At 38.9% G+C, this 72,089-nt stretch overlaps 6 protein-coding genes and 1 pseudogene across 7 annotated transcripts; 3 read left to right on the top strand and 4 right to left on the bottom strand.

Annotated features, from left to right (window-relative positions):
• Nucleotides 1-4,715: 4,715 nt before the first annotated feature.
• LOC121145287 (olfactory receptor 52A5-like) lies at nucleotides 4,716-5,666 on the bottom strand. The gene has a single exon (XM_040964017.1). It carries the CDS (start codon nucleotides 5,664-5,666, stop codon nucleotides 4,716-4,718), a length of 951 nt encoding a protein of 316 aa, XP_040819951.1.
• Nucleotides 5,667-17,359: 11,693 nt separating this feature from the next.
• Nucleotides 17,360-18,321, top strand: LOC121145288 (annotated as a pseudogene).
• A 1,430-nt stretch (nucleotides 18,322-19,751) lies between these two features.
• Nucleotides 19,752-22,810, bottom strand: LOC121145390 (olfactory receptor 52J3-like). Of its 2 annotated transcripts, XM_040964190.1 has the most exons (2): nucleotides 21,899-22,810; nucleotides 19,752-19,778 (listed from the first exon to the last, which is right to left on the bottom strand). In XM_040964190.1, the coding sequence occupies exons 1-2, from the start codon at nucleotides 22,808-22,810 to the stop codon at nucleotides 19,752-19,754; spliced, it is 939 nt and encodes a 312-aa protein (XP_040820124.1). The 2 variants fall into 2 exon arrangements, with proteins under 2 accessions (XP_040820124.1, XP_040820125.1); XM_040964191.1 differs by lacking the exon at nucleotides 19,752-19,778 and having other exon boundaries at nucleotides 21,875-22,810.
• Nucleotides 22,811-34,344: 11,534 nt separating this feature from the next.
• Nucleotides 34,345-36,086, top strand: LOC121145289 (olfactory receptor 52E2-like). Its single transcript, XM_040964018.1, has 2 exons — nucleotides 34,345-34,377; nucleotides 35,163-36,086. The coding sequence occupies exons 1-2, from the start codon at nucleotides 34,345-34,347 to the stop codon at nucleotides 36,084-36,086; spliced, it is 957 nt and encodes a 318-aa protein (XP_040819952.1).
• Nucleotides 36,087-43,404: 7,318 nt separating this feature from the next.
• Nucleotides 43,405-44,340, bottom strand: LOC121145411 (olfactory receptor 52J3). Its single transcript, XM_040964229.1, has one exon. The coding sequence runs from the start codon at nucleotides 44,338-44,340 to the stop codon at nucleotides 43,405-43,407; it is 936 nt and encodes a 311-aa protein (XP_040820163.1).
• Nucleotides 44,341-53,603: 9,263 nt separating this feature from the next.
• Nucleotides 53,604-54,544, top strand: LOC121145395 (olfactory receptor 52E1-like). The gene is given in 2 exon segments (XM_040964202.1): nucleotides 53,604-53,633; nucleotides 53,636-54,544. Coding segments are annotated over 2 exon segments (939 nt in total).
• Nucleotides 54,545-63,468: 8,924 nt separating this feature from the next.
• LOC121145290 (olfactory receptor 51G2-like) lies at nucleotides 63,469-64,413 on the bottom strand. The gene has a single exon (XM_040964020.1). It carries the CDS (start codon nucleotides 64,411-64,413, stop codon nucleotides 63,469-63,471), a length of 945 nt encoding a protein of 314 aa, XP_040819954.1.
• Between the last annotated feature and the right edge of the window lie 7,676 nt (nucleotides 64,414-72,089).

Raw genomic sequence — 72,089 nt, forward strand, 5'->3', positions numbered from 1 at the left:
TGTGGCAAAGACTGTGTAGCCACATATACAGATCATTTCTCTATCCCTTTTTAGCCTGACATTTCTCTAATAACTGTGAAGGTCTCAGCTGTGGATTTGTCTCTCTATTCAGTGTTAGTTTTGAAGAAAAACATAATTCAGGGCTGAATGGGAAGTTTGGTCATGAAAAGGAATAAAAACTTTTTGGACTTTAGTAAGCTACAAATCAGACACACTGATATGCCAAGCATATGTGTTTACTGTATTTTACATATTCACTAGCATTTGGGCATCCTGTTATCCTACAACCTCATATCTGCTAGCATTGCATCATTCTGACAGCCTTTCTTATAATATTCTTAATCTTAAATTTGAAGTTCATCTGCATGTCTGTGATGTCTTCCACTATTCCCCAGAGGAGGACGAGGAAGGTGCAGTTCACTGATAAATGTGAAAGTCTAAAGAATACAAAAATGGTAGCGGTGGGAGTAAAGGACCTCAAAACTCTAACTAAAATCACCTAAAAGTCACTGTTCTTGAGACTGGAATAAAATTTGACCAGTATCCAGTTACATTCCTATCTTACAATTTTTTTTTTCATTTTGCCTGAAAATGCACCTCCACCTTCTGCAAACAGTACATCCCTGGGGAAAGACTGCCATCATGAGATAAGGCATCCTTAGAAAAGCTCTGAATCACTGAAAAGTCCAAGCCTAATTCTGACACTGTGAGTGTGAACACAAATAACAAATATGTGCTGGTGACATTGCATACCGAGTGAAGCAGAAAATCTGTCCTTTCTTGAGTCACTGTGTATCCTCCTTCTCACACTTTTAATATCCATCTTCCATTTTTTTTTTGTTTGTTTCCCAAAGTGCCTCATTCACTGTCCTATGATTCCCCACCTTATTCTTGCCCAGGTCTTACGTACATGAGTGTAGCTCCTCTTGCTCTGTGTAACTGAACTCATTTGCAGAACAAGAATGAATTAATAAGCCTCTGTCGTCAGTCCCTAGGGAATCCACATTGGCGGCAGTACAGGCGTGTAACCTGTTCGGTGCCAGCACTTCAGGTTATATCAATTCCCCAAATCCTCTGCATCACTTCACAATGCAATAGTGTATTTCAGTTTCAGAGACAGAGGAGTGAATACTATTAAAAGTGAATGCTATTCTCAGTGCTTGAGAAATATAATGTAAGGCAACTTGAGTTTATGGTTTACATCTAAAATTCGGTAGGGCACTAATGAATGTGAGACACATTGTACCCGATGAGAAAGACTTAAAAGGTGGAGGGGAATGGAGCCCATGACTTAAAACAGGAAAGGGATTCAAGAGCAGTTTTTCAAAAAAAGATTTATTTTATTTTTTATTGGAAAATCTGATATGCAGAGAGTTGGAGCCAAAGAGGAAGAACTTCTATCCTTTCATTCATTCTCCATGCAGCCACAATGGCTAAAGCTGAACCTATCTGAACCCAGGAGGCCAGCACCCTCGTTCCAGGTCTCCCACACAAGTGCAGGTCCCAAGGCTTTGGGCCATCCTCAACTGCTTTCCCAGGCCACCAGCATGGAGCTAGATAGGAAGTGGGGCCTCCAGAATTAGAATCAGCACTCCATAAGGGATTCCGGAGTGTGCAAGGCAAAGACTTAAGCGGCTAGGCTACTGCTCCGGGCCTTCAGGAGCAGTTTTGAGTGATAATATATACAATTGCTTATACTGGATTAAAAAATCTTAATCAATGTCATAACTTTTGAAATTCCCACCACAATAGTAATTCACTTGATGTTGACATTATCTATATTAAATATGATAAAAAAAACCCAAGGCTTACATGATTTTGTCAATGAAAATATATCATATAGTTTATTTCTAAGATAAGCAATCATATTTTTCTTCTGTCAAGTTCTTGGTTTAATTTGAGAGGGAGAGAGAGAGAGAATTCCATGGCCAACTTTTAACAACTTTAGGCTGAAATTCATGAAGGATTGACTAAAGACAGAGTATCCCAAGGGCAAACATCCCCCTTTATAGCCAGCTACGGATAGAGAATCAGCTAGATCACCACGCATGGAAGCAGGTATAGCATATGTCTGGAAAATGAGCATGCTTCATCTGCTTTCTAGAACTAGTGTTCTCTGTGACAGTATCATCAGGTCCTCTTTGCTTCAGTATCTTGACTTGGCTAAAAATGAGAACCTAGTGGCCTGGCACAATGGCCTAGATGCTAAATCCTCCTCTTGCATGTGCAGGGTCCCGTGTGAGTGTTGATTCATGTCCCAGCTGCTCCACTTCCCAACCAGTTCCCTGCTTGTGGGTTGGGAAAGCAGTAGAGGATGGCCTAAGATTTTGGGACCCTGCACCCACATGGGAGACCTGGAAGTAGAAAGAAGGTCACCAGGGTCAGGGTTCAGTGATAGATATACACATCAAAGGACACAAAGTCTCAATAAGGTGAGGAGCTAATAGGTGAACAAGTCTAAAAATCTAATGCAACATATGATGTTTCAGTTCCTAATATGGCATTTTTTAATAGGAATTTACTGAGACATGTTTTGGGTTTTCTTGCCACAGTATGTATTCAATGTTTTGTCTGTTACCATTTTAATAAATGCTAGAATTTGCATGGTATATGAGTTTAACATTCTCGTTGGAATGTATGATAAGCTATAAACTGACTTTAGAATAGCTTTTTTTTTTTTTTTTTTTTTAGAAATTTGCCATTGAGATATGTTATAAAAGGCTTAACTCTGGTTTGCAGTAATTGAAATGTGCAGTTCTGGGGCTGGTGTTGTGGAATAGAGTTGAACTGCCTCCTGCGATACCTGCAAAATGGATGCCAATTTATGTTGTGGCTGTTCAATTTCACATTCTGCTCCATATTAATGACCTGTATAAAGCAGGGGAAAATGGCCCAACTGTTTGGGACCCTATCACCCAATGAGATACCCTAAAGCTCCCAGCTCCTGGCTCCTGGCAATACACTGGCACATTGCTGGTCATTGAGGCCCTTAGGGAGTGAACCAGTGAATGAAAGATATCTCCATTTCTCCCTCTCTCTCAGTAAATCTTTCAAAATAAATTCTTTTAAAAAAGAACATTTTGGAAATATTTCATCTTGTATTTCAATATATCATTCTTTCCTTATTTTACTTTTGAGATGGGAGAGGAGAGAGTTTAAATTATTTGAAAATTTAACTCTGGGACTTTTTGTTTATCTTTCTTTTGGAACAAGGTACAGAATTCTAATCGCACAAAATACTTAGAAAATTTTAACACTGAGTGTGTGTGTAAAGACAGATAGATTGCTAAACTCCCATTTCCACTGAAAATGCCACTTGTAGTATCTCTATATATTTAAAAATTGTCCTATCACTCTTCTAAACAGTTAGCAATTTAATTTACAATGATTGTTATAAACATTAAACTATTTAGAAACTGTTACTGACATACAATTTCTCTTACAATGCTTGTTTCAGAGCGACTGGGGCTCATTTCCCTTACAACCTGGTTCCCGATGCATCTAGCAATGTCCTAGACACTGTCATAGCCTTGAGATAATGAAGAATAGGAAACTCTCCTGAAATGGTGCCAAAAGTTGCCAGTCAATTGAGGAGGCAAATCTACCAATGAGTGCATGATGAAAGAATTAAGAACATAATATTGTGGGTCTCTATTTGTGTCTATGTGTCTCTCTCTATCCCTGTCCATAGTTCTATTTCTCTCCTTCTACTTGTCAAGTATCAAGCATATTTTTAAAAAAATGAATTGAAATCTTGGATAATAACATTTCCTCATATAAAGTAAAATTTATTATTCACAAAATAAATCATGTTTGCCATAACTTCCTCTAAAATATCATTCCTCATTCCTTCTGAGGTTTAGTGTAGGTGCTTCTCACTTGCGCAACTAAATGTGTTATTTTAAATTTTTTAAGGTTTATTTAACTGAAAAGCAGAGAGAGAGAGAGAGATAGAGAGAATACATCTTCCATTTACTGATTCAGTTCCTTGATAACCACAAGGACTAGGGCAGGACTGGTCTGAAGCCAGGATCCAGGAGCTTCTTCTGGGTCTCCCACAATGAGTGGGCCATCCTCTATCGCTTTCCCAGGCACATAAACCAGAATCTAGATAATGACAAAAAATGTAATACTTTTTTAATAAAATCACTGTATTGTAAACTTTAGAAATAATAAAATATGTCTTTGTCATTTTTGTACTTTCAAAATATAAATTGCAGCATATTGTTGCAGAAACACAGAATAGCTGTAGAAGCAAAGAAGAAAGAAAGGAAAAATAATAAAAATACCAAAAGGAAATACATTCTTTGGGGAGATAAACACTAAAGTTTTTATTTATACTAGTAACTTAGAGAAAGTGGGAAAAGTAGAAAGGTGGAGAGGGAGAGAAAAAGGAAAATTCTATTCCCCGATTCACATCTCAGATTCCCACTGCAGGTGGACCTTGACCAGGGTGAGTCCAGGAGCCGCAAACTCAGTTCTGGTCTCCCACGTGTGTTACCGAAACTCAAGTCTAATGTCGTCATCCCTTTCTGCCTTTCAGGGTAATCATTAACAGGAAGATTCATTGTAAGTAGAACCAAAACTCAAATCCAGGTATATATTTTGGGTAACAGTTGTCCCAAGCAGTAGAATAACAACTGTGCCAAACACACAGCCCTAGTTGTGTGTTTTACATATTATTTTTACATATTTTACACATTACTTTTGTTGGATCATTGCTGAGTGTTAGGTTTAAGAATACAAATCTGAGCAACCCGCTTTCGAATTTCCTTGGTCTTCACACCATACACAATGGGGTTCAGGGCAGGAGGTACAAGCAGATAAATGGTGGACAAGAGAATGTGCACATAGGGGGACACATGACCAAAACGGTGACTGAAGAAGGAGAAGAAGGCAAGGATATAAAATTCCAGGAAGACGACGATATGAGCTGTGCAAGTGTTAAATGCTTTGAGGCGTACCTCTTTTTGGGGAAGACGAAAAACAGCCTGAAAAATCAGAATGTAGGAGATGAAAACAAAGATCATGTCAAAACCTAGAATTGCAAAAGCTACAAAAAGCCCAAAAGCTTTGTTAATATGTGTGTCTTCTGCAGCCAGCTTGACTACAGCCATGTGCTCACAGTAAGAGTGGACAATAATCACAGAGTGGAAATGTTTCAGTCTCTTGAGTAGAATGGGTAAAATCCCAACCAGCGCCGTTGCCCGGATTGCGACCATCAGTATCACTCGAACTAGAAAGAGAGGTGTGAGAGTGGAGCTATGCCTTAAAGGATCACAGATGGCAACATAGCGGTCAAAGGCCATGGCCAACAGAATACCAGACTCCATACCCTGAAAAGCATGGATGAAGAAAAGCTGGGTGAGGCAAGCATCAAAATCCATAGAGAAAGAGTGAAACCAGAAGATGGCTAACATCTTAGGAGCAATGGCAACACAGAGTCCTAGGTCAGTGGCTGCTAACACTGCCAGGAAGATGTACATGGGTTGGTGTAGACTTCGTTCTGAAGGGATAATGATGAGTAAGAAGATGTTCCCTAGAAGAGCCACCAGGCAGATGCCAAAAAACGGAAACCCAATCCAAAACTGCACATGTTCTAGCCCAGGGATCCCAAGCAGGACCACTGTCCTCGGGTTCAGATAAGACATGTTGGTAAATCCCATTAGGCTACTAACTCTTTCACTCACCACTAAATCTGAAAACTACTCAGAGGAAAAGCATGTATATAAAGGAAGAAAGACAACTGTCATTTTATTTCTTCTCAAAGTACAAAATGAGAATAATAAAAAGAATGGAAATGTGACATAGTGGCATTAATTGTCCTGGTACTAACTTAGGTAGTATCAGGATAGAGCCTGTGAATATATTTTTCCAAAAGTAACATATAACTTTTGCAGTCACAGAAAATGACCCAGTGTTCTTCAGCTAGATATTGTAGAAATTGAAAGAAACTGTGATTTCAGATATTTGTTTTTCCTTATCTTCAGAGATTATTCAGGTGGTGTCAGAGGACCAGCTTAACTTTTCTGACCAAATTTCAGATACATGTCAGATTAGTTGAATTACCCTGTGACACTTAATGTAATATAGATCCTCCATGTCATAGTTCTGCCAAATTATCAGAAAGCTCAGAATCTTCAGAGAGCAGCGGACTCTCAGTATTCCTGTTCTCTGTGATTTAGGGAGTAAACGGCTTCCTTCACATCTTCAGGATTGGATTTTGGAGCAGAAAATGAGAAGGCTTGGCCTTTCAACAAATATCCATTGGATTAGCTGTATGCAGTCTGATGATTCAGATTTGTGGATACACCACGTATGGGGTTTTATTTCATCAGTAGTAATTGAACACTTTCGACTTACTGAGTTAATGTCTGTGAGTCTTCAAGTTAATGGATAAGCAGAATTTTATGTGAAGTGATGTGAACACTCACAGATCTTAAAGGAGCTGGAAAGCTGAGAGGAAACACAAGAAGTCTAAATCAAGATCCTGACATGCAGATCACAAAACGTAGTTTGTTGGGTAACTTCTGTTGCTTAAAGGACAACACTCTGGCATTTACAATGGAGTTCGACATAAGCTACAGAGCATCCTATTTTCAATTATTGTCATAGAAAGCAACCAAAATATTGGGCATCATACATGTATTGCTCCACTTCACACTTACCTCAAATTTCTGATTATTCATTCTTTAGCCTGTTCTTCTTAGAAAATGACTAAGATTTAATGTAACCTTATGCATTCCATTAATTTTTACTTTTCCATTAGTCATTCTTAAAATCATGTAAAATGCTATTATATATCCATTATGATTGTGCCTTGACAAATATTGACTGAAATGTGGATTATCAAAATGATTGAAATTCTGGTTTTTTTTTCTTTGAAAAGAAAGTTGGTTGAGTTACTTCTATAAAATCATAAAAGTAAATAATGACTCCCAGGCAGTACAAATATATATGTGATCTAAATGTAAATTTCCCAAAGTAATAAAATGCAGAATGTTTGGTAGTTGATGAAGAGTATGTTTTGTTACATGAGTTTCTGTAGCCACAACATCAAAAGGCTGAGGTCAGGAAAGTAAACAGATATAAATATATTACAAATAAATTCCTTTTGATGACAATATGAAGTGAAGTTAGGCCAAGGAAATGATGGATTCTCTAAACTAACTTTTAATATGTACCTGTGTGCCTTTTTAAAAAAATGTATGTTTTATGATACTGCTCCCTTGGTTCAAGGATTTCTTTTTTTCTCCCTCCCCAGCTCTCCTCCCCCCATTCATTTCCCCTATACTATTACAATAGTATCTATGTGTCTTTTTAGGGTAGCACAGACTGTTAAAGGCAAGGTCTAAAGGAACTGCAAAAATACTGCACGCACTTGATAAATATTTTTAAGATTTCAGATGATCTAATTGAAAAATTAAAAATATTAGCTCCATCCATCATTTTAATAAGTCATTAATTATGTTAACTTTATTCTAGATAGTGTGGTCTGTAAAATTACAGAATATAAATTTAGAAATATAAATATTCATATAATGCATACTTTTCTAGTTGATAATGGATATCACTTAGCTGAGTATTATGGAGGAATCTAAATAAGAATATATCTGAAAGTCTTGGCGTAGAATATGGAATATAGTAAGTATTCAACATTGGAAGAACCCGTGAAGAGCTGTGAAGATAGAGACGGATACTGCCTTCTGGAGGAAATGTGGAACAGAACGCAGAAATGAGGTAGGTGACCAGGTGCTTCCTCAGAGGACACACATGAACTGGATGACTTTGCTCAGCGAGTATGGAAGGTCAGGAATTTGTGTGAGCAAAACAAGTGATCACCATCATGAGAGTCAAATGATTCCTCAGTCATGTACAGATGACGATACAGTCAATAAATTCCATCAATTTCAGTGATTTGGTTACTACATCTGAGAAATAACCCTAATTTAAAGTTGTAATAGAGGATGAGGAAAGCTTGAATAGGAACACTGTATTTATTGTTTTAGAAAAAGAGATCATATTCAAGATTGCTTCAACATTGCTAAGGCATGCATTTTGTGCAATTTAGCTTTATCTGACAGAAAATGGTCATCTCTGCTCACACAACAGAAGGGCGCAGAATATGAGGTTCTCCTAAATAATGTTAGAGTAAAGTGCAGGAAGTAAAAAACAAAAGCACAAGTTGTTAGTGTGCCTGATACAGGGAAGGTTGGGTTTTGAGATTGAGGTATGAGCTAAAGTCACTGCTTGCAGTGAGACCAGAATTCTGAACTGTATAGGATGGTCCTAAATTTTACCTTTGCTTCACATCATTCAAATCATGTGGCTCAAGCTATACACACACTCTCTCCAAACCACAAACAATTTTATTATCTTAAAATGTAATAAACCAAGCAATGTTAAAATTGTTTCGTAGTAATTAACATAAAATTGTGCCTTAAGGAATTTTTCTATGCAATTAAAACCTCTCTCTTCCATGTAGGAATGATATGATATGACATGATATGATATGATATTTGTTGCCAAAAATACAGCATGTGGATACATAGAAAGAGGATGACCACAGCAAAGGAAAGATTACTACTAAGAGATAACGAAATAAGATCATCTTACCTGATGTTCTTTTCACTTCTTCCTAAAATATCCATAGTTAATCATAAATCATGGGGTCATATTCATGTTCTCAAACATGGAGCAGAAACTCACCTAGATATACAGGAGTGATACGCAAGGACAATGAATGGAATAACTCTTTATACCAAATTTTGAACCGAATTATATAAATGCCCAAGTGCCTCTCCTCATTTTTTCAAGTCGTTCTTGGGATCTGAGTTGATCCCAGGGCAACACTGCAGACTTGGCCCCCAGGGAAGTCATCACGCTTCCAACTCATTTGTGCTTGGCAGGAAGAAGATACTCATTGCTTGAAGGTACATGTCCAAAAAGCCCTGGGTTACACCTAGGAGATTATTTGCAAGGACAGAGCAGCAAGCAATATCAAATCATGGGTCACTTTCACAGCACAATGTATCTGAGATCATTTAGAGACTGGAAAAGAAAACCCAAGGAATGGAGATTTTGTAAGCTGTAAATAAAAAAAAAATGGTCATTTGGATCAGGTCAGACCTTTAGCCAGGCTTGTAGATTAGGAAACAAAATAGTGCCAATCATCTGTATAAATGCAATAAATACTACAGCTTCAGTGCACATAGCTACAGCAACTACTACAGTAAGTACTATTGCCGCCATTACTACTATTAAAGTTCTTTGAAACAAGATAAAACAAGTAAAAAAAAAATGGAAAAAGCCCAAAGAACCATAAATGAACACTTGACAAGGTAAAAATGCAAATATTGTTATAATCCTTAAAACTCATAGGTATAAGGCATCAAAGATATACATGTTAAATATATGATGACATGTTACCATACCTACACAGGAATAGTTAAAATGGAAAAACAGGACAACAACAAAATGTGGCTAAATTGTGGATAAACCTTTTTCAAAAAAGTGTATGAATTGAAAAGAGAGACATTTTGAAGAAAACAAAAGTTTATCATTAGCTTTTGATTAGTACCCTATAGCAATAACCAGACACAGCAACTGAACTGGGAGATGCTTGCTCAACACAAATGGAAGCATTATGCGCATACGAGGAGTGCATGGGAAAGTTCAAAGCCACTATATTTATAACTGACCCAAAGAGGAAATGAAACTATTACTTATCAATAAATGCATATGCAAATCATTCCTTGAAAGTATACATAACAAAGTTCTATTTAGTAATAAAGGTAATTATTTATACATATGGAGGCATAGCAGAAATGACAACAAATCTGTAGAGTCAATATTTGCTAGTAGTTAGAAATCAGTGATTCACTGCAGTATTTCATTTATATAAAATTCTAGAAAGTGCAATGAAATTACTTGGTGAAAATATCAGGTTCATTTTGGGTGAGGAATGAGAAGAATCAGAGGCTAAATGGGAAAGAGAACAATTGGATGGTTTAAAACACAAACATTCTACCCAGCTGTAGGCAATTGCCTAGGTTGCATTGTAGCTAGGCAAGTGTCACATTGCTGTGAGAAAAAACATCTAATAGCTGGCAGACATTTTACTTGATTAATGCCAAATTTGGTTTAAATGTACCAGTGTGGCACATAGATGCCTATTCTGTTGTTTCCCCTTTCTTTCTTTTTAAAGATACGTGGGAGGAGGCAGACATTTGCATATTGGCAGACGAAATCTGGGGCCCTGCGCCTGACTGTGCTTGGTCCCATCAGGGTGGCATGAAACACCGCCTGAGGACTGGGCTTGGGGATCTGCATGCTCACAGCCATGGGGGACTGTGGATTGCTCAGGTAATGGGGGTCTGGGCTGTGTGAGAGGGAGGACTGCTGAAGGAGAATGCTACAGGTGAGGAGTGACTTCTACAGGACTTCCACCAACCAGGGCAGGGCTCAACCAGAGTACCTGCCAGTGAGTATTAGGGGAAGTGGGTGGACCATACCAGGTTGTGCCATGACACTAACCAACATGTGAGCAAACCAGGTGTGGGAGCAGATTCTATGGGGGATTTGCGGGCTCATCTATGTGGGACCATCCTACCAGCTGGCTTGCTCAAGGGTTGGGAATGGTGATGTGCTGAGCTAGGCATGAACATGGACCTCACAAACATTCATGGATGCTGGGGTTAGGAGCAGACTGGACTAATACAGACTGTAGCACCTGCAGGTGCACACAAGGATGGGGTGTGAGGTGGGCCAGGCTGCAACATCCACCAACACACACAAAGGCTGAGACAGCAGTCAGACTGTGCTGGGTAAGGGCCCAACACCCACTGTCATGTGTGAGATCTGGGTCTGGGAGTTGGCCTGGTGGGAGAACTTGAGGAACTGCCCTATGGACCATGGCTTCTGCTTCTGAGCACGTGAGTCAGCTGGCTGTTGGTTTGACCACCAGGGCTGCTTCACTCATCAGCAGGCATGTGGGTTGGCTCAGGGGGAAAGGGTAGGGGTGGGGAAGACCAGGCATGACTAGTCCAAACCACAGCACACTGGCATGCACAGGAGCCAGGATGGGGTGTGGGACATGCTGGACTAGACTAAGCCCTCACACCTAAGAGTTTGCATGAAAGCCAAGGATGGGAGCAGGCTAGGAACAACTAGGCTGCAGCACCCACCAGCAGAACTTGGGACTAGGGCTAGGTCAGTCCAGGCCAGGCTGCATCTGACAAGCAAGGCCAAGCTGGTTGTTAGGTTTTGTCTGAGAGGGTCAGAGAAACCACCAGTACGTGCAAGCTCTGTGGCTGGGAGGCCTGGTCAGGGAGCTATGGGGAAGCTCCAGCTGGGTTGCAGTTAACACTAGTGAGCATGAGAGCTGGAATAAGAGTGGCAAACTGTGTTGGATAATGCTGAAGCATCCCTTGGCATGGGTATGGACTAGATCTGGGGTGAACCAGACTTGCCTAGACTCCAGGACCCACTAGTGCTTGAAAGAGCCAGGGTAACGGTAGGAAAGGTTAGGCTAGATCTCTGCACCTGCTAAAAGATGCAAGAGCTGGGTCTGGGAAGGGCCAGGCAGGGCTGGGCTGTAGCAGCCAGTGGTAAGAGCTGGAGTGCTTATGGGCGAGTCTGGTAAAGCTGCTGTACCTGCCAGGACAGAAAGTGGACCAAGTCAGATTAGGTCAAGGACGCACAGTGTGCCCAAGATCTGCCACTTGCAGGTGACCTGACAGAGGAGCTATGGGTGATGGACTGAACTGGACCCCACACTGGATGGCACACACAGGAGTCAGGTCTGGGGTTTCCTCTGATAAGATTTATTTGGGGAACCCCAACTGGACCAAGGACTCAAAACTCAAACAGGGAAACTCACAGCACTTGTGATCTGACCATATTATGCTAGAACTGGGTCTCCTTGGTTGTTGAAGCCTATGCATTGGACGGCATGCCCAGATGCACATGGGGGACATGACAACCAGTTCATGGAGGCCTGCAGAGGATGTCTTATAGCATGAAGTACTGAACAAATTGAACGACAATCTTTGCCAAGCTTTGACAGCGAGTATCTTGGCAAGTGGAGACTGTAAGGTGGACTATGTCAGCAAGTGGATCTTGGAAGGATCTCCTTAATTTTTTTTTAAAGATTTATTTTTATTATTTTTTATTGGAAAGGCGGATATACAGAGAGGAGAGAGACAGAGAGGAAGATCTTCCGTCTGATGATTCACTCCCCAAGTGAGCGCAACGGCCAATACTATGCCAATCCGAAGCCAGGAGCCTCTTCCCGGTCTTCCACGCGGGTGCAGGGTCCTAAAGCTTTGGGCCATCCTCGACTGCTTTCCAGGGCCACAGGCAGGGAGCTGGATGGGAAGAGGGGCCGCCGGGATTAGAACCGGTGCCCATATGGGATCCCGGGCATGCAAGGCGAGGACCTTAACCACTGCGCCACCACGCCGGGCCTGGATCTCCTTAATTTTAAATAAATGAAATCAACAGCATCTCAGAACCATCAAAAACACTTAAGCAGTACCCTCAGAACATGCTCCACATCAGGGAACCTGGAATTACATCGGGTGGCTGCCCATCCCCGGGTCCTCATGCAATTGGGCTGCTTGGAGCCACCCTCTATCCTTCTTCCTCACTTTCCCCAAATACTGGAAGAAATAATAGATTAGAAAGAGTTTTCTCATCCACATTCCCCCCTTTTCTTGACCCTCTCCACCCTAATCAGTTGTCCATATGGGCATGCATCTTGCGTAACTATGTAAATATCATCAACAATAAAATCGATTTATTGTAAAAAAAAAAGAAAAATTTCTGTTTTATATGATTAATTATATGCACTTGTCAGTATGTACAGATACAAGCTATGCACATATACTTACGTAAATTATACATTAAAAATAAAATTGAATCCTAGAGAAAATAGATTCATATTTGTAGAAAATATATGAGAGTTTGATTTGTGTTTGTTTCAAATGCTGCATGTTGAGATCACATAGAATACAAATTTGGTCAAAAGACATCTTTGTTTTTGATATTTTTCAATCTAAATATTATAGCATTTGATTTAATAGTCAACTTGGAAGCTTATTTTTTAGGAAAGATATTTTATTTGGTTGGAATGCTAATTTATCTCACACAATCAACAAAGCAAATTAGAATATTATTTTTCATACTAAATTCAAACAGCATAGGAAAATTAATCTATATAAAGACTACATACTCTGTAGTTAATTTTGTTTTTAAGTAGCAGCTAAAGTCTTTGCCTTGTGAATGCCAGAATCCCATAAAGGCACCAGTTCTAACCCTGGTGGCCCCACTTCCCATCCAGCTCCCTGCTTGTGGGCTGGGGAAGCAGTCAAGGACGGCCCAAACCTTGGGACCCTGCACCCACATGGGAAATCTTGAAGAAGCTCCTGGCTCCTGGCTACAGATTGGCTCAGTTCCAGCCGTGCAGTCACTTGGGGAGTGAATCATCAGACGTAAGATCTTTCTGTCTCTCCTCCTCTCTGTATATCTGATTTTGCAATAAAAATAAATAAATCTTTTTAAAAAGTCATATTCATCAGCTTTTAAGTCAAGTGCTAACTATGGTATATATTTTTATGCAAGTTCAGTGAAAATGGAAATTACCCTAAGCAACAATACACTGAATGGGAAGTACTCAACCTTACAACAAAACAGTACCTTACCCTCGAATGTGCTCTTTCCTTTCCACCAAGATTTTTTAATATTTATTAATTATTCATAAACACAACAATATTTTATGACCCACTAAAACATCTCACACATATTCTTCAACACATCCAATCAAATTCCATAATTCTCTATTATGAAGTTCAAAAACTAGTTTTAGTGTAAGGTTCCAGTTTTCAGAGAGTCACATTTTGTTGTCTTGTTCCTCTCTTGTCTCCTGGTGCTATTCTCCCATTGTTTGCTTTCATGATCCTTTGGTTTGATCATGGATGTGATGTTGAGTGTACAAACTTTGTTCTTCTGAAAAATGAAGGAATAAAAGGAACAACCTAACAAATTATCTCATACCTAGATACAAGAAGAACTACAGGAATTTGAAGACTATCGGTCCCTGGGGACACTTCCTCCAATCACCAGGAACGTTGTAACCATTGTTATGCGCAAATTCATTATTAAATCATTATATCGTGCTTCCTTGTGAAATAAGGCAAGCAAACACATATACATTTGCAATAAATAGTTTTAAATTTACTTTTAAATTTTGGTATACAATAGAAAACAAACAGTGGCTTGCTTAGGAATGAGTTTTCAAAAATATATTTCAAGGTTGTGTTGTCAAAACTGCAATGCATTAGTAGGTGTATTTAAGGAAGAATTCCAAAAGCAGAGAGATAGATTATATCTGTGTACTGAAACATTATGTTTTCTTGACTGAGCTGCTTATTTTTCATGATTTGTGATCTTCCTTTTCATGGCTGGTCTTGACATACATTATGTGTTAATGAAAGTTGTTTTATCTGGAAAAGGAAAAATGTAAAATACATTAGAAGAAATAAAGCAAATTTGGCAAAGACTGTAAAAAACATTGTAGAAGAAAGCTTGAAACAAATCTTGGAAGACGTGCAACCATTCGTTTGCCAAATGTAATAAGATAAATTTTAAATTATTTTTAATGTTTAAAAATATAATTAATTGTGCCATGAGCAGTAGCCTAGTCCTTGCCTTGCATGCGGCAAGATCCCTTATGGGTACCAAGTCTAAGCCTGGCTGTCCTGCTTCCCTTCAGTTCCCTGCCTGTGGCCTGGGAAGGCAGTCAAAGATGGCCCAAAGCACCCAAGTGAGAGACCCAGAGGAGACTCCCGGTTCCTAGCTTCAGATTGCCGTAGCTCTGGCATTGAGGCTGCTTGGGGAGTGATTCAATGGATGGAAGATCTTCTCTCTGCCTCTCCTCCTTTCTGTATAACTGGGTTTCCAATAAAAATAAAATAAATCGATAAATCTTTAAAAATACATATGTAATTCATTAAAATGAGATATGGTTTCTCCTTGATCCTTGTAATGTACATGTTGGAGACCAAGATTAGGTCATTAAGTGAGAATGTGAGTGGCATACTTGAAGATAGCTTAGTTTTGTTTTGCTTTGCTGATTTGATGTATACTGTGAAATGCTTATTGATTAAATATACAACTCATGCTGGAAGATTGTGAATTTATTGAAAGGCATAGCAGGCTAATTTCATTTTAAATACTAAATAAACTTTTTGAAATACTACTTCAAGGGTGTGTAAAAATGTTATTACAAATGTGAGAGTAAGACTGGCATCCTCATTTGGGGTGAATATACCACCTGCAATGCCTGCATGCCTTGCAGGCACTGGTTCATGTCCTGCTCTCCTTTCAAGGCAGTTCCCTGTTAACTGCCTGGGAAAGCAGAGGGAAAAGTCCCAGTGGTTGGACCTTGAAAACTATATGGGAGAACTAGATGAAGCTTCTGGCTCCTGGCTTGGACCTGGCCTTGCCCTAGTTTTTGGGAGCCAGACGGGGAGTGAGCCAGTTGATGCAAGATCCGTCTGTCTCTTCCTCTCTCTGTCTCGGCTTCTCTCTCAATAACTCTGATTTTCAAATAAGTACTTTTTTAAAAGAGAGATTTTTAAAAAAGACTCATTTATTTTTATGGAAAGTAGGATATACAGATATACAGACAGGAGGAGAGACAGAGAGGAAGATCTTCCATCCAATGATTCACTCCCCAAGTGACCGCAATGGCCGGTACTGTGCCAATTCAAAGTCAGGAGCCAGGAACTCCTCCAGATCTCCCATGTGCATGCAGGGTCCCAAGGCTTTGGGCCGTCCTCGACTGCTTTCCCAGACCACAAGCAAGGAGCTGGATGAGAATTGGGGTTGCCAGGATTAGAACAGGAGCCCACATGGCATTCTGGCACATTCAAGGTGAAGACTTTAGCCACTAGGCCACCACGCTGGGCACTCAAATAAATACACTTTTAAAAAAAGAAGAAATGTGAGAAACAGATGTTTGTTATTGATGGTTTTATGAACACCATTTTTTGTTGATTTCAGCTTTGTTCGTTTTCCTTTAGTGTTTTGTAGTTATTGTTGTGCTTATGTTTTGTTATTGGACAGAATATCAGCAAATGAAGAGAAAATTAAGGTCTCAGAAGGGAGGTAGACAGCAATCTTAGGTAGATAGCAATCTTCTCTCTCCAGAATACATCTGTCTCCTTAGGGAAGTGTCTTAAATTTTATAAACCCCATGGCCATTATGCTTCTTGCTGTCCTGAGATCCACCTCTCAGTGTGGCCCCCACAAGCGTTTCCTCGTTTGATTCCAGAGTTCAGACTTGTGTCAGTACTACAGCACTATCTAGAAGGAGTATTTAGATTTTCACTGTATCATAATAGATTGCCTGAAACAGAACAAACAGAAAAGAATGAAAAGAGGTGATTATTATGAGGTCAAACATGCAGATAGCAGTGCATAATGCTGAGCAAGGAGGATGGTGAGGAGATAAATGTAAATACCTGTCCGGATGCCATAAGGAACACCTGGATATTGTATCTTCTCACCTGAACTGCTAAAGCCCCTTGAAGGTGAGACAGGGTTGAACAGGAACTCATCTCTTAACTGCTGGGTCACTGGTGTCACACCTCCCTTTTGGACCATTTTAAAGCTACTGAACTTTAGAGAAGAAAAATTGTAGGCATGAAATCTCTTTCATGAGAGTCGTGTTCCATGATTCCTAGAGGCAGTGCATGCTAAGTCCTTAATGCCACCGGTTTACTGGTCTAGTAGTCCTGGTTAATGCAACTCCTGACATTTTAAAAACACTCGCCAAGAGTAAAGCTTCCTATTGCCTTGTTATCACTAATCTAGGCAAGTTATTCCTTTCTTTTGACACCTGTTATTTCATGAGCATTATGGGGTGGGACATACTGGGTCGTTGTTGTTTTTAAAGGCTCTAATATTACACACTATAACAGTACCTTAACGGAAAATACACAATGCATTTCTCTGTATTTTTGTTGCTGTTATTGTTTAATAATTGTGTAATTCTTTGAGCTAAAAAGTTAAGAGAAAACTTCATATCTCCTGGTTTCATGTCAGCATTTGTAGATGTAGAGATGAAACCAACTGCTCTACAAGTAAGTGCATAGTACTACAATTTACAAGAAATCCTTTAAAAAGTAGCCTCTATTAAACTAGGCTGAAGTTCAGTTTAGCAATAGAAGAAGGCAGCAAATTATATCACTTTCACCTAATATCTTCCAGGATAATCTTGCAAAATGAATGCTACTAATTTTTATTGTTTCTGATTAGATTTGAAGCTCAGAGGGATTTGCCATTATTGCTCATTATGCCAGTTAACAATCACACCTTCTTTGAGCCCTCTGTCTTCCCGCTAATTGGAATTCCAGGCCTGGAATCAGTGCTCCACTGGATTGGGATCCCATTCTTCCTGTCTTTTGTTCTGGCCATTGTTGGAAACAGCCTCCTTATCACCATCATTCACACTGAGCGTACCCTCCACGAGCCCATGTTTATCCTTTTAGCTGTGTTGGCTACTACTGATCTCAGCCTGACCTTATGTATCAAAATAGTCCAATCCAAAATGCTGGGCTATTTTGACTGAGATCAAAACATATTTACTTTGACTCCTGTCTGATCCAGATGTATTTCACTCACACTTTCCAGTGCATGGAGTCTGGGATGCTTCTGGCCACGGCCTTTGACAGATACATGGCTCTCTGCAAACCCCTGAGACATTCTGAGATTCTCACAAAGAAGGTGCTGCTCAGCATCGTCACTGTGGTGGCACTCCGGGCATCTGTAATCATCACCATGTGTCCACTGCTGGTTAAGTTGCACCTGAAGCACTTCCGGACAACAATCATCGCTCATTCATACCGTGAGCACATGGTTGTGGTAAAGCTGGCCGCAGACAGCATAGAGCCAAGAAAGCATATGGACTGTTATGGCTTTCTCAGTGCTTGGATTCAATGTGATCTTCATCCTGTCTTATGCCTTTATCTTCCAGGCTGTTTTCAAACTGCCCCCAAAAGGAGGCATGGTTCAAAGCATTCAACACCTGCACAGCCCACATCTTTGTCTTTCTCCACATTTTTTACACCCTTCGTACACAGGTTTGGCTTCAACGTTGGCCCTTATGTACATATTCTACTGTCCAACCTTTACCTACTTCTTCCACCCCTGCTCAATCCCATTGTCTATGGAGTGAAGACCAAACAGGTCAGGGAGGGAGTTCTCAAAATAAGTGCTCACACGTCAGAGTTAAAACTCCTCCTTCACATTGCATAATAATCTGTGTAAGTTGTCATGAAGCATTGTACAATGATAACCTTCATAATCTCCTTTTCACAGGAAAGGTAGATGTTTTTTAAATAAAATTATAAGTAGACCATGTGTCCATTTTCAAAGATTGTTTTATCAGTTTTTCCAAAGACAACTTGTTGCCACACACAGGTGCATAAGGATTCACTTTTCAATACAGTTTAGCTTATTTTATAATGATCACTTTCTCACTGTACTGAAAGTATGATGTGACATGGGGTTCTCTCAAGACTCACGTTGTTTTTTCAGAGAATTTCCCTCAACTCTTGAATCAAGTATTCTTTCAAAAAATTATTCCTTTAAAAATTAGAAAATGTGAATGTAATTATGACTAACAATGATGTGATAGCAGCTAACGACTATAAAAATGTGGTTTCACAGTGGTGATCTCAGCAGTATAACTTATCTCTTCAAAAACACTCCCCAAGAACTTGTACAGTCATTCACAAAGAGAAGATATTTAAGATAAAGTCAAAACATTGGAGAGTTTATTTTCACAATGAAACCAGAACTTCTTTAAGAGCTAATACTCTGTAAATTAAAAGATAAAACATGGTAATAATTTGGAGTATTTTTCATCATGCATTCATCTCATATTTTAAGCATTAAACATCCTCAGCTCATTGCTTGGAAAGCAGCAGAGACTGACTCTGGTTCTTGGACCCCACATCCATGTGGGAGACCTGAATCAAGCTCCTTGTTCTGAGTTTTCTGACCAACCCAGCACTGAGTGTCGCAGCCATCTGTGGAGAGAACGGATCAATGGAAGACATGTTTCCCTGTGCTTCCCCCCAACCTCGCTAAAACTCTGACTTTCAAGTAAAATAAATAAATCTTAAAAAGTTTTTAGATTTTCAAATAAAAAAAATAAGCATTTGTAAATCTGATCCTAATAATTGTATTTCCATTGAGACTGTATCAAGTTCATTTCTACATTTTTTTCTTTTTGTGAAGCAGTTTTTAATTTGCTTTTAATTTTAACAATATTTAGCCCTTGCCACATTCCATTTTTATGAAAATATTAGGCATAAATACATACCTGCAATTTTTACTTGAAATGGATATTTCTATTAAAGTGTGAAATTCATGGCAATGATCATAGAATGAGGAAAAAATATTTGTGCATATAACTATGGAACCAAAAAATACAGCTGAATGACAAATAATGGGTCCAGAAAATAAGTAGCAATGGTCAGATTGGGACAAAGTGAATTTCAGGTAGAATATGACAGCGAGGAAGAAGCTAGCAGCTCACTTGATTGGGACAAAATATTCTTCCAAATAACTCCAAGAACTATAGAGTTTATATGTACCTAAGTCATGTAACTAAATATGCAACTTAAAATTTCAGAAGGTTTAAATGGCTCTATCACTTACCCTAAACTTGTATGGTTATACTATTCCTGTTTTACCATCAGTTTCTGCTTACTGAGGTTCTGGAAATCTTTTTACACAGCATAACTATTATGTTTTTTTGTGAAATTTCCCCAGACCAACCAGAACAAAATGATCTCTATAACACCAGCTGGAGACATGTGCACACTCTCTGAAGCTAAGGCAGAATAAATCGTGTTTCTTTCAGAAATTATGTTGGTAATCCTGTGTAGTATTGGGGTAAGGGGTCACACATGGGACATAGGTTAGAGTCAATTTTTTATTTTATTATTTACTAAAGTAAAAGTAGTTTGTATTTTATGTGCTTTGCTCTTCACTACAATTAAGTTTAGGATGCACTTAAAAATAGGTAGAACATCAAAGTTAAGAAAAACAATGCAAAGCATTGTTGGAGGTCTTCTTGAAAGAGTCACAAAGAACTCTTGATGATCATATTCTTACCTCCAAGACACAGCAGCTGCCCCTCAGATGCACAGAGACCACATTCTTCCTGTGCTCATAACCACAAACTCGTTGTATTACTCACCACCCACTATTCCTGCGGCCATATTCATGTACTTGTTGTATTGTCCACTGCCCACTAGTTCTCACGAGGAACTTCTCATTGAAGTCTCAGTCCATGATTCTTACTAAAAAGAACTTAATCTTGATTTATGAATCATAATACTTCATGTTCTGGTCCACACAAAGAAAATCTAGTTATTTTTGTTCTATCGGATGTGAACATGCTGTTGGAGAAGCAGTCCTTTGAGTCCTGAACAGTTGACCTTATGTCCCACTTCATCATATTTTTTTTGTGTATGCAATTCAGGAAGAATGACAGAGAAATTATTTTTTGCCTGACTCCACCCCATCCCAGGAATCATGATGGTATTAGGTCTGTGTAAACCTACAGAAATGATTTGGTAGAAAAACCAGCAAATTCTTCCTAATCTAGCAGACTTTGAAAATTTATTTTGACGCCTGAAATTGTCCTAGATTCATCTACTTTTGCAAAGCATCAAAACCCAAAGAATGGATAGATGTCACATATAACCAATAAAAAGCCTCTATTGAGAAAGAAGTTGTACACATACACAAGTTTCATTGGTTTTCAAAAATACTTGCACCAAAACAAATATATCTTCTAGTGCATTTTGCACAAACTTTCCACAGTATTCTTGTAGTCAAGAGAAGGAACCTTGACTAAATATAATTTTAAATTCCCAGTTTTTGAGTCCTGTACAAACATTCCCCATTATAAATATGATTTTCATACAACAAGCTTTTAATACAAGTATTGTTTACAGCTATTTTCACTCCGTGCATCTCCAGAAAGGGACGCAAATGGCACTGTGAAGGCACATGGTGCCTACGGGCTTCTGTAAAAAGTGAAGGTGCTAAAATTAAAGGAAAAGTTCCATACACTTTTAAAACTTCATTCAAAATTCTGGCAACATCCTCAGAAACCACACACATTGAGCTTTGCAATTGAGATAGTTCTCAAGATCTTTCTTACATTTCACTTTAATATGTTCTCAGGGGAGAAAAAAAAAGGCATTAACAAGAGCTAGTTGTATTCCTCTAGTACATTAATTTCAAAGACACAAGAGTTTCACTTGATTTTCACAGTTGAAACCTGAAAGACCTTCTCTGGGATAACTTTTCCCTACCTAGTGGAATGAAATCACACATTCATGAGATTAAGCAGCATGAATATATGAGAAAAATGTAGATTTAGGTTGGAAAGCATTTTCCAAAATTGTCACTCTATGATCTACGAGATTCCTTTTTGAAAAAAAAAAAAAAACTTGTTTGTGAGTAAGATTAAGACAAAGATAGAAACAGAAAGATAGAGAGGGTCTCTTTTGCAAAGTCAGAGTGCAAAATTAGGCCTTCAAAACTCAATAGAGATCTATCACTTGGATGGCAAGTACTGGACTACTTGGCTCGTCATCCACTGCCAGAACCAGGAGTTGATCCCAGGAACTATGATATGAGATTCTTGACAAGGTCAAATGCCCACGACCACAAGATATTTTGATATGAAGATTATTTTTAAAAAGCAATGATTCAGACAGGTGTCAAAATTGACTTCTGAAGTTATGGCTACACCTCCAAGATCTAGGAAACAATAAACAAGAGTCTACTTTGAGTTGAAAGCATGGACTACATGCTCACGAATCTGCTTGGTTCTTACTCCATAGATAAGAGGGTTGAGGGCAGGTGGAACGACCACATAGAGATTGGCAACTAGAATGTGGACATAACGAGGGATTTTTTTGCCAAATCGGTGAGTGAGAAAGGAAAAGAGGGAGGGTGTATAGAAAACGCACATAACTGCAACATGTGAGCCACATGTGCTCAGTGCCTTGTGCCTAGCATCTTGAGAAGGGAGACGAAAAACAGCTCGGAGAATATAGCCATAAGAGATTCCAACCAGGGCCACATCCAAAATAAGAAAAGAAGCCACAAAAAGACCATAAATGGCATTAATGCGAATGCTTGCACAAGCCAATTTGGCAATGCCCATGTGCTCACAGTAGGAGTGGGCAATAATTCTAGACTCACAGAAGGGCAGACGATGGGTTAGGTACAGAATGGGCAACATGAGCAGGACTGGGCGCATTATAATACCCACACCAATGCCTGCCAAGACTCGGGAAGTCAGAATGGTTGTATAGTGAAGTGGGGCACAGATAGCCACATAGCGGTCAAAGGCCATTGCTAGAAGGACTGCAGATTCCATGCCTGTGAAAGTATGTATCAGAAACATTTGGGCCACACAGGCTCCAAAACCAATTTCATGTGCATCAAACCAGAAGATACCTAACATTCGAGGCACTGAAGATGTGGAGAGGGCTACATCTATGGTTGATAAGATGGCTAGAAAGTAGAACATTGGCTCCCTCAGAGCATGGTCAGACCAGATGACCAGTAGAATTGTTACATTACCCAGCAGAGCCATCAAGTAAACAAAACAAAAGGGCAAAGAGATCCAGCCATGGGAGGTCTCGAGTCCTGGGATGCCTGTGAGATAAAAGGTGTCAGGGTGGAACGTAGTCTTGTTGGTGTGGAACATCTTTCCTCCGACAGGAAGTTGCTGATCACGTCTAAAAGGGAAATTAAGATTTACAAAGGCTTAACTCAAAGGTAACTGCAATTTTCTTACATAAAAATTGCGAAAACTTGGATCCAAAGTCATATAACAGTACAGCAGTGCAAGGGACAGTGACTTCTTGATAGATCTGCTTCTGGGGTTTTGGTTAACATCTTACATTAGCTTGCCTAAATGCCACACAAAACCCAGAAATAATAAATAAAAATGCATGTTTACATTGAAATCAGTCTTCCTTGAAGAAAAGGCATTCTTCAGTTAAACATACCAATGCATAAACTCACAGAGCGAGACATCAACTCTGTGCACAGGAAATAACAATAGACTCACAGAGATGTGCCTACACACATGGGAAGATGAATATCAAGCAAGATTTCTAACACTAGTGTGTCCAATATCAGTATTTTCAGTATACATATTTATAACATCAGACCAAAATGAAGTTTTCTTCATTCATCCTTCCCATGTTTACTTACATGGTACCTCTGATATACTGTGTTGTACATACAATATGCAAACAGTTGCAGAAAGGTAAAAAAATGACACAGCTGGACATCACCTCCACAAGACAAATGTATTTCTTTGTCCCTAGCTTGGGTTCTTGCTTGCTTCTCTTCTTTCTTTCTTTCTTCCTTTCTTTCTTCCTTCCTTCCTTCCTTTCTTTCTTTCTTTCTTTCTTTCCTTCTTTCTTTGTTTCCTTCTTTCCTTCTTTCTTTTCTTTCCTTTTTTCTTTCTTTTCTTCGTTCAGGAGGAAGAAGAAATGAAATAGAATGATAGACAAAAGAAATAAAAGAGAAAAGGAAGGAAAGGAGAGAAGAAAAGACAAAGTAGAAGAAAGAGGTGAAAGAAGAAGGAATGGAGGGGATATAAGTAGCTACATGGAAAATTAAGAGAGGAAATTACACATTTGAGGAAACGCAGTGGGTTTTAGGGACTAGTGGCCTTTTAGCCCACTCTTCCTGTAGCTCTTACTTCCTCCTTTCCACTTTCTATCTTCCTTCCTTTCTTCATTTACTTTCATCCTTCCTTCTTTTTTCCTTCCATCTAGTTTTAAAATCTTTGTTATTTGTTTATTATCTTAGGCTATATAACATTTCAACAGCTTAAGTGAACATAAACAGTTTTTTGCTTTATGTGGTATAGATTTTAACATATCCACACAGTGTGAATTAATCAAAGCAAGCAGTGAAGTTCCCATGGCCATCTGTTTTCTTTAGCTTTGGGGTCTTTTCCTCTCATCAGATATTCACACGGGATATTTACATATTATTGTGAACTATAGTCATCCCACCACACTACAGAGCACTCTCAGATTCATTACTCTTACCTTACTTGTTATGGTAGTTGCACACTACCCTCCCGCCACACTCCATTCCCCAACTCCTTCCAAACTCCAGTAATTACTAGTCTAAATTCAGAACAATTACTTTTAAGTTCCACGTATTAAACAGAATAGGTGATATTTGTTTTTTTGCATCGGGCTTATTTCACACAATACAATAATTATTTTACTACAAATTTCTGCATTTCATTTTTATAGCTGAACAGTAGTTTATTATATATGTTTCATTTTTTCATCAATTAAACCATCAGCAGAAGATTCACTTTTTATCCTTGCTGTTTTCAATTCTTCCAGACCCCACAAACAGTGTACTCCACTGATGAATACACAAGTAAAATATGCACAACATGGTTATAACATTAATGAGCACAGATATCCATTATAATATAATCTAAAATGTTAAGAATGAGTGCCATCAGTTGATTTAACAGTTGGGATACTGAGTGAGGTGCCTATGTATCTTAATGTCGAGACTTGAATCTCAGCTCTGCTCTCAATCTCAGCTACCTGAATGTACATCCTGAAGGACAGTAGTGATTGTTCAAGTGCCAGGTCCCTCCCATCCTGTGTGTGAGATCTGAACTGAGTTTCCAGATCTTGGAATTTGGAGAGTGAACAAATAGGTGAGCTGGAGAAAGCAGTGGAGAAGGGCCCAAGTCCTTGGTCTGCTGCACCCAGTGGGAGACCTGGAAGAATCTCCACATCTGGCTTTGAACTTGCCTAGCTCCAGCCCTATGCCCATAACCAGTGGATGGAAGATTGTTCTGTCTCTCTCTCTCTCTTGTCATCAGTTCATCTCTGTCTTAACTCTACCTTTCAAAAAATAAAGAAATCTTTAAGAAAATATAATTCTTTGAACACATTGTGAAATATATCTGAATTTGCTATTAATCATTATTAGATATCAGAGTATTTCTTCTAAAAATGTACACAAAATAAACTTAGCCTGAGATCTCACTGGTTTTGCTAGTATTGTATAATGCTTCCTGGCTATAATCAAATCCATTCTCTAAACCTCAGTCCTAGTCTTATTTCCCCAAAATGTTTTCCCTTCGATCATGCTTCTGTTTGTTTACCATGGTGGGCTAAGAATGCATCTGTGCGCTGAAAGAAAGAAGACTCACCAGGTTGTGCACCAGGATGGATCCCCAGGCCTGTGTGTGAGCAACTTGCTCAGCATTTAAGAGAATACTGCATAAGAGGAGCCATCACGAGAAAACTCCCTGAAGGCAGTATCACAAAGGACACAGTTCCCAGAAGATTCCAGCTTCTAATGTGGCTGTGACTCAAGAACAGAGGGCCACTGGGGAGTGCTGGACCCTTAGAAACAAAGGCAATAAAATGACATTTGGGCCAACAAGATGACAGAATAGAACATTCTAGCTCACATGTTCACAGAAGCATGGTTTTAGCAAACATGTTTGGACAAAGTATCTATAGAAGATTCAGAATCCAGGTGAGACTCTAACATCATTCTATTGGAGCACCAAATGAGGAACAGAACAAAAAGTACTGGGGCTGGTACCATGGTATAATAGGCTGAGCTTCTGCCTGTAGTGTTGGCATCCAATAAATGCACCAAATTTGTGCCAAGGCTGTGCCACATCTGATCCAGCTCCCTGCTTGCAGTCTGGGAAAGCAGTAAAGCATGGCCCAAAGTCTTGGGACCATGCACCCATGTGGGAGGGCCAGAAGAGGCTCCTGGCTCCCAGCTTCAGATTGTCTCAGTTCCATGCATTGCAGCCACTATGTACACATTCCAGAACATCACAGTAAACCATAAATACATAGATACATAATTGTTACCTGTCACTTAAAAACCAAATTTACAGAAAGAGCCAGCATGCCAAAAGATATAACTGCAAGCACACATAGTCAGTTCTTATTATTATTATAGTTAATTCTGTAATCACCAAAACTCATCAAATAGGGATCATTCATCACTCCTAGGGTAAACACAGATACAGGTTCCTATAAGCATCTGGTCACAACATACTTTCCAGCCAATCAAAGTGTTATCAAGATTTCTGTTTATAACATCTTACTTAATATAAATTTCTGACAAGTAATTACTGCTATTGAATGACTTAAAATCCAAACTTTGGAAAACATTTGAGTTATCTTGATTCCTTTATCAATGTCCAATCACAGCAAGCCAATTACATTCAGAATTGGAAGGCAACACTTCCAAGTAATTAGTTCCTTGTATAACATCTAGCAAACATTTAAAGTTCTTCTTCAGCACCCTGATATGCAGAGCTGACCTCAAATTCAAGGGTAACATTTGTGGTTTTGGATAGTTTCTGGCATGCCTACAGTTGACCATAAGAATGCTACCAGTAGGGCCCGGAGTGGTAGCCTAGCAGCTAGAGTCCTCACCTTGAACACCAGCATCCCATATGGATGCCAGTCCTAATCCCAGCAGCCCTGCTTCCCATCCAGTTCCCTGCCTGTGGCCTGGGAAAGCAGTCAAGGATGGCCCAAAACTTTGGGACCATGTACCTACATGGGAGACCCAGAAGAGCTCCTGGCTTCAGACTGGCACTGCTCAAGCCATTGTGGTCGCTTGGGGTGTGAATCATCAAATGGAAGATCTTGCTCTCTGGCTCTCCTCCTCTCTGTATATCTGCTTTTCTAATAAAAATAAATAAATCTTAAAAAAAGAAAAAAGTAAATGCCACCAGTATTGACCTGAGGTTATATATAAGTTTTGGGGAATTGGCAATATGCAACATGAAATCCCTAAAGAAAATCATTAAAGATATAAATGTAATTTATTTAAGATGCACACTTAAGAAATGAAGAATAGTGTTACATATCGCAACTGAAGTATAACACTGCATGGTGGGTATTGGCCTAAAGAATAAGTCACCAGCTAAGAAGCTTGAGTCCCTTGTCAGAGTGCCTGGACTCCAGGCTGGCTCCTGACTCCAGCTCCCTGCCAAAACAGAGCTTTGGGGTGGAGGGAGGTGATGCCGCAAGTGATGGACTCCTGCCATCACTAGGACACCTGTGCTGAGCTCCAGCCTCCCATCTTCACATCTCACCCTCAGGAGAACTGCGGGGTTGGGGAATAATGAAGCAGTAGAAGAGATTGCTCGCTCTCTCTCTCTCAATTCCCACCCCCCCCCTTTTCTTTTCTCTCAAATAACAAAGACAGCTACCTTGTGACTATCTCATCAAGTCACGTTTTACTTTTTATTTTTAAAGTATGTAAGTAACAAACTTGGTGAAAATGACAAAAAAAGTATTTCAAGTAGTTATTCAAATACGAAAAATGAGTGGAAAGCATATGCAGAAACAACAATGAAAGCAGATGGCTGAGAGAAAAGCATGTCTAAATTGTAAAATTTTCCACATTTCTGTTTAGATGCAATTCAATTCTCATTAAAGTCTCATTGCTACTTTTTCCATATAATTTATTTCATTGAATTATGGAAATAATGGGGATTAAGTAACATTACAAAATAGTTACATTATAAAGTTTAATATCATTTGAGTGTGCAAAAATCACATAAATGTAAAAATAATGAATGTTAAGTGTCTCAGGATGACATGAACTGTTGGTTCCCTGCCCATGTACCCACAACAGCCAGGGCTGGGCCAGGTCCAAACTCAGAATTTCCTATTGCTCTCCTACATGTGTGCAAAGAATTCAGTTAGTTTAGCCATCAGCTACTCCTCCTGGATCTGCATTAGTTGGAAACTGGTTTAGAAGCAGAGTGGGGACCTGAGTTCAGATTCTCTAATATGAGATGTAGGCATCCCAGACACTGTACAAAACATCTGCCCCCATCTTTCCTTTTTGCATGCAGATGTGTGATGTAATAGAGAGCCAACCATTCCAGTACTTAGACAGTCTTATGAGAGGCAGTCTCCAGAGACAGTCAAGAAAGACATGGATCTATCCCCTCCTCAGATGCTGGGATTTTTCTTAATTGGATGAAAGCTGTAATGACTCAGAACCTGAGTTCTGGACTCAAATCTCCAACTCCCAACATCCCATTGCCCTGACAGGGGATGGCCATCCCCACTCCACACTCATGGGAGTGTTATGCCCTTGGAAACTCTATAACTGGACTCCATTGGAAGAGTGGAAATCACCAGGAAACTGAAGTCTCCCTCAAGCTGAGTGAGAGTGCCATTCTGATAAGCACAGGTAAGGTAAGGCAGTAATCAACCCCACTATTATGTCACAAGCTACGCAAATCATAGTGAGATGGGAAGCTTTAGGGTTCCCAGCAGAGCAAATGACTCTGAAAAGCAGGGTTATTTCTATTTCTTGGAGACTTTTAAAGACTCAGTACTGCGTATAGCCAGCAACCATGACATCTCTGTCCAGATCCGTGAGTCTACAGCCTGCTTTCTTTCCTGGAGAAGATTTCCATGTGTGGGCTTCTTCACTAATGAAAGAGATTACAGGAGGCGTGCCAGTGTCAGATTCTGTTCAATATACCTTGAAAATAGAATAATACATTTTTCACCATTTCCAATTCATGCAATGCCATGATACACTTCAACAGCAGAATGTTGGACTTGTGACTATTGCCGAAGGTCTATGCTTTGTAATAAATATGGTAGATATAGGGTGGCAGAGAGCAAAAGAGAGGAAGAGGAGATGGAGGTGAAATCCTTATACCTACAAAACCGTGTCATGGAAAAATAATGACAACATTTAAAAAATACAAAAAAGAGAAATCTTAAAATTCTGTGATGTGTAAGCAGTGCCTTTATTTTGCTCACAGCTGCTTCAATAACATGTTGCAGACATTTACATTTACAAAATCTTATGAAATATACATTGCCTCATAAAAGATGACAAACTTTGTAATTATGTTTGGCTTCACATTCCAGCTCCATGAATTTGCAGTAGAATATCTTTGGGTAAACTAACTGAATAATCTTAGTTTATTTTCCTATCTGTGCAGTAAGTATGACTACCCACTACATACTCTCTTTTTAATGCTAGCAATACAATGCAAACAATCAGTATATTTAAGTATATGCTCAATTCATTCAGGTTTATATTTTACTGTAGATGTGGACAAAGGAGTAATGTGAGATTGTTATTGTTGTTGTTATTGCTATTTTTATTAGTATAGTCCACTTATTATTCTCACCCAAAGCATATGTAGAATATTTGAGGATTAATATAGTTAACAAATTTAGACCACTAGATTTATAGTGATTTAAGATTTGTTTTTCTTCAATATGATAAGACTATTTACTAGAAAAATAATAACACTTTGATGTTCTCCATTTCTCTTTTCTTTACTAATTAACTGGAAAATAAGCAAATATATATAGAAAGGAACCAACTGTGCACTGTGTGAGAATTTGTAGTATAATGAAAATATATATCATCAGAAATATAAAATACAGTTTTGTAAAGTTTAAAGAACAGGTATATGTAATTATCGGAGAGACACTAAGAGTAATATGTTCTGCTTCTTTCTATTCATCACCCATGTCAGACTCTTTCTAATGTATTGATCACTTTAGATTACATTCTATCAGTAAGCATAGAAATTTTTTTAATTATTTTATGATATAGTTCCATAGCTTCTGGGATTTGTTGCCCCACTTCCTAAGTATCCCTTCCCTCCCCATTGATTTTCCTTCTAGTATTACATTGGGTGGTACTTCACAAACAATCATATGTCTATCAGGAAAGCATAAAATTTTATAAAAATTCTAAAAATAAATGTAATTACATAATTTGCAAAATGCATGCATGCTTTTCTGTACATTTCAATATCAATGAAAGCATTCTGCATTATTTAATTTGAATGTATTTTAAATCATTTCATATAAATATATCCTATTACGTTTAGGCTTAGCTGAATACATCATAATGTTACTGTCTTTTAAACTTTACTGTTTCATTGTTGAGAATTCTGAATGATTCAGTTTTTGCTCTAGCATTAACAGTTTTTCAACAAAAACTGTTTAGGTTTCCTTGTGAATATATGGAAACTATTCCCTAGGATCATAAGTAAGTTTTTTCTGCTAAAATGTTTATTTTTAGATGGTGGCTGCACAGTTTTTCTCTAAAAGCTGTTTCCTTACCAATCAATTTAAGAGCTACTCTTTAACTAGTGCCTGTTGTCATGAATCTCAAGCTCTATTGGTTAGAGGTATAAATTTTTAAATTTCTGAATTGTGAGTAAAGATAAGGACTGCTTGAAGTGATGGGATATTTAACCTTCATTATGATGTTTCTAAAGGATCTATTTGTTTATTTCAAAAGCAGAGTTGCCCAGATAGAGGGAGAGGGACAAAGATATTTTCCAGTCACTGAATTCACTCCCAAAATGGCCTCAGTTGCCTGGGCTGGTGCCAGGATGAAGCCAGGAGCCTCATTTCTGTCCAGCTCCTTGATGTGGATAGGTGGGCCACCTTCCGCTGCTTTCCTATGCTGTCAACAGGGAAATGGATTGGAAGTAGAGCAACCAGGATTTGAATCTGTATGTGATACTGGCATCGCAGGCAGAGGCGAAACTCACTGCACCACAATACCAGCACCTTACTATAATAGTTTCCTTAATGTAGCATGTTCAATTATTTTCCTTGGGAAAAAACATGTTTAAAATGTGAAGAAATGCAAAAAATGGGAAAATAATCTAAGTTTAAATTATGTAGGAACTATGAAAATCTTGACAGAATCACAGAGAAAAAAAGGATACATAAATTTCTTTTAAGATGAACAAAGTAGAAAGAATATAAAAATGCATTTGATTGGTAAGTGTTACACATACCTAACTGCAAACTGGAGGCAAAGGAGAGAGTTTGGCCTAGTTAGTGCTGATTTTCACTCAGCACAGAGCTCACCTACTGACAGTAAATACATTGGGGAAAAGCTAGTTAGCAGATAAAGGCTCACCTCTGTATTTGTTCCTTTAGGAATTTAGGTGTTATCAGTGTTCATAATACAAGTGATGATTATGATATTTTAATATTATATACAGAGTAATCCCAATACTGTCTACTTATATAAATATAAAAAGTGGCTCATGATTAGAGCAATTTACCATTATCCAAGAATGAAGACTCTGGAATGAGTGGGCCAGAATACATGTCATCCATATACTGATACTGAGTTGATTACTCTTATCCAAGTTTTTAAAAGATTTATCTGGAAGACAGAGTGACAGAGCAAGAGGCAGAGAAGCAAAGAGAGAGAGAGAGAGAGAGAGAGAGAGAGTCAGAGACAGATCCTCTATCTGCTGTTTTACTCCCCAAGTGGCCACAAAAAGCAGTGATGGGCCAGACTGAAATTCAGAACGCAGAACTCTGTCCAGGTCTCCCACAGATGTTGGAGGAAATCTCAAATTTAGGCCATTGTCTGCTACCTTCCCATGGACATTAGCAGGAAGCTGGATTAGACCAGAGCAGCCAGGAATTAAGCAACTGTTCTGATATCAAATGCCAAAGATACAAGAGACAGCTTCATTTGTTGTGTCACAATGGTAATTCAGCCTAAACAATTTGCTTAGTCTCTCATCTTAAAGCAAGGATAAAACATATAAGATTTTAATACATGGAATGCTGTCAGAGCAACTGACTCGATCAGTAGTTGAAGAATTTAGAAATGCACACAATTGCAGTGTTATGTAACATCTCAATAATCTGGCCTCACTGTATCTCTGGTCATAAACAACATTTCCTACACTTTGCAAAGCTTCCTTGACACATACACTCGATTACTTCTGTGTGAAAATATACATCCCCAAGTGACTTAAAATTGAAACAACTAGTATAAGAAACTTTGGACATGGAACTTCAATGACAGGTTAGGGGCTAAGACATAATTTATCATTGTAATTAAATACCTTCAATGGACTCATTGTGCATATGTAAGGTGTCGAGGAATACATACATGATTATATAGTGAAAGGGTTACCATAATGAAACAAATCACATTGTCATTGTTTGAGAGTTCCCCATCCCCCATGGCAGGAACAGCCATAATAGCCATGTAGTCAGAATTCTGAATACATATATTGTTACTAAGTCCTCATGTTGCACACTGATCATTAGCCTTATTTCTCCTGTATAAAACAATATTCAGAAAATCTACAAAATGTTTGTGCTGTGAAAAATCAACACATAGATTTCAAAATTACTTGTGCAAAAGCAACATCTTTAAAGTTCATTTTCATGACTTTTTTTAATTTTTATTTTTCATGATACAGTTTCTTAGGCCCAGGAATTTCCCCTTCCACCCTTCCCTTATCTCCTCACCCACTCTGTTTTCCCTTATATTACAACAATAGTATAATTTTTCAACAAAAGTCACAAGCTCATCAGTTAGCTATTTAAGTATATCACGGCGTTGTAAGTGTAGACAATGGTAGAATGCCCAACATCCTATTGTCAAGATCTATTTAACACTTTCCATTGGGAATTCAGAAGCAGAGACGCATACTATGATGCATCTTCAAGTCACAGTATACTTGCCTCCATTATTCAGTCTCTCTGGATAAATATATGTATATACAGGTTTACATATATATCTACCGATTTTGTATTTTGCATGAAGGTAGTCTAATATCAAAGAAAAGCATATTGTTCTACCAGAGGGGGAAAAAAAACCGTTTGTCCCTTTTGAATCGACTTATCCCACTGAGCATAATAGTCTATAGCTGGGATCATTTTATGTCAAATGGTAGGATTTGTTTATCTATTCCTCTTTCAGTAAGCATCTGGGTATTTCCATTTCTTTTCTATGGTATATTATGCCATTGTAAATACAGACTAATAGGTCCCTTTCTCATATGCAGATTTCATTTCATTTGGATATATTCCCAGAAGTGGGATAGCTGGGGCGTATGCCATTTCAATCTCAAAAGGACAAATATCATTTCTTCTTTCTGATATAATGCAAACTTCATGCAAAATATAAGATCAGTAGCCTTTCAATACTGTTTTTGCTAAAACTCATGGGTTTTGATGTTTTTTAATTTTCATTTCTTCAAAATAACTTTTTTTATTAAAGTATTTTCTGACTCATAGATCATACAGTAGTACCATTCTCTCCAAGATTTTTGTTTTCTTTTTTATTTTTTCATTGATACATTGGTCATTCAGTAGCACATTATTCAATTCCATGCTGTTACAATTTTTTTTAACTTTCTTCCTGTTGCTGATTTTGTTTTATGGCTATGGCTTTTAAGGGAATGTATAGTAACTGTATAATAGATACCATCATATCCAGGTGCGAAGATATAATGCACTATGCATCTCTATTTCTGAAGCAAAGATGGAATCCCAATGAAAATGTTAAATATGTCTTGACAATGTAATGCTGTACGTATGCCATGTCTGAACCCACAATGTCAGGATACACATAAATAGCAGAATGATGGACTTATGATTGCTTATGAAGGTGCCTATACTATTGTAATAATATAGGGGAAATCAGTGGAATGGGGAGGGGATTTGGGAAAGGGTTAAGGGACAATTTGAACTACATTGAATTTGTTCTCTTTATATTAATACTACGTTAACATGAAAAAATAAGAGACTCAACAAATTGATATGAAAATGCAAGTACTCCAAGTGAGTTATGAAACTCATATGAGAACATGACTGTCATCCCATTTTCACTTTTCTATGTATGTGTATGGTGTGCAGCTTTAAAGATATGTAAATCAATGCGCAGTATACATATGTCTATAGTACGTTTTGTATACATACAGCATGATAAATAGTACTAATGAGTGAATACATTCTATATAAAGTATGGCACATGCTAAAAAAATGAACTGTGAGGTATGCCTTTCTCAAAATATGTTTGTGAGAAAAAACTTAACTGGAAAGTGGGAATACATTATTTTAATTCAATGAAAATTGAGCCTAAGAACGTCGTTAGAAATCCATAGGAATAAATTTTAACATATTGGGGATACCTGATATAAAACTGGGTGCACAGTCCTTACTTCTCTGAAAAATGTTGTAACACCTGATATTCCTTTTATAGAGATCGTGTGAGTAACAGTGGCTACTTTCTGCAAGGTCTTGTATTTTCATGAAAATGATGCCGGGAATGTTTTTGTGACTTACATGAAATTGTTTAGCATATAATATGAGTATATTAGTTTTTACAGTACCCACTTATTTTGACAATTAAGTAAAATAAAGGTAAGAATAAGCAATGAACATGGAAAATGTGCAAAATACATCTCTAATTAGGTAGTAACTCCCCAAACTGATGGGAATTTTCTTGCACTTTAACAAGAAGAAAGGAAGGAAGAAAAGGCAAAAGAAAAGAAAAAAGGAGGTAGAGAGTGAGGGAAGGAGAAAAAAAGAGATGTTTAGGAATCATCAGCTTTTAATTAATTTTCAGAATTCATATTTTTTTTTCAGAAAGATTAAGAAGATGAAACTAGGGAGAGAGAAAATCAGAAAAAAATCCATATACCATCATTGTATGCAAGACCTAAAAAAAAGTTGATTATGTAACACTGCCATTAAAGGTGTCAGCATATAGAACAAGGATGAGTTAAAGAGGAAGTGATTGACCATTTCATGAAATAATATATGTATCAATCAGAATGTCTTAAGATTATTTGAACTTCACTAGGTCAATTTAAGAAAAAATGATTAAATTCAATGCTACATTAAATGTTATAAGAATAAGTAAATTTAGGAATATGTTGGGATGATTAGATTTAAATTATTGGTGTACAAATTAGTTGGAAGCATCATGTAGAACATCTTTACTCCATTAATTGTGTTCCTTTCCCCATCAGGGATCACTCATCTAAAGTGCTATATACATAGTGAATTGAAAATTGATGAAAATACTTGCAAAAGAAATATACACATATGTTTAATATTCCCTAATTTACCTTTAGGTATACCTAAAAATAAGCTTTCTGGTCACTTGGAGTAAATGTGAGAATCAAGCCATGGACCATGACCTTACATGATACCAGGCAGCATGCTCTTTCCAATGACACCCGATTTCACCCCTCCTCCTTCTTGCTGCTGGGCATCCCAGGACTTGAAGCTCTTCACATCTGGATCGGTTTTCCATTTTGTGCTGTATACATGATTGCACTGATAGGCAACTTCACCATTCTCTCGGTGATCAAGACAGACAACAGCCTACACCAGCCCATGTTCTACTTCCTGGCCATGTTGGCTACCATCGACTTGGGACTCTCCACAGCCACCATCCCTAAGATGCTGGGGATCTTCTGGTTCAGTCTCAGAGAGATTATCTTTGGTGCCTGCCTTATGCAGATGTTCTTCATCCACAATTTCACTGTCATGGAGTCCACAGTCCTCTTGGCCATGGCCTATGATCGCTATGTGGCCATCTGCAACCCCCTTCGATATAGCACTGTCCTCACCAACAAGGTTGTTTCTATGATTGGTCTTGGTGTGTTAGTGAGGTCATTTATTACTGTTATTCCATTTGTGTTTCTGATACTACGATTGCCCTTCTGTGGGAATCATGTCATTCCCCATACCTACTGTGAGCACATGGGACTTGCTCGTCTCTCTTGTGCTAGCATTAAGATCAACATTATTTATGGTTTATGTGCTATTGGAAATCTTGTGTTTGACATTATTGCCATTGCTCTTTCTTATGTTCATATTCTCCGTGCTGTTTTCCGTCTTCCTTCCCGAGAAGCCCGACTCAAGTCCCTCAGTACATGTGGGTCTCATGTTTGTGTAATCCTTGCGTTCTATACACCAGCTCTCTTTTCTTTTATGACACACCGTTTTGGCAGGAATGTTCCCCGTTATATCCACATACTTTTGGCCAACCTTTATGTTGTAGTGCCACCAATGCTCAATCCTGTCATATATGGAGTCAGAACCAAGCAGATCTATGATGGTGTGAAGAAGTTATTACTGCATAAACTAGGAATGGAAAAGGGATAAATATCACTTCATATATCTGCAGTTTCATATGCAATTTTACGAAAATTCAGACGTGTCCTGTAGTATTTAAATGCATCGAGTTGCCACCTACTTTTTCTCCACTTCTTATTGTTTTCTTCTTTTTCCATTTCATTTTCATTTTGGCAGCTTGTACCAACTCTATTTATTATTTTTAATAGCTTCTTGATTTTTTATGTTAGATTGGAGTGTATCCATTTTTGGTAGAATAGCTAATACTTTTATCAATCAATATAATGACAAACATTTTGAGTTTGCAGGGTGCTTTGGATAAATTGTGACACTATGACTTTTTAGAAACTTTTAGAACTTACAGATTTTAGACTTAGCAAGCTCGATGTAGAAATACAGTTTGTCCTTCAATTGTTTAATAACATTACAATTTTCCTTTTGCCTCTCCTTTCAAGAAGCATGAGGTTTGCACTCTGTTAGAATCATACACATTCCACACAACGATTGTGGTTTTCCAATAGTCAAGCTCCTTAGATTTAATATAGATGATAGGTAGATAAGTAGATGATTAATAGATAGATATGCATATACATAGACAATTGAACAAAACTTATGGGTTTTTCACAATAATAATTTTCTTGTGATTCCTTATGGTAGTTTTTACTGCATGATTTGTTTTGATTTTATACAAAAAATTTAGAAAAAATATAGTCAATTCCTTTGACATGTCTGTCCACCTTGCTAAAGCTTTGTAGAAGAGATCATTTTCAGCTCTTTCTGTTAGTAAAAATATATGAGAAGATATTTTCAAATTACCTACTTTTTCACTTATAAAGCATCATTTATATAGCCTGTTTCTCTTTGTCTCCTTTAAATTTTCACATGTATGGTTATTATTATCACATACAGTCAATGTTCATTCTAATGTTCTCAAATGCTTCCTGGACTTTTACTATTCATTTCTCTCTGCTTCCGCTCCATTAACACCCTGAACAAGCTGTTCATTATCACCAGACCTCAGTCTCAAGTCCTTGGGCAATCGCTGCCAAAAAATTGTTATGAAAATTGCATGTTGCTGATGTCATTGAGTCTGTGAAACAGTAGCTCTTAGATTTGATGGAATTGGCTGAATATATACCCTGCTTTCTCTGAGCTACTACTGGCTATTCAAGTGAGACTCCTGAGAACTCATGCAGGAAAATGATTACTGCTTGCAGCTACAGAGAGGTCCATGGTGTATAAGGATGTTTTGCTTTTGGGAAACAGCTACGTAATTTAAAGCAACAGCTGTGAATCTGATCAATCAAGTTCTAGTTGAACTAATCAGGCCATTTGAACAAAATCAGATTGATGACACCAAGCATGCTTGTTTGATCTCAACTCCAGAAACACCTCTCCTTGGCCCAGCACAAGCTGCTGAACAAAACCCAGACAAAATAGCTGTCATCTCGCATCAACCTCTCTACCAACAAAAGTGATTTTGAGAGAATGTTACTTCTGAAAAGCACTGCATAAATGTGGAAATTTGGTCTTGAAATATTTCAGTATGGTAATTTTGGCAATCTCTTAGTCAAAGCTTTCATGTAGTGCTGTTTTAAAATGATATCAATTTTCCTAGTTTTTGTGTTCATTTGAGTTTTTTTGTGTGTCTGTGCTCTGCATAAAACTTCATATTCAACTGGTATATATTTGTGGCTGTAAATGATACTTGTGGCTGAAATTGTTTATATAGTGTTTTTTTCCAACTTTGTCCATACCGTGCTTGAACCAATTGAATCCTACCTACTACTTTCACTTATTTCCTTAATGTTAAGCCTGTAAATAGTTGCTTTATTGTGATGTGATGCAAAAGTAAGAATGCATTTTAAAAAGCAGAATAACAAATGAGAAATCTCAGGTTAATATAAAGTGAACCGAGTGTTTGTGAATAAACTTGCAGATTAGAAAAATAAAGCCATGGCATAAAATAGAGTATATGTCTTTGAAGAATTGTGTGCATTTTGTGACAGAGATGCATCTCTTTGGTCCGTAGTTGAATGACCAGGTAATCCTTGAAACTGAGGGTGTACTAACGGAGAGCATGTTCATTTTGTCAGTAGGAAGCAGGCTAACCTGTAACAAAGAGCTTTCCAATATAATGGCCCCATCAAGGGAAGCATTCATTGCTTCTGAAACAATCTAGAAATGTTCATCCACAGAGCAGGAAGTAGTGCATGGACACCACAGCATGACAGGGAGACATGAAGCGTGGAAAGCCTGTGCTAGGTAAGGCTCTACAACTCGAGCAGAAAGCGAACTCTGGCCGAAAGCCTAGGAGGAACCTATTAGCCAACCCGCACATGTGTGCTTCAAACAGTCCTTACAAAACCCCCATTAGGGAGGTATTAGCATCTCTTATAAATAAGAAACCTTTAGCTTGGTGGATTAAGGGTCATAACCATAGTTTATAAACCTAAAAAATAAGAAAGACACTGAATGAGATAAGAAAAAAAATGCAGCAAAGGGTCCGCCAACTGTCAACAAGCAGGAGGTTTTGTGCTAACATCTCCAGCATAGGCTGTGACAATCCTCCTGGCTTGATCCCTTCTGTGTTTGTTCATACTTCTTTTTTTTTATTAATAAATTTTATTTTGACATTCTTTACATAGTTAATTAGGGTAAGAAGGTTCAAGGGCTACAGGAAATTGGATAATACTCGTATGTTTTCCATATTGTTAGCTTCATATTTAAAGGGGGGTATTTAAGGGAGAAGCCCACCCAATTTCCCACCCTCCCCAGGTCCCGGATGTAGGGCATGCTCTGAGGTTCTTGCTCAAGTGGTTTTGATATTGCCACAGTTATGAATCGCTGTCAATTTTGCCACTCCAAGCACTATGAGATCTTTGAAAAATCCACTGATTGACATAGTCCATCATAGTTGAGATGGTTGGTTGACCTGTTCTGTCTTCTCTCTTTTCTTCATTAGGGTTCTGAGTCCAGCATTTAGATTAGGAAGATCTCCAAAGAAACTTCTTGTATGTGCTAACAAGTACAGGGCCTGGCACCGTCCATCGCTCCAATCAGCTGGTGGTTGCAATTGCTGGGTTGGTTCTGTTTTCACTCCCGACTTCCACTGGAACCAATGGGTGTTGCAGTCCAGCCTGGTTCTGCCCAGCACATACTTGGCCCTCACATAAACCAGCGGGAGCTGCAGCCTAGGTTGGAGCGACCCACAATAACCCCCACCAGGCCCACCCCCTACCCTGGTTTGCCAGTAAGTGTAGCAGTAATCCAGTCTGTCCCACACCCCATTCCACCCCAGCAGCTGTCTTAGTTTTATGTCCTCCTGTGGGAGTGGTAACCCAAGAGGGATGAGCCCACTATTTCCCTCCCAGGCCTCTCCCACTCCCAGATTCCAGTTGATGCTGCGTCCAAGCCCAAACAACCCTCGCCCACTTTAATTTTGTTTGCACCAGTAGGAATAATCCGCCCAGCCCAGCTTTTCCCTGATCTAGTCCACATGAGGCGCACAGGTGTGGTAGCTCTGCCTAGTCTGGTCTGCCCCCATCCCAGCCCATGCTTTCCTGCGGAAGTAGCTGTCCTGCAAAGGAACCCTCCCTTATTCCCCTGCCGGCTCTGCCCACTTCCTTTCTTGTTCTCAGGCTGGTTGGGCGCTGCGGTCCCTTCCGGTACAGGCAACCTCACCTCGGCATTCCATATTGTGCACTAGTCTTTGTTGTGACCGAACCTGGGTCGACCCACACTGGTGCCTGGATTTGCCAGTGGATGATGAAGACAGATTCAGCCTGGTCTTGCCCCCACGTCTGCCAATTGTATGCCAGTGGGTAGCTTTCCATGGCCTTTTCTGGGCTGTTTCCTATCATGTTTCTTGCGTTTACCTGCTGGGTCTGTGTCCTGCCAGAGGAGTTGCCCAGGCTCCTCCATCAGAACCTCTCCCAATGCCAGGTTTCATGCTTACCAGTGGGTCCATGAGCCAGCCCTACTCAGTCCACCTCCTGTCATAGCAGGAACTGTGGCTTTTCCTGACTGGCCTTCCACCCAATCTGGTTCTTGCTGTTGGATGTTCCAGCCCAGCCATGGTTTGTCCATACCCACGTATGGCTCACACATGGCTCAGTAGGGGTTTGAGACCCTGCCTAGTCCATTCCACATCTGCCCTGGTCCTCTAAACACCAGGGGGAGTCGGGGTCCAGCCCAGTTCGGTGCATCCAAACCCAGTCCACACTTGTGCCAAGGGAGACTACAACTGTTTCCAGATCAGAACGCAGCCCCACTTCCAGGCCACGCACCTCTTGGTGGGAACCTCAGCCCAGCTAGGGTTGTCCCCTTTGCTCCCCAACCGGGTCTGTTCCCAGCCATAGATCACATGCCTGCCAATGGATGCTCTGACTCAGCTTGGCACAACCCCTCCCCTGTCCCAAACTCTGCCTTAGATACTGTGGCTTAGCGTCCCTGGCTCCCACAGACCAGCAGGTACAAGAGCCTAGCTCGGCATGACCTCTGCTCCCTCCTGGTTTCTAGTTTTACTTGTGGGCTAAGGTTTGCTCAGTCGTGCATAATCTACTCTGTTCCATTACCAGTTGACACATTGGCCAGCTGTTGGAGCTACTTTTGCAGGACAAGCCCCAAGCCATAGCTTCTGCATGACTGGTATTTGGTGCTCAGCATTATTAGTGATGACAAGTTTTGCTAAGGAAGAGTTACTGCCTGTTTCAGGTCCAAGCAGCACAATGGGTTCAAACTGGAGCTAATCAAGCAGCAACTCAAAGAACCAAATCCCCAGAGCCCAGGGAAAACAGCTCACCCTGTGCACATGGCGGCTGTCCGGGATCCAGGCATGAGACGCCCCGTCCTGAGACCCACCAACTGCCAGGAGGCTACTGGAGGTTTAAATAACCCAGGCCCAAGGTCGCGCCCCTCCCAAATCCCATTCACCGCCCCATGAAGGTGGGTCCCGGATCTGCCCAGTACTGGAGGCCTCCCCCCCTCGGTCTATTCACCCCGAAGGAAGCGGCCCCTGAAACCCAGCAGGCCCGGGGAAAACAGCTCACCCTGTGCACATGGTGGCTGTCCGGGATCCAGGCATGAGACGCCCCATCCTGAGACCCACCTGTTCATACTTCAATGTGAAATCTCATCATGGAGCTTGTTCCTGTCCAGTTAGTTCTGGAATGTTTTCATGATGGATATTTTCAAGTTTACATAGAATAAAGAGAAAATATCCTTCACAAACAGAGAACACCAACCCAAGAAATCACTTTCACAATTGGAGATTGTGGTACCTTACAGCAGATAGGAAGAAGTAAGAAAATGCAAAGGCTGAGGCAAATCAAGCTGGAGAAGGGCTGTTGTTTTACAATACACCAGCTATGATCCTCACACTGGTAAGAAATACTTTGCAATGAAAACACCAATGTTGAGTCCTGTTCTGACCTACTAAAAACATGCTCAGGAGGAAGTAAAATATAAATTTCTCAGCTATTTTCCCTTAGGTAATCAATTTGTTGAAGATTTACTCATCTGAAGGGCAGCCTAGGTACAGAGAGAGAAAAGGGGAGAGATTTTTCATCTGCTGGTTTACTCTTTAAATGGCTACAATGGCCAATGGCCAGGATTAGGCCAAGTCAATGCCAGAACCCGGTAGTTTCATTCATGTCTCCCACTGCGTTTCCATGCACATTAGCTATGATTTGGAAAAAGTGGAGCAGCTGAGGCTCTAACCTAATGGGATTCTAGCATTGAAGGCAACTTAACACACTGTGCTACAATGCCAAGCCCTCACTCCCATTTCTCATATAACCAAATGTTATCCACCAAATGTTATATTTTGTTCATTTTGGTGCATATATATGTTAATATATATATAAATATATTTTAATATATATATTCATCAGTTACTGGATGTTTGGCATGGTCCACACTGATCATTGAATTGTAGTGGTCTAGTCTTCTTCTTTCTATGCCTGTTTCACGCACCCTTCTCGAGCTCCGAACTCAGCAGGAGTTGGACTCCAGCATATAATTCTACTTCAGCTACAAAATATAGATTAACCTACTTCAGCTATAAAACCTAAATTAACCAAAAGTATACACAGATGTGTTCTAATCTATAAAATTAATAATAAATGATGCTATAAAATATGTGACAGAAAAACTAAACACTGAATTTGTGGAAAATAGGAGAATTTTGTTTGGAGAAGCTCAACAAGATATTTTTAACTTTGATTCTTTGTTTGCCTAATTAAGCATTATCTTGGAAATAACTTCAGTACAAACTATTAATTCCAAGTTGCAGAAAAAGACATTTTCATTGTAACTTGCAAACAATTTCAATAAGATCAAATAACAGGCAATATGGTAACTATTTGTACTACATATATAATGAAACTTGCATGTTTTATGGTGCAAATATTGTTTATTTGAGGTTTGAAAGTTTTATTAAATAAATCAAAATCCTTCATTTCATATGAAGGTGTCTATTGGTAACTTCATCTGACAACTTCTTTGTTAACATCAGTAGGGAAACTAAAGACACAACACTAGACAAGGATCAAAGGTGTTCAGTTTGGGAGACAATTTATTAAAGGTCCAATGTTAATTAGAAGAGCAAAACTGAATAAAGTGATAGGCAAAGGCCAGCATATACCCATAAATGAAAGAAAGAAAGAAAGAAAGAAAGAAAGAAAGAAAGAAAGAAAGAAAGAAAGAAAGAAAGAAAGAAAGAAAGAAAGAAAGAAAGAAAAAAACTTTATCTAGCAAAGAGTAATCCCATCATCTACCTCAGTATACACAAATGGCAGGGGTCAGTATTAAGTCACTCTCACACTAATGATAATTAGTCAGAAATAATGTGTAGTAATTATCTCTTGGAGTTTATGCATCTGGCAGACATCCCACTTACAACTAGAGATTTCACAGGAGATGGTTTGAACCTAGGAATTAGATTTTGTAAAAGAAAAGAGACTGCAAGGTCTGCAGAGAAAGACATCAGTGTTAAAAAGACAAGATACACAGAAATTGAAGTAGGTTGCAGAGTCAGGTTTCCAGTATCTCCAATTACAAAATATTAAAGGACCAGGTGACTTATTATTATGGATGAGATCATGCCAGCAGAGGACATGTAGCTTGCTCTAGTGGAATTCCAATCTGGATGTCCATAGATTCCTGAGCTTGATGTAGAGTGCAGTTTCTGAAACTCAGACCCATTTAGTCAGCAAGTATGTTCAAGCAATCTGGCATGGCAACTTAGTAAACATGAGATAAGGACCTTGAAATACTGAGAAAAGAACACATGAGTGTTGCTAGGAAGATCAAAACCCTTGCTTAAAAAAAGATTATGGCAAGAATGTTACCTTTTAGAAAATAGAGAGAGAACCCGTTCTCGTATCTGTTTGGTCCTCACACCATAAATGATAGGATTGAGTGAGGGTGGGAGAACTACATAGAGATTGGCAATGAGAATGTGAAGGTAGTGTGGTATGTTGTGCCCAAATCTATGAGTGAGAAAAGAGAAGAGCGAGGGGATATAAAAAACACAGAGCACTGCTATATGAGACCCACAAGTGCTCAGGGCTTTAACTCGCGCATCCTGTGATGGGAGGTGGAACACAGCACGGAGAATGGAAACATATGAGATGCCAATAAGGACGAGGTTCAGAAGAAAGAGGGCAACTACAAACAGCCCATAGATAGCATTAATACGGATGTTTCCACAGGACAATTTTGCAATGCCCATGTGCTCACAGTAGGAATGGGCTATTATGTGGGCCTGGCAGAAGGGCAGGCGGTAGATAAGATAGACGATGGGAAGTATAACCATGGCTGGGCGAATGACGATGCACAAACTGATGCCCATCAGCACACTGGAGGTCAAGATGCTTGTATATCGGAGGGGAGCACAAATGGCCACATAACGGTCAAAAGCCATGGCCAGCAGGACCTCTGCTTCCATGCCCGTCAACGCATGGATCAAGAACATCTGCAGCACACACGTACCAAAATTGATCTCGTGAGCATCAAACCACAGGATGCCCAGCATGCGGGGCACAGAGGTTGTAGAAAGGGCCAAATCAATGGATGAAAGGATGGCCAAAAAGTAGAACATGGGCTCCCGCAGGGACTGCTCTGCCTTGATGACCAGAAGAATGGTGGCATTGCCCACTAAGGCCACCAGGTAAATAGAGCAGAAAGGCAGGGAGATCCAGACATGCACCTCTTCCAGGCCAGGGATGCCAATCAGGAAGAATGTGGCTGGATGAAAAATGCTCCTGTTCTGATGTATCATCCTACAGTGGTCAGAAGAGGAGAAACCGTTCTTATCTGTCGGAAGAAAAGCAAACAGAGAAAATAAGTCAAAGATGCTGCAACAATTGCCAGCTCTGTTTCAGCAGAATTTAAGTCTATTCCTTTTCGGTATGGAACTCGTGTATTGAATTTTTCTCTTACCATCTATTAAATTGGACATAATAAACTTCAGAATTGATTTCACCTGCTGACTAAGGAGGTTGAAATAATTAGACATGTCAATTAATTTTGGAAAACAATATGATGTCATCTGAATCCACTGACAAACTACTTGTAGACTGACACTAGAAATATCGATGCTGTAAGGTGAATGCATTGCAGAGGTCATAAAAATGCTTTATGCCATTGGTACAGGGATTAAATGATAAATTTAGGTATGTTGACACTGTCACAAAAATAACCTAAATGCTGGTGTCTTCATTACGGACTGGCATAAACTCAGAAACAATTCAGTAGTAACTCACAAATACCTAAAGAAATTATGGAAACAGATTTTCTGCACAATTATGGGCTCCTTGAGATACTAGGTAAGGAAATAGAAATTATACATGAATGTCAGACTCCTAGACCATCTTTTGGATGATGGATTATCAGGTCAGTAATGCCATTTGCCCTGCTCTGCTCATTATCCACCACAGCAGCTACTGCTAAACTGATTTGTTGTAATTTCACACTCTAATATAGAGCCAACTCTGGTTATTGTCTCCCATAAAGATTTAAGGCACATAAAATGTGAAGACAGCCATGACAGACTCTTGTTGTATCAAGAAGTGTTTTCTGTAGACTTCTGGGATAGCACTATTTCAAAGGATGAGTCAAACTCTACATTAGTATTAAGAGAGAGGTACATTACATGCTATAAATTCAGCCATTGCTCACAATGTCATTGAGACAGGACTAGGATCTTTAGTAAAAAAGAAGTAATTAAAAACACAGGAGGAGACCCTTCTTTCATGCTGACCGAGCTTCACATTCTGAATATTTTTAAAATTATATCTTCTCCCAGTGCAAGAAATTTACCAATGTAGGCAATAAATCTTCATCCTTTTAGGTTTTTTTCTAATAGACAAAACCTTTCATAGTGCAATGAGTTTTACTTTTATTCTCCAAAATCATACGAAACCTGGCCCTGGAAATATCATTGAAAGATCATCAAAAAGATATTGGCAAAATCAGAAACATAATATTCCTGCTGGTGACTGAGTGTAAACGTAGGAGCACTCTCTGCTGGCTTCGTTTTAATGCAATTTTTGAAACTGATAAAATTACGTTTTCTCTTGTATCTTTCATGAGAGTTATCACACATGACTTTTAAACTGAAAGCCTTATTCATTGCAGAATCTCAATATGCTATGACAAACTGCGATAACTCCAGTGTTCTACATTACGACTTGACACATAACTTGTCTCTGCCTGTGGTGCACATTAGCCACACGATCCACCTCTCAGCCCACCTCTCAGCCATTTATAGCTCCAACCACTACCACATCCACTCACCTGAATGTCACTAGCTGATTCTCCTCATTCTTCCACAGGAATCAAGCATCACACAAAACATCAGGCCACACAGAACTGACTCCTCATTCTGAGTCCTGGAGAGCATGCTTATAGCAGGTCTGTAGCACCTAAGACGTATTCCCAGGGACACATCCCCTGCTCTTAACTTCAGACAGAGCCCTGGGACTGAATCCTCAGAGACTGCTCACAAACAGCTACTTTTGCTCCAAAAACAGAAAAACACAAGAACATACAGGCAAGCTGAAGTGCATTTAGGTAAACACCAAAAAGTGATCATAAAAGCTCAGCAGTTGTGAGTCAGTCATATCTGACATCATTACAAAATATTTAGATTTCACGTAAATATAAAAAAGCATTACTGTACTCTCCATGTGAGTGTGGACATGTGGCCCAGCTCTACAGCTGTTCCAAGTATTGAAACAAAAGGACTAATATTATGTCTGATGTTTTAGCTAGGATAAAAAGATTCTTTCCTGACTCAGAATTCACTGATTTTCTCTCCTGATACCCAAACACGTAGTCACAATCCTTTGGCTACACTGTCATCTGGCCATGAGCTCCACATCACTGCCACAAAATGTTACGGGTTTTATATTTTAAAATTCATTTATAGGAGTTTGAAATGTAACTCCCAGAATCATTCTGCTGGGGTTCCAACCATGGCTTTGTCATAAACTAGGTATTTGGCTTTAGATTACTTGTCTATCATTTCTGTCTACATTTCCTTAATTGTACAGTAGTAGCCATAATATGTCTTCCCTCATTACCACAATTTGAAACTTAAATGTCTCTAGGGCATTTGCATTACTTACTATATTTTGTGTAGAAAGGAGTCATTAATAGACATATTCATATTCTTCTTATTATCATTTTAGACTTGCACTCATAAGAACCACTCCACAGATGTGACTGATACCATACAGATCAATGAATCATTAACTCTGCCACTTCTGGAGCCATTTCTCTTCTGAATGTTCTAGTGATGTCAAATTTACACTCTCTATTTTCAAGCAAACTTCAACAATGCAAAAGCAGGGCCCAGTCTCCTGTCTGACACCCTTAGTATTTTTGATGAAGTACCTGACTTCATCAAAATTCAAAAGGCTCATAGTCACTTGGAAAAAACACTCATGCTCTCTAGACTTTAAGAAAACGGAACAAAACTGCAAAGAAGTTACACCTAACTCCAGTGACCATGACCTTCCTACAGAAATCAGAAAGCAACAGTTGTTGGCAGAAGGTTGGGGAGAAAAGGTACCCGGATGCAATCTTGGTGGGGATGAAAGCCAGTACATTAACTTTGGAAGTCAGTGTGCAGAGTGCTCAGACAACAGAGAATCAATCAACATTACAACCCAGCCATCCCAGTCCTGGAATATATCCAAGAGAAATGAAACCTGCCTTCAAGAGAGTAACATGCAACCCCATTTTATAGTACCAAATTCATAATGGCAAACACATGGAATCAACCTAAATACCCAATAAATACCCATGTAATACATACATAATATTATATGTAATAAATATTATATATATGCATATATATGTAATGTTAGATATTATAGTGTGACATTGTATACCAAATACCAGTATGATTAGATATCAATTAGAAAAATAAAGAATAAAAGTGGTATAAGTCAGTTTAGGAACAATTAATAATCCAAATACGCGTAGGAGTGAGAACACACTAAGCTAGTGTATAACAAGAATACAATAAACATATAACTAAAATATCATTAACTAATTATGCATATGCATCAAAAGTTTCATTTAAAAGTGAGTATTATTTGAAAAAAATCTGTGCATGGGACCTGCACAATGAATTAATTGTCTAATACTCAGCCTGCCAGCACTAGCATGCTATATAAATGCTGGTTCATGTCCCACTGTTCCACTTCCCATTGAGCTCCTGCTTAATACCTGGGAAAGCAGTGGAAAATTCCCCAAGTCTTGTGACCCAGCACCCGTATGGGAGACTAGGAGCTAACTCCTGGCTCCTGTCTTCTGGCTCCTGGTTCCGGATCAACTCAGCTCTGGTCATTGAGCCTTTTGAGGAGTGAACCAGGGGATGGAAGATCTTCCCCTCTGTCTCTCCTTCTCTCTACAAATCTTCCTATGAAATAAAAACTAATATATTCTTTTAAAAATTGTGTGCATGGATCTTTTAAATTATTTTCAAAAACACTTTTACACTAATATAAACTCATCCTTGCCTATTAAAATCTGCCTTAACTAAATTAATTTAAAGCATGGAGACACGTAATATGCCACTGTGGTAACAGCTTCTGATAGAGTATTATGAATACACAAAGTTGAAACATAAACAGGTTTCAGATTTATGGTATGGCTTACATGAATCAAGGAGGTGAACACTTGTGGCATATAATAAGTTGAGGGATCAATGTCTCAAAAAAATCCTAAAAATGGATAACTCATATTTTTTAGGAGACAAGATAATAAAGATGAAGTCAATAGTAATAGAATGTTGATACAATTTAAGGAGCAACAAGCTTCTTTGTTGCACTCTACTTGGAGACCAACAACTGCTGAAACATTAAAAAATGCCTATGAACAAAAGAGACAATCAACAAAGTGAAGAAGCAACCAAGGTAATGGGAGAAAATTTTTACACACTATACAACTGATAAAGGACTAATATCCAGGGTTTATAAACAGCTTCAAAACAACAACAAAACTACTAATCTTGTGAAGAAATAGGTGAAGGAAATGAGCAGATTTTTCAAAAGAACAAATTCAAATGGCTAACAGACATAGGAAAAATTCTCAGGCTCCCTAGCTATCAGGGAAATACAAATGAAAACCACACTAAGATTCCACCCAACTCCAAAGAGACAGGCCTACCTTAAAAATTCTACTAACAACATCTACTGACATAGACGCATGGAGAAAATACCCTCCTTCAAGGATTGTGAGAGTGCAAACCAGTACAACTCAGGAAATCAGTATGGACAGTGATGAGAGAACTTCAAATTCCTGCTTAATGACCTGGCTATCCCATTTCTGGGAATATATCTAAAGGAAATGAAATCTGCATATAGGGTGTAATATAAATTATTCTAAAAGAAAGACATTGCAACATAGAACATTATATGCAATACAAGAAACAAAATCTTTTGGAAGTCTTATGCACAACTACATGACAACAAATAGGAAAATCTAGAAGAAAGGAATGTATTATTCAATACACAAATTTTATCAAAAAAACATATGCTTTACATATGTCTTTTTACCAAGGACATATGCTTAACATACGTCTTTTTACCAAAGACATATATCGTTTTTACCAAAGACATAGAAAACTTGAGTAGACCAAGAATCAAGACTGGAGTTGAATCATTTAAAAACTTTAACATCTCAACAAACAAAAGTACAGAACTGGATTGATTCCCTGATGAATTCTATCTGCATTAAGGAGTAACTAACAGCAGTTCTCAAAACAAACGGAGAAAAGGGGATGGAAAGATGGAGTGAAGCCAGCCAACAAGGAAATGAAGCACACAGGTTTGCTTAACACCCCATGTTCTTTGTGATCAGACTTTCACAAGGAACATTACAGGAGGAATATTCAACTAGAGGAGAAGTGAGGCAGGCAAACACCTCTCATAGCAGCTCCTGCACAGAGAAATTCCACACATCCAGGTCACCCCTTGGGAATCAGGGCATCCACCGCTGTTGTCTGTGATGCCATATCACATATTTACATGATTTGTAGCTCAGTCAGTGCTCAGAACACTTTTCTTCTCCTGGGAGTGCCTTTGTTTATACACTCCACATTAAGTGCAGAGGGAATAATATAAAGCTCTCACTTCAGTCAGCATGGGTGACAATGTAAAGATTCTGGGACAGGAAACCTGGATCCTCTAGAAAGCTTTACTGGTAAGTATGGTTTTGTGTCTAGCAAGGGATCAGAAAGATGAAATCAAACTTAGTGTGATTTTTCACTGACCTTTATATTGAGGAAGAAAAATAGTCAACAAGAAGGAAGAAAAGGGAAAGGCCACTGGATATGAAATGTATTGATGAGCTCATAATATGCAATCAGGTAACCATTCACACAACTTCAGATACAAGCCCAGTCACAATTAGTTAAATCCTATTCTGAAACATTTGGAGAAGGATCATGTGTGTGCATATGCATATATACTTTTGTAACTTTGTTGTTGTCTTCTTTAAGTCTCTATTTTTCATTAAACTAGCCTTCACCTTTTCATATTGCATTTATACTTTAAATGTTAATGCTTCCCTTTTTCCAGTAGTCATGTTACCAGATTAATCTGCAGATTTAACCTAACTTTGGAACTCTCTCATTCATATACTTTCCTTTGGAAACGAATGCTTCACAACACATCTGACAAGGCTTATAAAACAACAGAAGAATAATCCCTAAATCCCCAAAGTCATTGAAAACATAACTTGAATCACAATTTTGAAACCATCCCAAATTTTTCAAACACTTATAGTTTTTATGAATGCAAGATAATTAATAAACAATTTAAATATGCTTCCTATAAACCAATTTTCATTACTTTCATAATCACATGTTAGCAGAACTACTGTAATCATAATGAATAATGGAGAAATTTAGTACATAAATTGCTATAATTTCAATTTATATTGTCCTTGTTAATTGAAACTTCTTGAATTAAATCTGCAACTTACATTTAAAGAAATGAAGGAAATATTTACCGGCACTTGAAAGAAACAGAATTACCAGTTAAAACCATCTTGGAGTTCCAAAGTTTGAGAGTTCTTATCATATCTCTGAAAGAGATATTTGACTATCTGAGCTCAGAATATAGTACTTAGAAATACTTTTTATAAATTTTAGCTCCATAATTATAGCCCTAGGGCTTACATCAATCTTGTTATAATCTATGCATTTTTATGGCTTCCTTTCCCCTAAAACTGTCATAGCAGTCCATTGAAAAGCCTTTGATGGCTTAGAACACTATTCTTAATACAGAAAGGTTTCAAAAAGACAATATTCCTTTCTGATTAGCTTTTATTTTGCACAATAATTGTGAAAATAACAAAGGATCTGAAAGCTTATGCATCACTCACCGCTAAAACAGAAAATCCTTTGTCGAGGTCAATACTATTTACATTTTCTACTCCTTTTACTTTTAACAAGATGGCATGCAAACATTATAATTCTGAGGAAGAATCTTAGTATGTATACCATAAACTGCTTATTTTTTCTGATTTTACATTTTTTTGAGACCTAGGATGTGTATTCTTAAGTGATTGCAAGAGTAAACGCGGCAAAGTAAGAATGTTCCACAAGTAGCTTCAGGAGAGGGAGAGGATAAAGCACTGCAGACCACTCAGCAGGGAGAGGAGGGCAAAATCAGTGCCCACGCTTCTTTTTCTGCCTTGCCAAGAAGGGAGATGACATTTAAAGTCATAACCAAGAGGTGTTGAATTACACTTCTCTATTTTAATTACACGTTTTGATGAACACATCCCAACCAATGATTGCTGATGTATTGTTCACTGTATCTGAAGCACATCCTTCTGTATTTAATAATCCAGATTCTGCCATCAGGACTGACACATGATCCTTTCTTGTTCTTTTTGAGAGTTATATATTTTAATTTGAAAGAAAGATTAAAAGCAAGAAAAATATATAGAGAGAACTTCCATTTACTTTTTCAACACCCAAATGGAAGTAAAGTCAACGCTTGATATTTCACAACCAGGAAGCAGGAGATTCACCTGAGTCTCTCAAATGCATGTTGGAGTTCAAGGACCTAAACCATCTTCTGCTGCTTTCCAGGCACACTGTCAGGGAGCTAGACAGAAGTGAAGCAGCTGGGACTTGAAGCAACACAATATGGGATACCAACACCACATGCGGAGTTCAACATTCTACTCCATGGCTCCAGCCCCCTTTTCAACCTTCTATAACTCGCTTTTAGAATCAGTTGTTTCAAGGGTCTGGGTGCTCTGTCAGCGTGTAAGTAACATGAGGATCAAACACAAATGGATTCACGTAAAAGAAACTTTATCCCTTTAGTTCATTCTTCCAAATGTTGAAAGTGCCAGACAGTGGTCTATGTGGGATGTTCCTGATGATTCAAACAGACATCCTAAGGAGAACTGTAAGTTAAGCACACAGTCAAGCAGAGAACATGGGAGAAGATTGAGGAAAGCAGTTTGTGTCATTTTGCCATTAGCGTAAAGCGTGGCATAGTAATATACCCATGAATCGGCTGATTCAGAATGCAGGGGATCTTGAGCATTACCCCACTGGGCTCAAGACAGGTAACTCCCAGGGTAATGTTGTCCTGGAAGAGGTCCCTTGTGATGCAAAGGGTGTCAAAGAAGCAATGTGTTAATAGCCAATGATGACATTACTGCTTGGTCAGGACAAGAATGTGACTGGTCAAGATGAGACATTGGAGAGGCCAGGCCCACAGTGTGCAGTCATCTATTCAGAATCTGGAACAGCACGAAAGAACAGAGATGTGACAGGGGTATGTGACACTCTGTAGTCACTACCTCCTCAGGGCCTCGCCCAAGGACTCTTCCTTAACCTGGAGAAATGAATCAGGGAAAAAAGCCTAGAATGGAGTGACTTTGAATTGGGGAAAGAATGAAGAGAGATATGTAAGAGAACTTCATTTTTTTTATTCTCTTCCTCTGTGGGATATTGCTGGGTGGAGGGATTCCTGGGTATACAATACCCGAAATTCCTCCCAGGACATTAAAAAGGACTGAATAGTCTGCCTGATTGTGGGCAAGTAAGATTTCCTTAGGCTTACCAGGAAGAGAACTGATACTCTTCTGGGCAATGTTATGAACAGGAACAAGACTTCGGATTGGCTAGCTACACACAATTCCCTTTTTGACTTCAGCTACTCTTGCATAGATAGGTTAATCTGTGCAGCTACTAGCAGAAGATGCAGAAATTTACAATTCTACTTGTCAAGCCAAAAAGGCTTGAAAAAATAGGAATGGATGGTCAGCAAAATAGCATTGCAAGCTGAATGCATATCCCTTAACAAAGTGCCAACAGGCTTCCTAATTGTGAGCCTGGATCCTTCATCTCTTTCCCAGTGTATATTCTGACTTCTGGAGTTGCATTTGAATCCATCCCATGTGGTGCAAGTGCTTTGTTCCAGGCATTGGCTGTTTGCTTCAGAAACAGGTGACACTTGTAGACAGGTTCAGGATATATATATATATATATATATATATATATATATATATATATATTAAACATATCTGACATAGATATCAGCATACTCATTTTCTTTTATTTTATTTAATGTTTCTTCTTATTGACATACTCATTTTCAGTGTAGCCTTATTATCAGTAGCCAACTTATTGCACAAATTGGATAAAACCTCTGAAAAAAATAACATTGCATAATCAATCTCTGTAGATGAAAATATCTAACAATATTCTTGGTAACAGTTGTTCTTCTACAAGTTAACGTAAGAGTTTTGGACATGTAATTGTAATAGTATAATGAATCTGGCTCATATTTTTCAAATAAAAGAAAAATAGCTCATAATCAAATTTAATAAAAGTTATTATTTCATGATGAGTTCAGTCATTTATTTGAAAAGATGAATCATATTTACATGGTTTTGTAGGGCATCAATACTGCTGGATTAAAGGAGCTGGAGCCACTGAGTGGATGGGAGAACTGGTCTGCTGGTCTACCATAAGCACAGCTGTAGGAGGGCCATACAGGCATGGGCCCTTCTAACAACACACAGTTTCACCCCCCCCCTTCTTTCTCCTTTTGGGAATTCCAGGTCTCCAAGATGTACATGTGTGGATTGGTTTTCCATTTTGTGTTGTGTATTTGACTGCGCTCCTAGGAAATATCACAATTCTCACTGTCATTCAGACTGATCACAGTCTCCATCAGCCCATGTTCTACTTCCTGGCCATTCTGTCATCTATTGACCTGTGCCTGTCCACATCCACCATCCCCAAGATGCTTGGCATCTTCTGGTTCAACCTGCCAGAAATCACTTTTGAAGCATGCCTCATCCAGATGTTCTTCATCCACCTGTGCACTGGCATGGAGTCAGCTGTGCTGGTAGCCATGGCCTATGACCGTTATGTGGCCATCTGTAACCCTCTTCAATACATCCTAGTGTTGACAGACAGGGTGGTATCAATCATAGCACTGATCATCCTCCTGAGACCTTTAGCTTTTGCAATCCCATTTGTTCTTCTTATCCTAAGACTTCCCTTTTGCGGACACCAAATCATCCCCCATACCTATTGTGAACACATGGGCATTGCCCGCCTGGCCTGTGCCAGCATCAAGGTCAACATCATTTATGGTTTATGTGCTATTTCCATCTTGGTGTTTGACATCATAGCCATTATCCTTTCTTACGTCCAGATCCTGCGTGCCGTGTTCCGTCTTCCTTCCAGGGATGCCCGAATGAAGGCACTCAGCACCTGTGGCTCCCATGTCTCTGTCATGTTGGCCTTCTATACACCAGCATTTTTCTCCTTCATGACCCACCGGTTTGGCAGGAATGTTCCTAAGTACATCCACATTCTTCTGGCTAACTTCTATGTTGTCATCCCACCTGCCCTCAACCCTGTGATTTATGGCGTCAGAACAAAGCAGATCAGAGAGCGGGTAATGAGAACATTCAGCCATAAATTGTGAAATTTGCACTGAAAAGTGACCAATAGGCCATCACCTGAAAAACCAAATGATGCTAATAAAAATTGGTTGGCATGATAGTTGTGATTTCTGAAATCATTTTCTAGTGTCATAATTTTTTGTTTGCTTAGTGAATTCTTATGCATGAAATGAGAAGCAATCACTATCAAGAACCTATTTTAATCATTGAGATAACCGAAGCAAGGGTATCATATGATACAGAGTGCTACAGAGGTGACTAGTGAAAAGTGGAGGTAAACATACCCTCAAGAAAATCCTTCTGTCTGAGGAAAAGAGATCTTTATGCCTGGATAGAAAGCTGCAGAAACAGGACAGACTTCACTGCTAGGGACTTAGCAATATTTCCTCAAAACAGCATGGCACTGTTTGATGAAAAAATACAAGGCATAACCTTTTTGTTGTTTCTTGGTTTTTTTTTGTTTGGTTTTCAATTCATTTCAAGACAACCTCCTGCTTATATGTGTTGGTTTGTATCACCACCAATTGATCATGAGATTGAGCAATGGAAAGGAAGACAAATGATCTCATTGAACTATTTTAATGTTTAATGAAGCAGACACGTGAATAGGTGATCATGTCAAATAAGAAATAAAGAAATTCATTAAATGTATGAGTATATACTCTATCACTTTTTTCTTCTTTTTAAATAATATTCCCGTCAAAATATTGAATGCAAAGTGAATGTTGAGCTTAGTGGTGAGGAAGTCAGCTAAGAAGTCTGTGGCACCAGAGTACTGGTTGTGATATTCTACTACTGAAATTTTTTTCCTGCAAGCATATCTTTTAGGTAACAATGATGGCCCAAATAGCTGTGTTCCTGCCATTCATTAGTGATCTGGACTGCTTTCCCATTTCATGGTATTAGCCTGTCCCAGTTCAGCCACTGCCGGTGTTCGGGTAGTCAATCAAATAATAGGGATCTCTCTGTCTCTCTGTATGTGTGTGTTTGTATGTCCGTCAAATATTTTATAAAGTTTGAAATAAGAATGTAAACATATGACAAAAATTTTCCAAAAATTGGTCTCTAAGCAGGTATGTTTACGACTATCAAGAAAACAACAATACAGGGCCCAGTGCGGTGACCTAGGGGCTAAAGTTCTTGCCTTGAATGCGCCAGGATCCCATATGGCTACTGGTTCTAATCACAGCTTGTCCATTCCCATCCAGCTCCCTGCTTGTGGCCTGGGAAAGCAGTCAAGACCTTGGGACTCTGCACCCACATGGGAGACCTGGAGGAAGTTCCTGCTTCCTGGCTTTGGATTGGCACAGCATCAGCCATTGGCGTCACTTGGGGAGTGAATCATTGGGTGGAAGAGCTTCCTCTCTGTCTCTCCTCTTCTCTGTTTATCTGTTTATTGACTTTGCAAAAAAAATTAGCAAATCTTTTAAAAAGAGAAAACAACAATACAGCAAGAATACTATATATTAATATTGATATGGACTTAGGCAGGTAGCTAGTTCAGGAGCACAAATTTGGAAGCCACACTTTTCCTGCAATATAACCTTTCAGCCCAACTATGAGTCAAATGAATCTTACCTGTGATTTCCTGAGGTCTGAGTGGGGCTAGGAAATATTGTGTAGCCACTTCCCTTTCAAACTCCCTAAGAGCCCCTGGTGAGGAGGGGCTTGCTCTCTTTGTTCTCCATATATGGACTCTAAAGATGGAAGGCAACAATCTCTCTCTTCCTCACCATTTTTCTTCCTGGCCCACGTTGCCTAAACATGACCCACATGTGTCTGTATTCCTCACCTTCTGAATAAACCTTACCACTTTTTAAGCCATGTCAGAGTCTGTATTCAAAATGGTTTTTAAATAAGAGGCAAGAACCTAGGAAATAAATATAGGTCCCCAGAACAATATCAACACTGTATTGGGGATTATCATATGTCACAGTGGTTAAATTCCTTCTGGATCCCACACATTCCATATCAGAGTTACTGGGAAAGAGGCACGGAAATGACTCACCAAATGTTGGGAAAGAGGTACAGGACAGAGAGTATTAAATGGGGAGTAAATTCACAACCAACTCAGATTCATTAGAAATAAGATCCAAAGAGAGGGCCAATTACCTGTTTAAGAATAGAAGAATGGATGGCATAAGCAGCGTGATTTTTTTTTTTCTTAAGGGTTTGGGGATATTTGGGGAGGGTGAGGGGGAATTCTGAGAAATGGAGTGTGAGTAAACTTGAATTAGCTTTCTCAAAACCATTTTGACCTGGACAGACCTTGCTCCTGGTGGGAAGGGAGACAAGTTGCTTTAGCAGAAATACAGGGGTTTAATGCAATCCACCAGGAAGACAATCTTTTGAGAAGTAGTGCGAGAGTCCAAAGAGAGACTCAATTTATTGTTTGGGTGTTCTTATGACTGCAGAACCAGAATGGCTGAAGCTGTGTCCTTGCTTCCTTCAAAAAGCAAGTCTGAGTTCCACCTTTTCTCAGTTCCGATTTCCTGCTAATGTGCACCTTAGAAGGCAACAGGGAGGACTGGCAATTTATGGGTTAGATAGTTCAGATTTCATGAATAAGTTGAGAAGTCATATCGTAAATATCATCACATAATTATTACATAATAAAATTTGAATTTAATTATTTAATTTGAGCAACTAGCTTTTTTCTGATTTAATGTAGAAAAAGGCATAAAGTTGATAAACCAATATTAAAGCATTTGTGAGTCAACATATCACATAATGTAACATATAATTCTATAAAGCAGTGAACATAGCTATTAATTCAGAAATGTGAATAAAAGATAAAGAAGACATACTTGAAAAATATATAATCAAAATACAGAGACCATGCTTAAACAAATTAATAAAAGTTAACTAATGTAAAAGATAGAAATAAAGATGAGCCATTCAAAAAATCGACATTCCTAAGAGACAAAATACAAAGGAGATCCCAGGAATTGTAGGGGTTGGTGTGAACCAACCAGCTGCAACTGACTTAACTCAAGCTCTGAGATATACACATTCCACCCCAAGGGCCCACTTTTCTTTATGAGGTTTTCATATTAAGGAATTCTGTGTAGGAAGCCCAGCCTGACACAGCAAAAGACACAACACTGCCCTTGGGAAAGAGGTCTACGCCCTGTTTTGCATCTGAGGGGATCTCCCATGGAAAGTCTGACAAGCACAGATGACATGGAGGAGCATTGCCATAAGGCACATCAGGTTGCTCCCCGTATCGACACATCATAGACAACAGTGACAGGCTCCCTCTGCCTAACCCATTTCTACTGAAAGAGAGCACACAGACATGGTGTGGTGCATGGGTCTGCCTGAGTTATCAGGCTCCAGAATCAGGTAACTATTAGGAGAACAAGGTGGTAGCTTTTAGTGATGACTGAAAATAGTTGGTACATCTTACTAGATGTAAGGTGTTAGGGATGATTTTTGCATCCTACTTCTTCCATCCTGAGAGTCACAGCTTGTTCTGATTGAAGCAATTGTAACTGACATATTCCAGAATAACATTCAAGTAATGTGTACATTAATCCCAAACAGAAAGTCTTTCCTAAATGAGTGGGGCAAAGTGCCCTGAAAGTTTCACCATTTTTCCCCTAACTACTTACGCAGTATACGCATAGAATATGATGAAGACGCTCTAAAATGCAGCTTCTAAACTAATTTGAGTAGGGTTTTTACTTTTGATTTAGACTAAAACGTATAGACTCAATCCCCATGATCCTTTGTACAGCAATGAACTTCATCACTTCTGATAGTAAAATGTCTTTTTTCCACTTGGAAATCATGTATTAGCAGAAAGAACCAAACTTAAGGAAAATAAGGACAAATTCCAGCTGACATAATAAAGATCTAGTGTCAGGCTGGTTTGTTAGATATCTACTACAAATCATTTTTACACAGGTAGAGTCACATAAGGTTGCAACTGCTATTATTTAAATCTCTACAAACAAATACGATTCAGAGAATGATTTGTCTAGGGTCAGTAGCAGATTGAAAAGTTAAGACATAAGTCCAAAGGCCCTAGATAATAGTTCAGGACCACGTGGTCCTGAACACTGAGCTGTTTCTAATCAGCCACAGTAGACAGATGGGTCTTGATATGGAAAGAAAGAATCCAAGGGTGAATCTGATAGTGAGTGAAAAACAATATAGTAAGAGGATGTTCTAGCTGGTCAATATCTGAAAGCATGTAAATCATGGGACCTTCAGTTGAATCCGTACTCTTACAACCGATGGAGAAAGGTAGGGAAGTCTGGTTCATCCGTGAAGCTAACAGCCATAACAGATGTTGAATGACAGATGTACTGTACTGGAGAATGTCTTTCTCTGAATCTACCAAGGCTCACTGAAAAACAGTATGACAATGCATGATGGGTGTCTGATATTGCTACATATCCTGAAGAGTCACTGTTGCAGAATTAGAGCCTCTATCGTGGAAATATGGAAACATGTGATTGTCCCTCAATGTTGGCAGAGTCACAGGTACAAAGGAAAATGATATGGATCCATGAAACCAATGGGAACGACAGTACTAACCATGAACCAGCAAAAGTGGCATTTCGGGTGAGGCTCTTAGAACATTGAGAACCTCTGGCTTGTTTACTGTATTCGTTTAAGGGCATCCTGACTTCTATAACTGTCACTTCAGATATTGTTCCAAGAACTAATAGGGACCTGTCAGTGTCCACCTTGCTGTTTTGCATGTTCTAAGGTTTTTGTGTATTCAGCTTGAACTATAAAACCCTGTATTACATTCCCCTGGGGGCTAGCCTGCGAGGTAGTGACCACCTTGCTGCACAATAAACTATGATTTTCCTTGAAAGATCAAAGACTCTGCGTCCTGATTTATAACAGAAAGGAATAGCATTCCCTCTGAATGTCAAATATTTAGCCAAATAGCCTCAGAAAGTTAAAATTCTTCATTATTATGTCACTATTTTTTTTTAAACTAAATCACTGAAAAGTGTCTTTTGGAGGCATCTAATGCCTTGTGAGCTTTTACTAGGGACCCCACTCATTGGATGATCAAAATAGGAAAATGAGTTGAAATAGTCTTAAAGAAGGCTAATTTACATTCTCTGCTTATTACCTGGAAAGGCCTTTTCTTAATTAAAAAACAGCTCCCTGAATTTCACTGACCTTTCTTTTGCATGTGCCCCCTCAAAGTAGGCACATGGCTGATGTTTTGGTGGCCAGGATCCTCCCAAATTCTACCAAGTTTTCTTTGTAAGCAATTGTTTTACTCAGCAGGATTCATAAACACTATGATGAGAAACACAGGCTTCAACAGGAAGTAGCCGTTATTACTGTTGCTAGCATAAGGCTCATTTGCATTCATAATCAAAAAAGATTGAGACTGGAACCAAAAGGGGTATTCTCTTACATATCTTTTTAGCTTATTTGTCCCCTATAGATGTTATACAAATTTTTGATTTTGTGTCATGATGCTACATGGCAGCTAATAGGATCTGACACAAAGCTGCATCGTGTACAGGATTACTGATAATATTTAACTAGTTTCTCATGAAATACCTAAGATTTCTTCCCCACCATACTGTGCTGTACACTGGCACTGGCTTGCAACATCACTCTGCGGAGAAGCAGGAAGTTATATGCAGGTAGACGATGGTCACATTCAGTTCCCAGGATTAATGCTCTTTTTTTCTATTTTGAGAAGGCCCCACCACATTGTTTCAAAACTAGGAGCAGTCATTGACTCAGCAAAATAATTGTAGGTTCATCTCTGCTGGGACATGCATAAGCAATCACTGCACCTAACTTCACTAACAATGTTTTGACATATTTACTTCATGAGCATGGACATGGAGTGTACATATATAAAAAATACTGAAAACAGGAGTGTAAATATAGCATAATTTGAGGTGCATGACAATGATCATAAAGTGGGGAAGGAAAAATGTCTTGTATGTTAATGTAATAATCTGTATAGTTAATAACCTACACATTCATTGTTGTTACAGCTCAGTTCTCAATAACAAAAGATATGGGATCATCTTAGACATTTATCAAATGATGACTGGTTAAATCAAATTGTGTGTATATACATAGTTGAATATGACTGTGCCAGAAAAAAAGAAATGAAATCCTGGCATTTGCAACAAAATGAATGAAACTGGAAATAATCATGCTGTGTAAACACTCCAGGCACAGAAAGACAAACAACATGTTTTTTCAAGGAAATATTTTATATCTCTTAAATTTTCACACTGCAAATCATTTCCATCTGTACACTAAATTATAGTCCCATGTTTATTGCAACACTATTTACAATGCCCAAATTATAGAATCAACATATACATAGATTAACTGCTCTATGGATAAAGTAAATGTGACATATAACCACAATGGAATACAAGTCCATGAAAAAGAAATCTTGGCATGCAGCAACACAGATGGACCTGGAAGACATAATGAATTAAATAAGCCAAACAAGAAAGTCAAGTCCTTCGTAATCTCACTCATATCCAAAGTGCCAAACAGTTAATCTGATCAAAGTTGAAAGTTCAAAGCTGGCCCCCAAAAGATGGGGAGAGGAAGGTGGAAGGAGGGTTGGGACGGGGTGATCAGTGGGCATTTGTATACACAAGCAGTGGCATTAAGACTGGCTGGTCACTGTAGCTAAGCATTCTCATTTATCTCTTCTTTACCTTCCCCCGCCCCATAATATCTGTATTTTAGAAAGCAGATATTACGTTTTTGAAAGATTTATTTATTTTTATTGAAAAGGCAGATACACAGAGAAGAGGGGCGATAGAGAGGAAGATCTTCCTTCCGATGATTTATTCCCCAAGTGGCTGCAATGGCATGAGCTGACCTGAACTGAAGCCAGGAGCCCAGAGCCACTTTCAGGTCTCTCACACAGGTGCAGGGTCCCAAGGCTTTGAGCCATCCTCGGCTGCTTTCCCAGGCCACAAACGGAGTTGGATGGGAAGCAGGGCTGCTGGGAATAGAACGAGTGCCCCTTTCGAATCCTGGCACATTCCAGGCAAGGACTGCAGCTGCTAAGCCTCCACACTGGGCCCAGCATACATTTTCTTCATAATATCTATTAATGCTTGACATACACATTACATGTTTAGAGACATAAGAGTAACCACAAATATTTATTACTATTCATTGAAAAATTATAATTATAATGTTATAGACAAGGATCAGCCCTGTGGTATAGTGGGCTAAGCCTCTATCTTCTTGTAGTGTTGGCAACCAACATGGGAACTGGTTCCTGTCCAGCTGTTCTACCTATGATCTTCCTGGTAATGGCATGGAAAGGCAGAGTAGGATGGCTCAGGTTCTTGAGTCTCTGCGCTCATGTAGGAGACTTGGAAGAAGCTTCTGGCCCATGGCTTCACATGAAACCAGCACAAGCCATTGTCATCATTTGGGGAGTGAATCAGCAGATAAAAAATTCCTCTTCTTCTCCATAATTCTGCCTTTCAGATAATTTTTTTTAAGTGTATAAACAAAGAGGTCACAACTTCTATTAAAGTTAACACAAAATGTTTCATAGACTTAAGCATATAAAAAAAATGCAGTAAAACTCCCAGAAAAAATTTAACAGAAATTATATGGGACCTCATTTTGTCAAGATTGAAATAAAACTCTTGAAACATAAAAATGTACAAGTCAAATTTTATTAAAGTAAAATATTCCCATTATATATCATTAAGGATAGTAAAAAAAAAGTCATAAACTAGAAACAATTATTTTATATCACATTATGCTAATGGTTTTAGGCAGGCTATATACATGTTATCAATTGATTCGTATATTGGAAATGAACAGCCTAGTGCATAGACAATGAAAAATCAGTTTTCTCATTGTTTAAAGGGAAGTTTATAGCTGAGTAAGGGTGGGAAGCTAGAATGATTCGTAGATTACAGTCAGAGGCAACAGAATAAACTCAGATTTTTGCAGGGCTGGCACACTGGCATAGTAGGTTAAGTCTCTAGCTTGTAATACCAGTATCCCAAATAGGCAGAGGTTCAAGTCCCAGATGCTCTACTTACAATCCAGCTCACTGCTTATGGCCTGAGAAAGCAGTAGAGGATAGTTCAAGTCCCTGGACTCCTGACTTACATAGAGAAACCAGAGGAAGTTCCTGGCTTCCAACTTTGGATCTGCTCAGCTTGCCCTAATAAGCATTCTTGATAAGAGTGAAGAAAGATTGCATTCTTCCTCTGAAGTCTTCCTCTTCCAAAAGTGCATACTCAGTTTAATCATGAGAAAACACCTCCATAAAATCTGATAGAAGGCCATTTTACCAAACACCTGCCTACTCTTCTCAAAAGTGTTCAAGCATTTAGACATGATTGATAGCTGAGACTTGTGCAGGTGAGAGTCTAAGAGCACACTTGGTGAGTGTAGTGCTGCAGTGTCCTGCCTGAAATTCTGGATCGGCAGGCTATCCGGAAAAAGCAAAGGAGGTGTAAGTAAGTATAACCTTTATCAATGAAATACCCACAGTGGTCCTTTAGATTTAGCAAATTACCATACTAATGGCAGATACTAATAATGGGGAAACGTTAATGCCTCTACATTTTTTCTGTAATTCTAAAATTAGCAAAGCTATTTTAAAAGCAAAACACAATTAATAATTTCATAGCAAGAGGATGCTTAACTTAAGATGTGAATATCTGATTTAGGAATAAGGTGAGCACTAATAGGATCATAACATATAATGTCCATGTAATCATGGAGTTAAAAGATTATAGCACACTAAGTCTGAGGGAGAAGAGTGATAATTTCATTATAATATAAAGACATGGCTTTAGTCTCTGTATTGAAAAGATGAATATATGCTGTTACTGTTTAGGTAAACTATTAGTAATAGCATTTATGCTGAAAAGTCTGCCTCTCCTTATTAATATGAAATACATAAATACAGAGGGATGGGAAGAAGACTCTATTGCACTCTCTTTCACCTAAGCTGATGTTTCTTGAATTTCTTGAGGATTCGGTCATGAATCTGCTTGGTCTTGACACTGTAGACGATAGGATTCATGAGCGGTGGAACCAGCAAGTAGACATCAGCCATGAGCACATGGATAATAGGGGAGACATTCTGCCCATAGCGTCGAACCATAGATAGCCCAATCATTGGTATATAGAAGGTGAATACAGCACAGATGTGCGAGATGCAAGTATTGAGGGCGTTAACTCTCTCTGCCTTGGAAGCTATTCTCAACACTGTGCCCAGGATGAGGAGATAGGAGAGGAGAAGCAGCACAGAATCAAGTCCCATGGAGCAAATGACCACAATGAGGCCATAGATACTGCTGACCCGACGGCTGGACACTGTCATCTTTATGAGATCCTGGTGCAGGCAAAAGGGGTAGGAGAGGACATTGACAGCACGATACTGAAGCCTCTTTAGGAGAAAGGAGGCTGGGAAGACCAGAGCCACTGCCCTTCCGGTAATTGTTACTCCAATGCCAATAATTACACCATTGGTTAGAATGGATACATAGCGCAGGGGCTCTCGGATTGCTACAAAACGGTCAAAGGCCATGGCCAAGAGCACAGCTGATTCAATGATTGAGAAAACATGAATGAAGTACATCTGGACCAAACAAACATTGAAAGGGATCTCCCGAGCATGGAACCAGAAGACACTGAGCATAGTAGGCAAGGTGGTGGTGGACAGGCCGAGGTCTGTGAGTGCCAGCATGGACAGAAAGTAGTACATTGGTTGGTGGAGGGACGACTCCGTTCTGATAATGAAGAGGATGGTAATGTTCCCTGCAATTGAGGTGGCGTAAATCAAGAGGATGGGAAGAGAAATCAAACCGTATCTGTTTTCCATGCCTGAGAAGCCCGTTAGGAGGAAGCGTGGGTACAGGGCAGAACTGTTGAAGACAGACATTGTGCTAAAGGAGGTGCCCGCAGTCTGTTGGGGAGACAAAGAAATGGAAAGTTAGGGCAAATGTCCAGATCACAGCCAGGAAAAATTCTCTGATGTATGATGCTTTCTGCCCTTACACTGTTAATCACTCATTTGTTTCTTATGTTTAATTTTATTTATCATCACATTTATTTTGCATTGATCTTTATGCATTGAACATTTATTGATAGCATATTTTATTAAGGGAAATGAGGTAGTGCTAAGAACAGAGAAACGTACAAGAAATGCCTCCAAATACTCACAAATCAGTAAAAAGAAAGCTACCAGGAAGATTCTTAGATTAACATTTTTAAAGTGATGTAATTATAAAAGATGACATAAAACAGAAAAGAGGGAAAGCAAAGCTCATTATGAGAGGTCCAGGCAGACTCACTGAAGGTGAATCTTGATTTCGATCTTAAGTGAAACACATGAGTGAAATGGGATCCCAGGACTTTGATGTGCATCCTGTAGTGATAGACACCCTTGTAATGCAGGAAGGTTCTGGAGAAGGCAGTGCATCCCGCCTCTGTCCCTGGGGATGTCTGAATCTACACACACTGCTTTTTCCTCTACAAGCACACCTACGATGCATTTTACTTTATAAATCAGGCATAGTGAGAGATTAACTATAGTTAATAATAATGTAGAACAAGTCCAATACTACCCATGCACTACAATAAAAGTTTTTTGAAACCTATAACGTGTTTACTTCTGAAAATTTCTATCTAATGTTTCTGAACTAAACATTTCACAGATACTTGAAATTGTAGAAAGTAAAAGCAAGGGCAGGGAAGACTGCCATAATACAAATTAAGTAAATTGAGCAAAGCTATAAGAGATATGGCTCTTCATAGGTTGGGGAGCTAAGGATGGATCGAAGCAAGTCGTGTATAGATGTGGAAGCCTTATGTTTAGAGCACACAGTGCATTCACTGCAATAAAAATAGACAAGTTAATGAGATTTATATTATATCAGTGTCGAACTAGAATCAGTGTTAATCTTGTCTGAATATTAACAAGAGAGAAAATAAGGGAAGTGGCTAAGCTATTGTAGCAACGAAAAAGCAGTTGAAAGTGAAATCTGACATCATCCATTTTTCCCCCTATATGATTTAATACCCTACTTATAAGAATAGATAGATATTCAATGCTTGGGAGCATATTTTATTGGAAATTAAGATGTGCTAAAAATAAGGAAATACACAAAAAAATGCCTCTGAGTATTCACAAATACTCAATAATTTGTCTCTCTAAGCACAGATAGATATTTTTACAGATTAAAAAGTCAATTAGGAAGAAAAATATACAAATAATATGTAGAATTATATGTTATGTGAAAAAATAAATATGTAAATGAATGTTCTAAAGTCACTATTTTGTATACTGCAGTGTCATTTAGTGTCTTGAAGAGGATTTAAAATGATTTCCCTCCCCAGGCTCTCCTGTGCCTCTTCCTGGCTGCCTCGGGGAATGGTGCTCTGCACCTAAGACCTACTGCAGAGCAAAGATGTCATATCTGGTGACAGGCCAGCTTTTGACATTTTATTTCACTCTCTGGGTGCTGCAAATAGTGTCATTACTAACCTCTTGCCCTTTCTTCTCACCTCAAATGCTTCCTTCAGTTACACTCAACTCTTCAAATGCAAACAGCCAATCACCCCCTGCAAGTTGTGCGGATTTCCAGTATATCAGCTTCGGGTTTTCTTAAAGGTAAATAAATTAAATGAAGACAAATATAGGAGAAGAATAAAAGAAGCAATGTATCCTATGGCAAATAGTTGATCAAGGATACATAGAAGTCCCGAGTGAGACATTAGTCTTCTCATGAGCCACACAGGCGAGAAAGGGCTGCTCTCACGTTCAGCATCCTTGTCTGTAAGCATCCGTGCTTTATCAGCATTGCACTGCTGTGCTTTACTGCTCTAACCCGTGGGCCCCTCCTGACTCTCCTGTTCCCTTAGGACCATATTTTTCTCTGAAGACTTCCTCCAGCAAAAACAGATGATGTCCCTGCTTCTGAAGCTGTTTCTGTTGCTCAAGAACAGCAGATGGTAGAAGTATTCTGGCATTATCTGATAGAGACAGAACAGCAAACCTAATCACATGAATCATGCAAAGAAAAAAGCCTGTGCTCTGACCAACGAGGTACAGTAGTCACCAGTTTCCAATACTGAGAAAATTAATACGGAATTAAACATTCATTCTGGAAATTTGCAACTATAAGAATAATGAAATACGCATTACTAAACTGTTTTAAATAGCTCTCTCTCCTTCTCTCTTTCCATGTCTCTGTAACTCTCCCTTTCAAATAAAAACAAATATTTAAATATTTTTTCAATGTTTTATGACTCATTAGGTAACCAACTGATGTATCCTGGTTAATCTGAGGTCTATGATTCTGTTTCTGCTTTTTTCAATGCTTGAATAATTCAAGTTCTTATCAATGAAATCTTGACTCAGGAAAAAATGACTTCATTTTGACTTTTAGGGATTCCGTATTGTGTCACAGAAGACATTATTTATAGACGTTAATGCTAAACAGCAAATCTAAATGCCCTAAAGGCAATTTATTATAACTCAATTCATCAGCATAAGGAAACTCCTTTTTCGTACCAGTCATAGTATATGAAGACCAGAACCTTAAAGGATGCTATTTATAATGGCATCAAAAATACTTTGGGTAATTTTCAGATGTACTAGTCAACGACACTTAAAAATCTCTGAGGTTACAGAGGTAAATGTGAGACATCTAAATTAAAAAGTACACTGTTTACAGAGTTCATATTGCAAGAATGGCTAATCACTCCCTTGCACATGTAACACTGTAGTAACTTAATGTATTTAATGTAGAAACTTAATGTAGAAACAGATGCTAAAAATAGTTAAAAACACTTTAACTACAAATAACCCTCTCGCTGTTGTGCTTGCACTGCCACATGTCATATCCTGAAAGAAGCATATAATTAATGACAGTACTAGATTAGTACAAGGAACAAAAATCCTGACAAGTGAAATAGGACAGAAAGATGGGAAACAAGCAAACATTTACATTAATATTACAGGGCAAAGACAGCACTGTGGTACAAAGCTAGTGCTTTACCCAGCAAGCGATTCTGAGAGAACTACATGTGTACACACATGTCAAACTGTGTCTTGATCTTCCAACTTTTTCTTTTGAAGATTTATTTATTTTTGTTTAAAAGGCAGATATAAAGAGAGGAGGAGAGACAGAGAGCAAGATCTTCCTTTCAACGGTTCACTCCCCAAGCAGCTGCAACGGCTGGACCTGAGCTGATCCGAAGCCAGGAGCCCAGAGCACCTTCCAGGTCTCCCACACGGGTGCAGGATGGCTTTGGGCCGTCCTCAACTGCTCTCCCAGGCCACAAACAGGGAGCAGGATGGGAATCGGGGCTGCTGGGATTATAACCAGTGCTCATATGGGATCCTGGTACATTCAAGGTGAGGACTTTAGCTGCTAGGCTATCACGCCAGGCCCAATTCTTCTATCTTGATTTAAAAAAAAAAAAAAAAACATTCAAACAGAAAAATTCATGGATTGTACATCCAAACATGAAAAGTAAAGCTGAGAAGCTGTCAAAATTACACAGAAGAGTATTTTTGACAGCATCAATGATTTTGAAAATTTTCTATTTCCCATAGCTTCACACAGCCTTCATTGCCTATGCTGCAGTGAAGCAACCAGGCTGGACACTGTTCCTTTGCAGATGTTAAATGTGACCAGTAGAGGATGCTGTAGGGACACTGAGAGGAAACTCAACTTTTGTACTTCTGTTTGATTTCTCTTGCCCTGTCATGTAGGTAACAGAGGTATGTGTGAGAGATATTCAGTGACAATTGCCTCTGTAAATTTCATCTGTGGATAGATTCTCTCTGAATCTTGTGTTTAGTCCATGCTCAATCCTGTCTTCTCTGATCTATGGAGCTGTGTTTCAAGATTCTTAGTTTAAGCTAGGATTTCCTTCTAACCTATGTAATTCGAAGGAGCATGAATTACTTGCCAAATCATAAAGTTTCTTAACAGCATCATCATCTAACCTGTACCATGAAATATGGGTCTTTCCCAGCCCTGAAGGGGTAACTCAGTTTGGCTGGCTTAGCCCACTGGCATGCCAAAGAGATTTTTGGTTCTTGATCACAATTACAGTAATATAATTACAGTAATATATCGCTTAGCAATATGTAGTGTGGACTGAAACCGCACATCATCTAATGAAATTTCCATCCTAGGCTTGGGGAAAATCTCCCCCACTCAAATTCCCAAATTTATTTCTTTCTTGGACATTCTCCTTTACATCTGTGATACTATTCAATTATCATTGTCCTGTCAAATTAATCCTTTGAGGGGCTGGCCCAGTGGATCAACATGTTAATCCTCCATGTAGCAGTGTCAACATTCCATCTGAATGCCGGCTGTGGTTCCAGCGGCTCCACCTCCTATCAGCTCCCTGCAGATGCACTGGGAAAATAGACAAACAGCAATGAACCAGTGGATGAGCTCTGTCTCTCCTAATTTCTGTAAATCTGCCTTTCCAAAAGAAAAATAAATAAATAAAAGCCAATTATTTGTAGTACATTAACTAATTTCATTCAAGTTACTCTTTTTTTTTTTTCCCTCTGAATGTTAAATGACACATTTATTGCTTCTTGGCCTTTTGGCTAAGCCCAAGTGAATGTTAAATGGCACACTTAGTAGGCAAATATTTCTTTAAAAGCACATAATTAAACTTCTTAATTAGAATAAGAACATCATTATCAAAGATATCATTTAGAGAGAAAGATACTTGGTACAGTGGTTAAGATACCACACTCATCATTGGAGTGTCTGGATCCAAATCCTGACTCTCCAATTCCAGTTTCTTGCTGATGTGCAGTCTGGATGGCAGTAGGTGATGACTCAGTTATTCGGATTCCTGAAAATCACGTGGGAGATCCAAGCTGAGCTCCTACCTCCTGACGCGAGCCTCACCAGCCCTAGCTAGTGCAGATACTTGGGGAATGAACTAACAAGTGAAAATCTTACTTTCTCTTCCTCTTTCTCTCTCACACACACGGAGAGGAAGGGAGAATTTTTCTTTTGAGGACAAGTAGAATGAATGTAAAATATATTTTACATAAGATACTTTTAATATATCTATGTTACAATGTAATATCCAATATCACCAATTCATGTACCTTTCAGCTTTCTACTTCAAACTTAGAAAGCTAAAAATTGTGTATATATCCTCTTAAATTTGCATCCCGTTTACATCTGCCTGCAATATAATGCTGCTTAGCTTTTCTAGGAGTCAATCTCCCAAGTTTCTCTGAGAAAGACTTTGAGATTCAAACTATGCCATGTAGTATAGTTAGTAGAGAATCCTTGAGCCAATCATCATAGGAAGGATTTGAAAGGAAGTAAGGTAGGACTGAGTAGAAGTCGAGCTATGAATCACACTTGATGGCTGTTTCATTCATCACCAAGAGAGCTATGGAGTTAATACTGCCCAACCAGTTTCGCCCCGTTTGGATTGAAGGTCAGACCTTTATGTCTTTGTTCCTCAGTCATTGGATGAGACATGACTTCAGTTAAGGCACACTTCTTCTCCAGCTGATGGAATCTCAGGAGAGGTGAAAGCTGAGCTGTCTGCTGGATGAACTTCCATGAGCTGGGGCCATGAGCTCTTCATTGAATTCAACATGGGTACTATATCTTAACTCATGTCAGAACCCTTTTTCCACAAGTGTGAAATGTTTGAGGTAAGTGTCACTTCTCCTAGAGATTGAAGAATGTTAATGACCCACGTTCTTTCTAAAATTTTTGATCTGCCTTCTTTCCCTGAATACCTTTCCCATTGATGCCCGCTTTGATTTTTCATAACCAGCTTTTTAGGCAATATTTTGAAAGTCCTGTACAGAAGTATTTGGCAATTTCTATAACTTAAACACTCCCTGGGATGATCAATTTCAAACCAACAATATGACATAACAGAGTTTGAACAAGATACACACAACTGACTTCCATGAGCCAGCCACAGCCTATCACTCTTTTTCTAAATCTGTCCAACTACTAAGAATGAATTTGACCGACAAGGCAGGTAAAATACCAACTATGCAAATTCTTAATCCCTAAACCCTAAAGCAAAGTGGATCAAGCCTTTATATTGATATTATACAAACTCCCAATCAGCATTGCTACTTGTTACAGTTATTTACTACGTTTTCATATATTTCCCCAGTTATTAAACACCCCTTATTCATCATAAAGGCCTTATATTTTACTGTTCATCATTTATTCAGACTAGTAAAAGCAATAACAACCACAGCCTTTATTTCAATATATTATTCCTGAATGAAAGAAAGAACAATAAAGGTTAGTTACGTGAGTACTCATGGGTGTTAGGAAAACTCAGCTGCATGGTGATATGTTAATGATTATTCATGGTTTTGTGTCTAAAACATTAGCAATACACACAAAAAGATGATGAATGTCTGTGAAACAATATCCAATATCAGATGTGTCATCCTAGTGAATTTTTTTTTACAAAATCAATTGAATATCAAAAGTAGAGTGGTAAAGCGACAATATTGAAAAGCCACACAGCAATGTATGACAAGAAGAAAAATAGAAGAAAAGAAGAACTAAAATATTAAGGTGGAAAGTGCATTAAATTTCAATTCATTTGCAGAATGATTTGAAATTCTGTCCTATAGGTCTCAATAGAAAATATACTCAATATCCTTTAAGTTTAGAAATGTTACTTTATCCCCTTGTTTAGTTTATTCTTTGTCATTGTTTCTTGCAATATTGTTTATTTCTAAATAATAAATTCATTTTATTTTTAATGATATTGACATAGTTGAAAGGGATGCATGCCCATGTAGAGCACGAACTTAGGCTGGGGAGGGTTGAGGAAAGGGAGAAACTGGATGAGATAACTTCTTCCAATCTCCTCTTTTCTTCTGGTATCTAGGGAAAGTGGAGAAAGGGAGAGAGCTGCTCCCAGCAACCAACTACATCATTGCTAAGGAATGGAGGAAAGCCACCCCATATCATCCCAGGGTCCCTGATGTGGAACATATTCTGAGTACACACCTTAAGTGGTTTTGATAGTTCTGATATACTGCTGATTTCATTGTTTCAAGGTTGAGCAAATACTTCTGAGGTCTATTTTTTGATACAGTCCACCTTAGAGTTTCAGTTCTCCAAGATACTTGTCCAGGAGAGCTGCCCAATTGGTTCCGCCCTCTGTTGAACTAAATGTCCTCTGCAGGTCTCAGTGAACTGGCTATCACGTCTCTTATGAGCATCTGAGAATGCCATCTACCATGCAGGCCTCAGCAACTGTGGAGACCCAGTTCTGACACATGCTCTCCATGGTCAGACCACATATCCTGTGATTTTCACTGTGGTGGGAGTTCTGAGTCCAGTGATCTAATTGTGGTCGGAGGGAGATGTGGAACCCCAAATAAACATCACAAGAGGTAATCCCAACCTGACTCTCGTGTGTGCCAGAAAGTGTGCGATCTAACCCAATGTAATACCCACATTAGCCTACACACACACACCCCCATACACCTACCACAAGTTAAATAGCCCTGCTTGGCCTGACCAACACCAACCCTGACTCACATGCTCACCAGCAGGAGCTCTGGCC

This window comes from Ochotona curzoniae, unplaced genomic scaffold, assembly GCF_017591425.1.
Source record: "Ochotona curzoniae isolate NIBS_2020 unplaced genomic scaffold, NIBS_Ocur_1.0 scaffold_3223, whole genome shotgun sequence".
Classification (NCBI taxonomy): Eukaryota; Metazoa; Chordata; class Mammalia; order Lagomorpha; family Ochotonidae; genus Ochotona; species Ochotona curzoniae.

Coding starts and splice junctions, on each gene's coding strand:
- LOC121145390 (XM_040964190.1), bottom strand. CDS start 22,810: ATGTTCCACACCAACAAGACTACGTTCCACCCTGACACCTTTTATCTC. Junction 19,779..21,898: donor AGCAGATTCGTGAGCATGTA/GTCCATGCTTTC, acceptor AACCTCAGTAAG/CAGAAACTGATGGTAAAACA.
- LOC121145411 (XM_040964229.1), bottom strand. CDS start 44,340: ATGATACATCAGAACAGGAGCATTTTTCATCCAGCCACATTCTTCCTG.
- LOC121145289 (XM_040964018.1), top strand. CDS start 34,345: ATGAACATGGAAAATGTGCAAAATACATCTCTA. Junction 34,378..35,162: donor ATGTGCAAAATACATCTCTA/ATTAGGTAGTAA, acceptor ACCCGATTTCAC/CCCTCCTCCTTCTTGCTGCT.
- LOC121145290 (XM_040964020.1), bottom strand. CDS start 64,413: ATGTCTGTCTTCAACAGTTCTGCCCTGTACCCACGCTTCCTCCTAACG.
- LOC121145287 (XM_040964017.1), bottom strand. CDS start 5,666: ATGGGATTTACCAACATGTCTTATCTGAACCCGAGGACAGTGGTCCTG.